The sequence below is a fragment of the Ammodytes marinus genome (assembly GCF_949987685.1).
Source record: "Ammodytes marinus genome assembly, chromosome: 23".
Classification (NCBI taxonomy): domain Eukaryota; kingdom Metazoa; phylum Chordata; class Actinopteri; order Uranoscopiformes; family Ammodytidae; genus Ammodytes; species Ammodytes marinus.
In genome coordinates, this window is record NC_137227.1 from 6,877,625 (window position 1) to 6,949,713 (window position 72,089).

At 43.2% G+C, this 72,089-nt stretch overlaps 2 protein-coding genes across 3 annotated transcripts; both read left to right on the forward strand.

The window, feature by feature from the left end:
- Positions 1-28,943: 28,943 nt before the first annotated feature.
- Positions 28,944-31,953, forward strand: tmem256 (transmembrane protein 256). The gene is made up of 4 exons (XM_080052521.1): positions 28,944-29,076; positions 29,762-29,799; positions 29,889-29,969; positions 31,451-31,953. The coding sequence occupies exons 1-4, from the start codon at positions 28,995-28,997 to the stop codon at positions 31,592-31,594; spliced, it is 345 nt and encodes a 114-aa protein (XP_079908647.1). The 5' UTR covers positions 28,944-28,994; the 3' UTR covers positions 31,595-31,953.
- A 5,812-nt stretch (positions 31,954-37,765) lies between these two features.
- Positions 37,766-60,372, forward strand: tmem102 (transmembrane protein 102). 2 transcript variants are annotated; one of them, XM_080052504.1, is made up of 6 exons: positions 37,766-38,069; positions 39,651-39,862; positions 52,122-52,460; positions 54,538-54,731; positions 55,299-55,511; positions 56,251-60,372. In XM_080052504.1, exons 2-6 carry the CDS (start codon positions 39,661-39,663, stop codon positions 56,851-56,853), a joined length of 1,551 nt encoding a protein of 516 aa, XP_079908630.1. In that variant the 5' UTR covers positions 37,766-38,069; positions 39,651-39,660; the 3' UTR covers positions 56,854-60,372. The 2 variants fall into 2 exon arrangements, with proteins under 2 accessions (XP_079908630.1, XP_079908631.1); XM_080052505.1 differs by having other exon boundaries at positions 37,766-38,062.
- The last annotated feature ends 11,717 nt before the right edge of the window (positions 60,373-72,089 follow it).

A 72,089-nucleotide genomic window follows, 5' to 3' on the forward strand; every position in this document is an offset into this window, starting at 1 on the left:
GGCAGTCATACAGAGACCTTTGGAAAATCAATTCAGATGTTTACTTGTCAACACAATCTCAGACGGAGGAATCCACATGCACACGCACACCAACCATACCTGGGCAACACGCACGCCCTTGCGGCTGTTATTTCATCTCAAATGTGAAGCACATCATCAAGTGAGAGGCATAGAATTCGTTCTCTCAAATGTGTTTATTCCTCCACAAGAGGAGAGAGAGAAATAGGCCCGAAAAAAAAGAGAAAAAAACAGGGCCAGGAAATCCAGCTGACTCGCAGCCTTCTCAATCGCCGCCCACTTCTCCTATTGCCCTTCTTATTTCCAAGTCCCCTGGAGTTTGAACCAAAATGGAATGAGATCGTTTTATGTAAGCACCAGGGGAGCCCTGCTTGCTTTCTTCCCAGGTCTACGTCTTTGCAGAAACACCCCCACCTCCCACTACACCAACACAGTCCTCGGTCTAAAAGATATTCACACTAAGATATAGGCAAAGCAATCTGACCACTCATTTGTTAATAGTACCTGGCATGTGATCAAGGTTACATTCCTAACATGTTTTTGTATCCATAAAATACAATATTGTTTATCATGCTTCCTACTTGTAGTTCTTATCCTCTATATTCCTATTGTGATCACTCATGCCTCCTACTTTCTTGAATGTTTAACTTTTTACTACCAAATCTGTATCCTTGTTCTCTACACTTTAAATTCACCTTTTTCTTACACCTTTGGTAAATTAGAGACAGTCAGGAGGGACGTATGAAGGGCAGTGCACAGCGAAGATGAGTCATTTCCACCAAGATACCACAGCCTGAGGTTAGCAGATAAGTGCTCTCAATAAAGTCTGGTACGAGTCAGAACACTGACATTTATATGTACCTGGTACTGTGGGCTACCTGTGCAAGTATTTTCCCCCCAAAAAAACTGTTCATGTGGGATGTTTGGCCCAAGAGTGATCTACACAGATTGGAATTTAGACCCCTGTTTCCTGCTAACATTTGTCATCAGAGGAATAGTTTCAGCCTTGAGAGACAGCATGAAAAGCCACAGACGAATGATTCCAGCATCAGCCTTTGTTTTCTATGAAGGATGGAGGATACGCATGCCGCATCCTTATATCAAGGGAAAACAGAAAGAAAGCGCCTTTGGTTGAAACAAATCAAAGGAGAAAGGCGTACCAAAGGTTTTGAAGCGTTTGCTCTTTGGAGTGTGCAAAAAGGCAGAACCTTTCACTGTTGTGGATGTGTTTGTGTGTGTTTGTGTGTGTTCGTGTGTGTGTGTGTGTGTGTGTGTGTGTGTGTGTGTGTGTGTGTGTGTGTGTGTGTGTGTGTGTGTGTGTGTGTCTGCGACTCTGCGTGTGTGTGTGTGTGTCTGCTCATCCTGAGGGTTAGTGTTTTCTTTGCTGATTTTGACAATAACAGCGACCATCATTGCCTGCTTGGCATCATTGAGCGCAAAAGTGTAACACTGCCATTCTGGTGCTCATTCATCACTGTCATGCTTTTGCTTTCTTTCTTAACTAGCACACACGCACGCACACACACGCACACACACATAGATACGCAAAAATACATTAAGAATCTAGCAAGGGCCTGTCAAGAAAGAGACATACTAATTCACTATGAAAGAGCTGGTTTATTCTTTTCATTAGCGCCCGCCATCACAACAGCTAAAGCCCAGCAGCCTAACAATGCATTAACTGGAGCTAGACAGCACACAGAAGTACTTGAATGGTTTAATTTGTGGTAGAGGTGGAGGGGTTAAAGCCCCTGTTAAACTATGTCATTTGGAGAGTTAGTTGCATGATAGTAAGCATCTGAAAAGAGTTAGGCATATTTATCAATCAATTAAAGATATTGTCATTAAGTTTGATCAACTTTACAGACGTTTTAGATGAGGCGGGCTATGCCCTGGTCCTTATTAGGCAATAAGTATTTTGAGCCAATCACGGCGGTTATCTGCCCGAATGAAAACAATGACTGTTGCAGTGGAGAATGTTTGATACGGCCAAGCCCACGGCAAACGGTATACCTCTGTTTTTTTTTTACTATATTTTATAATATTTACTGTAGGAACATATATTTTCAATCGAGCCATTGAGCCACCCAACTTGGATATTGATTAGTAACTATTTTAGACCATGTTTCCAGGTTTTCTTGGAGCAAAGTTAAAGAGGTGAGATGCAGCTGTACACGCATTCATGGCCCCACACACGTACACTGCTCAACAATAAATGTCTTGGCAGAAGAGGATGTAGTGGACTATATTGCTGTAAACAGCCCATCCAGGCAGCACTCGGCAGCAGCAGTAACCCCTGGGAGACCGACAGAGAAGACGAGTATCTCTGGATCCACCAGTGTTGCTATTAGCTGGCGGACCAGGCCATACCTCAAACCCAACCCCTGCAACCCACCGTCACTTTACGTCAACAGATGGCTATCAAATGAATGCCGGCCTATCCTTAACTACGGGACAGCCACTGGCTATGCCGCCATGGAGGCTCATTATGTTTGACTGACTGAGGCCGGTAACCAGTGTGTGTGTGTGTGTGTGTGTGTGTGTGTGGGCCAGCACAAGAGGGGAATATGTGTGTGCTTTTTAACAACCCTCATCATTATACAGTGCGGCCACACAGTGATAACACTTCAGCATGTTGGCCAACACAGCCAGTACTACTGCTGCTGCTGCTGCTGCTGCTGCCTTTCCCAGCATTACTATTCAGCCGGTCTTGGTTGTTAAGGCTTTCAGCTGACAGCTCATACTAATACGTGCGCCGGTGTGTCAGCCCATACAAATGTGTGAGCAACAGCAGGGAAGAGGTAGCATATATAGCAGATGTTAGGAGTGCAAAGTAGAGATGGTGGTGTTGTAATGATGGGGCATTCTGTTGTACACAATGCTCTTTCACAGCTCTCTTCTGCAACACCCCTACTGTTTGCTCTTCAGCTTGCTACCTCTGTTTTTTTCGATTGCTCGTGACACCCGCGGTTACTTGACTTTCAGAGCACATTCTCTTCCTCTGTGTGTGTCTTGGGTAAGAGGGAAGGAATAACGGCCCTGCCTACCTGCCTGTCTATCTCCAGACCTGTTGGCCCCGCAGCTTGTTTGAAATGCTGGGGGTTTGCTCTCGAGGATGTGGCCCACTGCTGACCTTGAGATGCTGTCGGCGCCATAATTCGCTCAATTTGGTCCCCACCGATGGAGGAATGAAACACATGGCGCCGTTGTGTGCTTATGAGACAAAGATGCACTGCGGTGATGTGTGAATGTGAAAGCATGAGACTGTAATGAATAACGCGGGGGGATTTTTTTCATGAACACAATAATCTCTAAAATTGTGTTAGAGTGAGATTTGTGTATAAAATCCCCTGGACTATAAACAAAAAGGATTGCTATGGGGGTATTAGGGCCACACAAAAAAAACAAAGCACGCAGGTAGAATTCCCATGCATGCACCAGAGGAAATACACAGAAGTAACTCAGTGTGCCAGGAGGATGAGCTGCACCGCTCACAGCAACATGGATTCCGACTGTCAGTCAATCTGATTGGCCGGAAAAAGCAGGATGTATTTAATCCCGGCTGAGGCTGACTCCAGTGCTGCTGATTCCATCAAATCTGTATCATGCTTTCTATGCAGGGCGCCAACTCTGCAACACAGAAGCGCCAAATCCCATTGTAGCCTTGCACCTCCACTAAGAATGGAATTATTCGGTCATAAATCACTCAACAGAGGTTTTAATCTCCACAGGTATTTCCTATTGTCAGAGGGGGTTTTGTGGTGCCGTGTCCAACCTGCTGCAATGTCAAACATGGAGGTTGGAAGCGTGCAGTTGGAGAGCGGGGGATCTGTGGTTGTTCTGGGTTCTGTTCTGTTTCTCACTGTCTCTGGGACTTCCTTTGGAGAGTGATTGTCCATTGATCGTTGAGGTTGATCAGACCCAGCCTTCTAGCAGGAGATGGGAGGGCTGGTGATGATGTGAAGGTCGCTGCAGCTGTTGACTCGAGAATCAGGAAGCGAACATCGGACTGTTTGCTTCTTTTTTCGATCAAAACGTGTCAGAGAGGGGTTTCAACCATGAACTAACCTTAATGAGCCCACTGGGGGACGAGGAACTGCTCGCTGTCTGCAGGCTGACGGACATAAGGGGGTTTGAAGACAAACGGAGGAGACAGAGTTTGGAAGGGGAGTGAGAGAGGTAAAGACCCAGGAGACGGAAACAATGAGAAGGTACAAAATAAAAAACAGAGGAGAGAAGAGAGAGTGTTGAATATAGGAGGAGATGTATTAGCCCTAATATAAACCCCTTGTTCCATCTTGAACCCCAGAAAGCAAAGATCTCAAGGAGAGAGAGGGGCCACCGTGGAGGGACTGTGGGAGAACAGCACTCTAAGAGAATCACAACTAAACTTACTGGCTGAGCAGGGCAGAAGGAGGTACTTGTATAAGAGAGCAATCCCCAATAATAGGGTCTAATCTTTTTCTTTTGTCCTTTTGATAACTCTAAAATAAATTTGAATGAGCAATAGCATTCACCATCATCACGTAAGCAAGGACTGCATGATGAAATTTAAAAAAAAATGCAACTATGACAGATGCTTTTTTCACCTACACAGTAGGTTTGAGTGAGTGAGTGAGTGAGCTAATGCTTAGGTCTGCTCATTCTGACTGTAATAAAATATTCGGTCATAACGATTTCACGTCTGGATTTTCTGCACAGCACCACAGAACATTGTTTACTGGGCTTTAATCGTAAAGAAGAAGAAGAAAAATGCAGCCTCCGGCAATTTGGCCATTGCAGCAGTCGATATGGAGATGCCAGTTGTGCTTTTGATTCATTTCGCAGCCTTAATAATAATATAGACGTACAACATGCTGGAGCACACGTACACATAGGGAGACGACAACAACAAACAGCTTCAGGTTTTAAAAAACACTTTTCCAAAAAGATGCTGCCATAGCAACCACACACACTCCTTTCAAATGAAAACAGCCAGGCTCCCTTTGAACCAAATGAAAGAATCTGCTACAAAACGGGTGGAGGAGAGAGAACAAATAAATAACTGAATTAGAAATAAAGTCAAGTATATATATGCAGTCTTACAAAAGCATTATTTCTTTGGCGCAGGAGGGAAGTCCAATTAATTCAGCGGGTAGTAGAGAGCGGTAAGCCATACTCACGTCAGAAAACTTTTAAAAAGACATGTGGTGATTACATGGGGAGACCAGTTCTCGAAGGAGAATAAGAGACATGTTCCCATTGTGAGCAGCTTGTTGTCAATTACCAAGCCTGGCTATGTTAAAAAAGAACAACCGCTGTACAGCTATTCCATTTAAATTCAGCTTTATTGTCTACAAGAAAAGCAAAGTAGTACAGGGGGTTTGCTGGTGGAGCCGAGTGGCAACACACAATGCAACAGGTAGACGTAATAGAATCTGCTGAAAAAAATTGAGCATCCACTCACTGCCCAAGAAGTCCCAGGGAGACATATTTCTGTGTTACTCCCACAAATGAGGTGTTCATTAATGTAGGTCTGTCTGACATAGTGCTCTCTAAAAAGAGATCCTTCAAATGTGCAAACAGGTCCGCACAAATTACTCAAACTTTCTGTCCATTATAAAACCGCTACCTGTGCAGTTTGGAACCTTCAAGCCAGCCGAGAGGTGGAAGAGAAATTCCCGCTGGCGGCAGGGAAATTAAATTATGCCAGCTGTCCTGAAAAAATACATATTTCTGCACCTTCAAAAGCAATGACTGACACGCAATTGATCCCTTCCTCGGGCTTCTCGTAACAGAGGGGGGAGGTGTGAAAGGCAGCGCCCCCCCCCCCCCCCCGAGGACTCCGGTGTTTAGCCAGCTTTGGTTTTACTAATTCATTTGGACTTGGCTAAACAAACATTTCATTTCACTATTAGTCTTCCAGTCAACATGTCAGCCGCCATAATGGTGGTGATTTTTTTTTCTTTCAACACAGATGACACCTCTCACCTACAGTTAGCATCAACAGCTTGTCATCTCCACCGTCAGATAAACGCAGTGGGGGGGACCTGCTGTCAACGGTTAAAGATAGATCGCCATGGGAATACAATTAGCAACAGTAAATGTACAGGTAGGGGGAGTATTTGAAAGTGTGACTATGTGCGATTGTTATGGCTATTTGAACCCACACTGTCACAACACCGGCCTGCATATGTTGACTGGTTAGCGACTCGTGCCGGGAGCCATCAATCTCTAGCCGTCGACGACACCATTTAAACGCTTCGTCCCCCATCTGCCTGCAGCCTTTGCCGCACCTTGCCGGGGATGGATGGCTTTCAGCAATGTTTACAGGGGCCTTGCATGCACACACACACACACACACACACACACACACACACACACACACACACACACACACACACACACACACACACACACACACACACACACACACACACACACACACACACACACACACACACACACACACACACACACAGTACAACAAATTCTTGAATGCACATAAAGTAGCGTGTGCAGGCCTTCTTGACAAGGCTACCTGTCATTTGTGGTTTTGTAACCAATTGTAAATCAGCCACTGACCCCGCATTTATAAACAGAAGACACCTGCATACATTGCCTTGTTGCTGCACACACACCCCCCCCCCCCGCCCCTCCTTCCCCCATCCATCCATTTTATTCTCTTATTCCGTGTGTACATATTTCTCTCTCGCTGCATTGGCGCTCCCTCTTAATCCCCCCTTAAACATCTCCACAGGTCTTTAAAGTTTCCAGCCAGCCACCATCAAGATAAATAACAGCTCCTCTGTGGCAACATCTATTGAGGCACAAGGACACAGTTGAACAATTTCTTTCCTCCCCCGACTCCGTTAAAAGTTCAAAGTGCCTTCTTCCCAACAGAGCACATGTCCAAACCGAGGAGGGGAGCAGAGCTGGGCTGCTTTCTCATCGCCGCAGATAAGAACAGAGGTCTTCTTGTCCCCGCTGAATTCTATCATCTAGCAGGCCCTGCCGATTACGAATGCCACACAACACCAGCCGCAGCATATAAATGCGACCCATTCTTCGTGCTCTCTGTGTGTGTGTGTGTGTGTGTGTGTGTGTGTGTGTGTGTGTGTGTGTGTGTGTGTGTGTGTGTGTGTGTGTGTGTGTGTGTGTGTGTGTGTGTGTGTGTGTGTGTGTGTGTGTGTGTGGGGCAGCATTTAAGGGAATATGTTCTCATGGCCATGGCGTTTCCTGGGCCCTTTTGAGTGAAAAGACCCTAATGAAAATGGGCTCACATTAACTTGAAGGATGATGCAAATATCGAAGGAGGACTTTTGTGTGTGTGTGTGTGTGTGTGTGTGTGTGTGTGTGTGTGTGTGTGTGTGTGTGTGTGTGTGTGTGTGTGTGTGTGTGTGTGTGTGTGTGCATCATTTCAATCATCCCTTCTGCAACTGAGGCTGGTTTGCTTGCAAGATTTCTATTCATTTCCCCCTCGCCCCAGACGGATAGGCTGCCTGCTGCACACTTAGAAAAAAGGAAAGCACAATGATCTGCATGTAGGCTAAGGCTACACAACGAGCGTTCCAGGCAGTAATAATGCAATCAAAGCAAAGCACTTGGGACTAATAAGCTAACAAAATCAGGCAAAGAAAATGAGCTCTGCCCCGGCTAAAGAATGGCAGCCTCTGTTTCTCTCATTCTACAAAAAGGAGCTTCGAGTTCAAGTCCCTTTTTGCTTAATAATTGTACAGAGGAGAGGATACATCTTGTCAGCTATGAACTGGCCTGCACGATAGCACGACTCAGCTCACAACAGGTTTGACATTGGCACACGCAGGCACACGCGCGCGCGCGCGCACACACACACACACACACACGCACACACAAACACAAACTACAACATACAGAAAAATAAATCCAATAGAGTGGACGAAGAGCTGTTCAAGTTAAACAAGACGTCGATCATTACTGATGTGTTTTTGCAGCAAATCCAAATGCCTTGGCTGGGGCTGTTGACAACAAGTATCTCCATAAATAGGCTACATTTTAAAATTAAATAGGCAAAGGAGATAGAAATAAGAAATAATTGCAAAAAAAGGACCCACACACACATCCAGAGACACAGAGACAAATCCAAATGTCATTCAAACGTGGGGAAAGAAATCTTTGAAACAACATCGGCTATGTTACTGTGTCTAGGGTTCTTAAGCAGTACTAAACACCTCGGTATAAGGGGCTATAACATTGTACATGTCATCCTCAGCCTACCTGTTAATTTGTGATCCACGGCTGTTGGTGGAGTGCCAGATTCCCACTGGTTGTTTTGTTTTTTTTCTTCCCCTGGGATTGTGTCCTTCTCCTCCTCTTCACTAAACCTTCCCCCAGCAGCGGTTAATGTCAAAGCGTGCAAAAAGTCCTTGTTTCAAGCAAGGTAGGGGAACAGAAGAAAAAAAAATACAAAAAAAAAATATATTCTAAAAAAAAAACCACCTTGTTCAATCCAACCGGGCTTGTAGGTGGGACTTCATGCCTGGAGACAATGTCAGCGGAGAGACGATTCCCAACAAACAAACAGAAATACAGCTGCTCTTACTGCATTAGGCTACACAGCACATAGCCTACAGCAGGACACAGTACATTTCCCCATCCGAGCAGGCTGGCACGGCTCGGCTCGCCTTGTTCCTCTGTCTTCTCCTACAGCAAGGCAATATATTCATTAATTTCTTGGCTGACAGTCCGTTTTGCCTCAAGAAGAATGTCTGTCTTGTTTTTTTTGTCAAAATAGGATAACCCCCAAATAACCCGGACGTGTCTACGGGGTCTCCGCGGAATTAGACAAGCCGGGAAGTGTCACCTGTGTTGACCAATGGCCGCAGCTAATCAGTTTTTGATCATATTCTTTTTTTCATTCTGGGACGTCGTCAGTAAATCCTCAGTAAATCCCCTCGAAGGAGAACTCCTGGTTCAAGCCTCCGGTCGCTTTAGCTCGTCGCCCTAGTCTTAAACGGTTAACTGAACGGGTCGTCCGGTAGTCTCGTGTGTGTGTGCGGTTGATGAGAGAAGATGCTGCCGCCGCTGCCTGCTGCTGCCGTGACCGCTTCGGCTAGCTGTAGCACGCGCACATACGTGCGCACCCTCGCGTGCTCGCTCCCGGCGTGTGACGCGCGCCGCAGTGTCCTCCCTAGCAAGCTGGTCGCCTTGGCAACGCTTTCCTCTGACCTCAATATGGTCGCTTTAATACTAAAAAGCGAAGTAGAAAATGAAAAGCGTTTACCGCAGTATTCTCACATTCACTGAGAGTTGAAAGTAAGTATTAATCCGCACTATTGTACAGAGGTTATTATAGGGTTGGTCTCCATCTTGTCCCGCAGAGGAATGTGGGAAAGAAGTGCTGAGGAGTTTTTTCGGCATCCCTCTCCTCCCCTCCTCTCCTCCAGCTCGCATCCAGCCCGGGCAGATCTGCATCAGCATGACGTCAGGAGACGTTAAAGGGATACTAACCCTTTCTTTTTTTATTTTTTTTCTACCTCCTCCCTTCATGTAGGCCTATTCCTCCACCCTGCATCTCTCTCTGCTATTACCCAATCACTTTAAGCATCCATCCATCGATCCTTTCCTCAGTCGCTCCTGTCCATGACGTCTTCATCTCATCATATAGGTTACAGTTTACCCTTTCAACACAGAACACAGTGTAATTCTATACTTCCGGCTGGGTAATCCCTATAGGAGGCGGCCCATGTTAATCATTGTGGGAAAGGATCACAGCCAGTGCCAAATAGGGTATTAAAATAATTTTATAGTGATACGGCGAAAGATAAAAATGATATAACATAATGTAGAAGACGATTAGGATGCACTCACTTATCACCACTAAAAGTCCCTTTTGGGATATTACACTGATGTATTTGATATTTTGTGGGTGGATTGCTGTCTTCACCTGCGTGCACATTTATTTATTTTTTTACTTGAAGGGATAATAACCATCCCAGGTCCAGCATGGCCGAGTCCCAGATCTCATCACTGCAGATGGTAATGGTTGTGCGATGGCAGCACCTGCTCCTCTCTGGATGCAGGACAGCCACGCATGTCTGTCCTATTACCAGGGTGGTAACACAGCCAAACATCTGCCTCGGTCGCTGGCCCACTGAAGGAGTCATGTAGTAGGCTGTCCACATTGATGGCCACCTGACAGGCATTTCTATCATATATGAAAGTCTTCGGGGGGGATTGGAAATATTGAATTTTCCATCTTTGCTTAGTTTAGTGTATTCGTGTATTTGTCAGGGACCATGTACGAGAATAAAATTGGTCTCACAGAGAAAAAAGATGCTTTGTACCAGATAATAGCAGTTTGCCAATTTATTTCTGCAGGTCAAAACACAGAATACAACATAGACAATACAATTAAAAAATATATAAATACATACTGTATATCCCAATGCAAATATGGTGCACATGAAATAACCATTTGCCTTTTCAGGATCAAAATGATTAAAATAAAAACAAAATCAATATTTTTTCTTTTAATTGTTTGAATAGAAAAGTAAAATTAAACTAATGTGAGCATAATAGCTTCATTACAATCCAATTACAATCCATTTATTGATCTTGAGTTTGTACAGCTATCTACAATCACTATATCTGAAAGTGCAATGAGTGCCACCACCCCCAGTCATTTCCCATGTGCTCTCGGGCAGCAACCAGATCTCATTGCAGAGAAGATTAACTGCTGAAACATCCATGTGCCAGTGTTCATTCACTTCTCCCGTATAAAGCCTCCGGGCAAGAGAAACAGCACAAGCTGGCTCTTCCACTCGTCTGTGTGTGTGTGTGTGTGTGTGTGTGTGTGTGTGGGTGTGTGTGTGTGTGTGTGTGTGTGTGTGTGTGTGTGTGTGTGTGTGTGTGTGTGTGTGTGTGTGGGGCCAGCCTGTCGTCAATCAGCCAAAACATCATGTCAGCCGGATGTGCTTTTTACCTTTTGGACACATCCAGGCTACTATACCTGAGGGACAGAGAGAGAGAGAGAGAGATAGAAGGAGAGAGAGAGAGATTGCTGTGGGGCTACGATCTCACCTATCAAGACAAATGGTCTTTGGTGGTGGATGTACATTCCCCCAGTGGTATCCCATCATCAGGCCAAGGTGAGGAGATATAGAGGGGCCTGCGTGCGTGTGTCTTCATGTACAGCGGTGGACGTTGATGTCCTACACTTGATAGACTCTGGCCAAACGTCGGAGTTAATGGCCCACCCGGGAGAGCTGACAGCCGAGCCCTAAGGAAGAAAGACACACACACACACACACACACACACACACACACACACACATTCAACATGCCTGTTCCACACGACTCCTTGTGGCTTGTCACTGATGGACTGCATTGATACGCAGCTGCAAACACATGTATCATGGCCCACACAGACATTGTCCCTTTTGCTCTCCCTTTAACAAAGAGGAAAAAAACACACACTAAAGCCCTCCCTGCCACACACAAAGCAGGCGCTCTCCCAGTATAGTCGTGATGTATGTACTGTATGTATGATGTGTTTTCGAGGTCATTTCTGCCTCTGTGGAGCCCCAGGGGGAGCTGCCGGTCTGTGGAGAGTTGCTCGGCAGCAGCAGTGCTTATGGTTGTTTTGTTATGCCTCCAGAAGCACCATCATAGAGCGCTGTGCTTGATTAGTGCAGCACTACTCCGTCTAAGTGACCAGTAAAATAGACCCTTTGATGTGGCCCCAGGGTCCTCCTCGGCCCCTGCAAAAAAAAACCCTCCCCAAGATCTCTTTTTCTATCCATCAGCTTTCAATGGAGCTCTGAAAATCAAACGTGCACTTACATAAAGGCCATACTGTACATTTGTCACGTCTAGAAAATCCATGTACATACACATGTCCCCTCAGCTGCAGGGCCACCATATGTACACATACAGTACATACACAGAGCCTGGGGATTTGATATTCCATCAACAGCAGGCTGCGACAACTGCTATTATCTGCGATACTACAATCGAATAATTTGTTTGCTCTGAGGTGTTTTTCAGTAATATGTCATTGCAATCCCATGAAGCCATTAACCTTTCTGTCTCAGGCACCGAAAGCCTATTTTCTGTCCGCCAAATTTACTTTTCCCGCGACCTGACCTATCGAGCGTGCCCACAAATCCCTTCTCTGTTTGCACACGGCGATAGCCAGGCGCGCGCGTCATAGAGTTTGAAGGAGATTGAAATTGAATATCAAAGAGACACAGCTATTTCTAGCAACTGTGGCATTTTGTGCGAACATTTGCGCTCGTATTGTACACATTGCAAACTACTGTTATTCCTCAGGTGGTATCATGGAGGGCCTACAAAGATGTCTTTCAAATAGCTGGTAACAAAATCCAGCATCGCGGGTGCCAGGAGCTGTTAATTCACAAAGCTGTTTTGGCGGGGGGGGGAAAATGAGACTGGGCTGCAGCACAGTTGGATGCTACCGTAGCTTGCCAGGAGCTGCTAGGGCGCATATAAACTTTAAATGAAATGCGCTCATTCATAGCAATGGAGGGGATTGAGTTTGTCCTTCAACAGCCTCACTGTAACGCAGTATAGCGCTAAGTGTTCAGATATCTCACCTTTCTCCCAGTCCACTCAGTGCCCGCAACTTGTCGTCCGTGTTCACACCCTCACACCTTTAAACCACATCGCACCCCGTCTGAAATGAGAAGATTTACCCTTCATTCCTTCTGACTTTGTCACTGGTAATCTCTGTGGACTCCCTTGTAGCTTCACATTTATTCTCCCTTGTCTTTTCCCTCATCTCTCTTTCTACCTCCGGGTCGGTAGCCAGTGCTCTTCCGACCATAACCTCTCCTCTCCCTCTTGGCATCGCGTTCCGTCCCACATTTGTCACTGTGCGGTTGGATTCATACATGAGCACAATGTGATTTATTGGAGCATTGCTTTTTTTCTTGTGGTGTGAAGAAACTACAAAGAATGTGCTGGATGTGTTAGGCATGATAGCTTAAAGCTATAGTGCATAACTTCTATCGGCCCTATGAGGAATTTTGAATAATTACAACAACACTGTCAGGGCATCTATATGAAGAAAAAGCCTTCGGTGATCGCGCATGGGTTTTATTCTTTCCGATGTACAGCCATCCAGGTTTTTTCTAAGTAGGAGAATCAACAACTGAAACATTTCGTGGGCACTTCTTGGGCTCCTGCGTCAGTGTTTGGGGGGGGAGTGACACCAGTTTGTAACTGCCCCCATACTGAGAAATACAGAGAGAGTTGTGTGGAGCTGATAGGCTGAATCAACTTTGTGTCAACTCGTTTGGCAATGGCTTAGATGTGACCAACATTCATTTACATGGAAAGGTTACGCACTATAGCTTTAAGCATTACAGTATAGTTCTATGGAGCGCTAAAGGCCTTTAGTAGTAAACATGGTTGTCAGTTGTCTTCGGACTTTGAGCTTGTCATTTGTATCATTTGGACGGAGAGAATGGATCAAACAAAAGTCATTAGAAAGAGAGGTGCATGACTGCTGTCTGAATGATGACATATTCCACTCTGTTCTTCTCAGCATGTGAAAGCTTTCCGTGCGTCTGTCCGGTGTTGTTCTGTCTTCTCGTGTCAGTGGTCAGATGACTGCGATTTGATCAAGGGTCACCAATGCTACTGACGCAAACCGAGGCTAGCATTCTTTTTATGGGCTATAAGCATCAAGAAAGGGAAGCTGTCGCAGGGCATTGGTCTCAACGCTGCTCAACAAGCATTATACAAAAAGCGAAGTTTTCCCTCTTCACACTGCACGCAAGGACCAGCATTTTTTTAAACACCTCTACTTTAAGAGAGACCTATTTTCCTTAGCAATCCCACACAGAACTCAATAGGGAAATTTGGTAGTGAATTTACAGTACATTCATCAGGTGGACAAAGCCAGGGCTCCAAAATGAATGCTCATGACCCTTTGTGTCAGTATTGTGTTTTGAGCGTGTTACCCTGCCCACAAGTGCCATGAAATAAATCAAGTTTTCCCACATGCTCTTTGGAAGGCGACAATTTCAAATGTATGAAAATAGTGTGTGAGACAGTTGTTGTCCTTCAAAATGCTTCAAGTGGATTAACCCCACCAGCGAAACCATCAATAAAATTCAAGTCAAGTGAGTTTTAATGGTCAATTGTACAGCACTCAACCCCAACACAAGTCGAACCAATGGTGCCGATGCACCTTGTTAAGGTGAAATCAATACCTCCATTACACTATATACACCAGCCCGCGTCCCCCTTATACCCAGTCCGCCTGCAGCTCACATTTTCACAGTGGACTCCCATGAGTTTCTATCCCTGCTTCAAACCTTTTTTCTACATCCACTCCCATGTTGAAGTAAGCCTTGCTCTTCCTCCTCCTCCTTCTTCTTCATCAATCTCTTCTCAGCGGGCACATGACCCAGTGGGGATTGTGAGGGATTTCTCTCTACCTGCTCTCTGCCTGCCTTCCATTTGCCTTGCTTCCTCAGAACTCCACTGCATTGAATAGGCCTAGTAGTACAACTCCCCTCCTCCATCCATCCCTCCATCCCTCCCTCCCTCTGTGTTTCCCTATATTTCTTCTGCACCTCAGCAAGCCTCCGAACACCCTTGGGGTCGGGGATCGTATCCGTCTCCTCTGATCTGTAGCAGCAGGGAACCTCGCAGATTAGTGTTTAAGTAGCTCCACTTGTATTGGTTCCCATCGTCATCCCTGTCTATATAACTCCGCATCCACCCACTCACACCACACACAAATACACACACACACACACACACACACACACACACACGCATGCACACACGCACACACGCACACACACACCATTAGCCAGAGTCAGTGGCATCTGCTTTTAATTGCGCCCATCTAAGAACTGGCAAAGGCTAGTCTACCCGTCCATTGATCGGCCAGTGCTAATTGCGGCGCCACATGTCGCCTCAATGCACGTTGCCACGGCAAGGTATAAAGAAAGAAAGGAACAGACCTGCAACAGAGAGAGAGAGAGAGAGAGAGAGAGAGAGAGAGGTTGGCATCAATTATAACTTCCTTCCTCTGCCCCAGAAACTTCAGGGGTTTATGGCTTTGGCATCATATCTGCACATCTAGTCATTATTAACATTAATAGGTTCATATGCTCTGTCTGTACTTGTGCCTGTGTGCCTTTGTGGCTGTGTGTGTGTGTGTGTGTGTGTGTGTGTGTGTTCAGTGTGGGACCCTGCTGAGTGAGGAGCTCAGATCTGTTGTATTATTCATGGTAAGCAGAGTAAACTCACGTAGAGGGAAAATGTGCTTATTTGATATAAGCATGAAGAAGCCCACCCTTTCCCTTTAGCGGTGATGGATGGGGGTAAATGTTGAGCTCAGTCATTCACACACACACATTTACTTATGAGCCATTTGTGCTGCGTATATCGTTGGGCTTATCACACTTATCATGGCCTTAACCTGGCTTTATTCCCTTAATGGGCCATTAATTAGGCCTTTAGATTGAAAAAGTAGAAATTCATGTTCTTCCAATTGGAGAATACGAACACATTGGCTTGATCGTCGGCCACTATTCTAATGAGGACATTTGAGTGCTGCGATTAGCTGATTAGTAGCCTATATTCTTGGTTGATCCTTTTACAGTAATGGACAATTGCAGTTCATTTCAGCTTGTGTGATATATGTTTTAATAGTTTTCATCCATCATTTCTATTGGTTTAAATGATTATTACCCACCAAAGGAAAATGGCAGTACTGTAGTCGGGATGTAAACAAGCCAAAAGTTTAGCAATATAATCTAAACGGCTGTATTTGATTTGTTGTAAAAAAAACTACCGCAAGCACAGTGGATCAAACTTGAGTAAGTCAGTCTTTAAACCACGTGATTGACATTTACAATAGACAGGCAAGTAATGTAACAATTGGTGTAACTAATTACTTTAGTTATTTAATAATTAGTCAAGCAAAACCAATAATCTTTCATTGAGTAGCATTTACTTATAAGTGAGTACTCTGAGTAACATTGCAGATAAAAAAAGATTACCAAAACTACAAAAATCCAACATTTTGCCTCGGGCACTATCTCCGTCTAATCCACACACCAGCGCCAGTAGACATTGGTGTGTGTGCGTTCATTTGTCCCGCATTCACTTGTCATCAGTGTGTGTTTCTGTGTCCACATGCATACTTCATTATGAGTAATGGGCAGCAGGAGACATCATTTTACAGGTTATTAGGCAGGCTTATCCTGGGCCTGACATTTTGCTGACTGTAATTGTTTTTGATACATCTAATTCATCCAGCGTTCACATTTCTCAATGAATCAACATTATGGAAACAGAAAATGTGACGCTGCCTATCCCAACAACAGGCATCTCAACGACTCTAACACAAGCAACATCATTGTTCCAGACGGGCGCCGTTCATCTTAAAGCAATAGTTTGCTTTGCGATTCTGTGGAACACTTGAACTTCTTTGCTTTATTAGATTAGGGTGATTAGATGAAACCTTATTAGTGTCTGTAGGGAAACCGGGCTAGTTGCAGCGACAGAGTAGATGGTTTAGATAAGAATAAATACAAAAGAGTGAAGATTCTCCTGCAAGCAATCTGCACAACAGAGAATAATGGCGGACGGATCACGTCGCGGCTTTGCAGTGGGCATGGAGGGATGTAGCATAAAAGCTAGTTCATGAAAATGTTGTGTCGATGTAACCACATGTGTTAAAGGTTTCGGAGGGATTAACATGGCTACAGAAAATGATGACCTGACTGTTGAATTGGTCTTAGTTCTACAGAGCTTTTTACATTGGTTCAGTCCCAACTCTCATGCCCCCCTCCCCTTCACCACCAAATAAGTAAATACAACACATTTCACGTGTAAAAGTTTTGATAAACCTACTCACACTAACTGCCTTAGAAAGAGCGAAAGATTTTGCTCACAGCTGGTGAACATAGCATTATACATAGCTAAAGAGCAAACATTTCCATCTTGGAATCGTCTGCTCTGTGGCAACATACTTTAGTGAAAACCAGACACAAGTACGAGAATGTGGCTGATTGCTAAACAATTTTATCTTGAAACTGTCAGCTCTTGCTTTCCATCGTATTTGTATAAACGCAGAACAACACATTTTTCTTAGTCCTGAAAAAATAATTGCATATGTCTACCTTCCAGGCCAAAATCGGCAAGAAGTAATTACGTCTTTTCAGCAATTATAGATACCAGCAGTAAAAAAATAATAAATAAAAAATAGCCTACCTGTGACCAGATCTGCATACAGATGAACTGCATAGTTAAGGCAGACTGTGGATGTAATCATTTTAAAGGTGCAGTGTGTGTAGAATCTATCAGCATTTCTCAGTACAGAATTGGTAGAAATTGAATATAATATTCACAAGTATGTTTTAATTAGGGTATAATTGCTTGAAAAAATTTAAAAGAAATATTACCTCAGGGGCGCCACCATGATTCACAGAATGGACAAACCTAATGACATGCACTATCTATATACAGTACAGTGTCTTCACCTCATAACTTGATGCCACTAAATACTCCTATATCACACACTGTACATTTAAGGTGAGTGTAAGGACAATAAGTGAAGAAAAAAAAGGAAAGCATTCTATTCTTGTTGTGTAAAACACGGCTATATAATATCAGCGAACCGTGGCGAATGGATTGAGGCGTAGCAGTGCGTTGATTCTGATGTAGAGCGACATTGAACCAGTGGCCTACCAGTGACCTTTGGAGCTGAGTCACTGAGGCATGAAGACACTCCTTTGTGAAAATGTTGTCCTGAGCAAACATTACACATCTCCTCTTTAGTTAAATGTACTGCTTTCCCTTCTCCCACTTCTCTGCAGGTTCATTCCTTATGAGCCCTGATTTAAAAGAACATTTTCTCTCTCTTTGCTATCCCTCCTTCCAAATAGAGTGCTCTGACACATAGCCTGTGCGAGGCCTGAAACTGCCATCAACCTTTTTTCCATTGCTAATTCTGGTCGTCCGCCGAGGCCTGGGGACGGTAAGGCTTAACCTCCAATAACCCGCTCTCCTCCCTTCAATATCGGATTTCTCAGAAAAATTTATAAAATAACCCTCAAGAAAAAGCCAAGCAACACTTAACTAATTAACTCTTCTGGTGGAATTCAGACTGCGAGGGTAGCTGATTACCTTTTTCTTTCCAGCATTTGCCTCGTCAGAATATTAAAAGCCTCTTAATGTTGACCTTTACTGAGGCAAACACCCATCCCTTTTTCCCTTCCCAGCATTGAACGTAGCTCGCGGCGTTTGCACGTCCATCAGAGCGCTGCCATGGTAAATTCAGGTGGTGTTCATCTGCAGAAACAGCATTCAGATAGGGACTCATTAGAGGTGTGAAAACAGACCGACGGAGCCGGAGTAAGTGAGGTAATGTGGAGGAGATGAATGAGCCGCTGCAGGCCCCCCCCAGGATGAAGCCAAGATGTGTATGTTGTGACAGCTTTGATTAAGATGCTGGCTGGCTAACGCGCTCCCTCTCTGTGTCGACTCTCACACCGACATGCGTATCAATAGATAGATGGACTAATGGTGGAAAACGCCAAGGACACAGAGAGAATAAGCATTCGACAACAAGAGGACGTGATGTTTTGTTCAGGAGCCTAAAGGCTCTATCTCGCTGGGCTGAGACTAGTTGGAGATAAGTTGGAGACATAAAATTGCGACGTGCGATCACACTGAATAAGTAGTGAATGTTGCACAAGCCTCCGGCAAAAAATGGACCAAAATTTGCCGGGAGCTTGCATATATGTCGCCTGCTGTTCGGGCGAGCATCGGCATAAGTATGTGCATTGAAAACAAAAGAGAAAAGGTAGACAAATCTGTTCTGAAAGGTGTAGGCTGAAGCCTTAGCTTACTAAACCTTCCCCTTTTAACATGCATTATTTTGTCAGCTCCATTTAAATTTAACAGAGCAATGAAAGAAGGTAACAGTTACCAAGTATACACGTTATATGGACCTTTTGTCAAGGTTTTTACCAGAACAAAACAAATTTGTATCATCAGCAAACAAGACCAAATAGAAAAAATTGTGACACATCACAAATATAATCTATGTCCAAAAATAAATGTTTTGGACCCATCACTGACCCTTGTGTAACCCTCAACAAGTGTGTGCTACATGCTAAACTCAGCATGCTTATATTAACACAATAACAACTTCAAACTGTATGTACCTGTGGCTTTCAGCCCTAAATCAATCTTTCCAACCAAACTTTTTAGAAACGTGTCACAGATTTACGGATTTACTTTTAAAAGCAACAAAATCTGCATATTCAAAATGTTGGGAACTGTAGTTTTTGGCCAACTGGAGTAAATAGAGCAAACAATACACTTGTTGGGGACTTTTCCAACTTTGGATGAACACAGGTATGGATATTTAGATAAGACTTCATTATCGTTTTTGTTAATGGGATTCAATAGTAGCCACGACTCCATCTTAAAGCTTCAAACTCAAACTTAATTGTTCCCAACACTGATTTACCAATGGTGAATAATAAAGTTAATCATTGATGTTGCTAAGGTAGTTGATGGAAGCTAAGATTCCAGCATAGAACCTTCATTTTGGCTGAGGGTTCCCTCATTTGCATAATGGAACCTTCACACTTGTGATGGTCCATAGTTCTACATTCCGTACACTGTATACTGTGGTGCAGCAATAGATTCTGAATCATTTGGTATCTGATTGCTCAGCTCTCCAAACCCTTCGAGTATACATTTTCTTACACCGTTTTTCACAAACCTGTCAACTGTTTTCTACTTGTTACGAACTCTTAAGTCTCTTAACAATGGACATCCACTTCATTTTTGAACGAGTCAAAGAGATGAAGCCGTCCTCTTTCTCGGATGAAGAGCAACATTGCTACCTGGGAGAAGTGAGTTACTGTACATCTTAAAGGTGCACTTTTCATATTTATGTTATATTGTATAATGTTGTGTTTCTCTGAGCTGCTTCAAACTGTTCTCTATTGAATCTGTGTGTTGCAGAAAATGATGCTGAGGCAGTTTCTCCTCATGAAGCAGCAGGATCAAGTTCCTGACCATTTATCAGTCAGAGATATGAAGAACAGGCTTCTGAAAGGGAGAACCTTCCTGGAGGAGTGAGTAAAGCTCAACATTGATTTTACTGATTCACTGATGGAAAACTAACAAGAGCTTTTATACAAATGAGTGAAAGTTGTGCAGGTTAAATAACACAGTCTCTTTTTATACAAACAGGTTTCAGGAATCATTTAGGAGGACAGATGTGTATGATACATATCACCTGTTCAAGGCTGAACTGGTAAGTCATATATCTTTATTTATTTAATTGTAGTTAATATCCCCATCAGTTATTACTGTAGTAACAACAATTCTTCATGGGGTCGACACAAACTATATAACAAAACAAGACATTCAACATTACATAAATACTTTTACATTGTCAATAAAACAAAGAAATGGTAAGAAATATTTAGTTTGACTATTACATACACATTTAATTCTTAACAAATGCTTGAGACCAGCGAACAATGGACACGATGGCCCTCATTTACTAACAGTGTGATTGCATAGATTGGTGCTTAAACCATGCGTTTGAAAGTTTCACGCACAAATCAGTGATTTATCAACATTTTCTTACCTGAATTTCTTCGTATTCGGAGAACAAATTTAAACTTCCTCAGACCATGCATAGTAACATATTAGACATGTTTGACTGTCTTACAAAATGTAAAAACACACTTTTAAACTAAATGCATAGCTTAGTAAAACCACATTAATTTAAAAAAGGCTTATAGAATATGGTTTAGAATGCATTGGCCAAATGTATTGTAAAAAAGCATGTCTAGTGTTGTAATCATGCCTATCATGTGCGTGCGTTAGCTATGAGAAAGTATAAGTAAAAAATAAATATAAGAACTGCATTGAAATGTTGACTGTACACAACATTATCTTCCTGTTGATACTAACTTGAGTAATTTTGACAGGCCTGGACCACAGCGAGGCATTTTTGTCTCGCTCAGATGGAGCAAGAGCTCATGGAGGAACTAGAAAAAGAAAGGCAGCTTTCACAGCTGCTCGGCAGGAAGGTCACACTGGAGGGCCTTCAGATGTTTCTCTCCATCTTCCGCACAAAAGCAGAGGAGGACATAAACACCTTCCTTGAACCTCTGCACAGACAACTACTGAGGAGGTTTGGTGGCATTGTGATCACCCTCAGCCCATTCACTGAAGGGGATGCCAAACCAGCAAAGCTCTTGGAGCTGGAGAAGAGGGCTACTGTCCTGGTGCCAGCAATGGTGGACACAGCCATCAAGTTCCTACTGGAGGAACCAGAGGGGGAAAAACAAACCAAACTTGCCAGCAACGAGATCTACAATCTTTTGACGTACTCAGTATCTCCCTGCCTATATGGATCCATTTCAGAAAGACCTATGTTTGAGGTCTGCAGTGACGCTGCCAGATCCATGTTTGAAACCATATGCAGTAGGTTTGACGAGGTCTTGAAGTCCTACCACCTGATGGATTATGACGAAAGCCATTTCTCTGCCAGAGAGGGCGTCATGTCTGCCATCGAAGACATGGACCAGCCAGAGGAGACTGATGGTACCTCAGAAGTGCAGGAAGAGCGACAACTGGAGAAGAGGGAGGCTTCACCACAAGTCACTGCCACTGAGGAGCCAGAGGTTCTCAAGGAAAAGGAGTCTTTCACATCAGTCTTTCTGGATGAGGAGACAGCGGAAGTGACTATTAATGTGACTGAGGACACATCCCTAGTGAAAATGGAGACACATGCAATAGTGTTTATAGATGACAAGCTGAATGAACTTAAGCAGGAGGTAGTCCAGGAGGAAAGCCTGGTTCGGGACTCGGCCGTGCAAAAAATGACAGTCCATGAAATGAAGTCTGTTACATCCACCGAGTCCGTTACTAAGCTCAATACATCAGAAGTGCAGGAAGATAAACATCTGGAGAAGAGGGAGGCTTCTCCACAATTCACTGCCACTGAGGAGCCAGCGGTACGCATGGAAAAGGAGTCTTTCACATCTGTCTGTCCGGATAAGGAGACACCGGAATTGAAAACCGAAGTGACTGAGGACACAGCCCTAGTAAATGTGGACATAAACCTAATTTTGCTCATAGATGACAAGCTGGATAAACTTGAGCAGGATGTAGTCCAGGAGGAAAGCCTGCTACGGGACTCGGCCTTCGAAATGATGACGGCCCATGAAGTGAAGTCTGCTACATCCACCGATTCAGTTTCCAAGCTCAGCCACTCAAAAGTGCAGGAACTACAACATCTGGAGAAGAGGGAGGCTTCTCCACAATTCACTGCCACTGATGAGCCAGCGGAACCCATCGAGATGGAGGCTTTCACATCTGTCTGTCCGGATAAGGAGACACTGGAAATGTCAACCGAAGTGATGGAGGACACATCCCTAGTCAATATGGATACAAACGTAATTGTATTCATAGATAACAAGCTGGATAAACTTGAGCAGGAGGTAGTCCAGGAAGAAAGCCTGCTTTGGGACCCAACCGTCCAAATTATGACGGCCCATGAAGTGAAGTCTCTTGCCGAGTCCGTTACCAAGCTCAGCCACTCAGAAGTGCAGGAACATCAACATCTGGAGAAGAGGGAGGCTTCTCCTCAAGTTACTGCCACTGAGGAGCCAGCGGAACCCATGGAGAAGAATAATGTCACATCTGTCTGTCCGGATAAGGAGACATCGGAAATGACAACCGAAGTGACGGATGACACATCCCTAGTCAATATGGACACAAACGTAATTGTATTCATTGATGACAAGCTGGATAAACTTGAGCAGGAGGTTGTCCAGGAGGAAAGCCTGCTTCGTGACCCAGCCGTCCAAATTATGACGGCCCATAAAGTGAAGTCTCTTACATCCACCGAGTCCGTTACCAAGCTCAGCCACTCAGATGTGCAGGAACATCTACATCTGGAGAAGAGGGAGGCTTCTCCACAATTCACTGCCACTGAGGAGCCAGAGGTACTCATGGAGAAGGATCATTTCACATCTGTCTGTCTGCACGAGGAGACACCAGAAATTAAAACTGATGTGACTGAGGATCTTGAGCAGGAGGAAAGCCTGGTTCAGGAACCGGCCGTACAAATTATGACGGTTCATAAAGTGAAGTCTGCTACATCCACCAAGTCTATTAGCAAGCTCAGCACCTCAGAAATGCAGCAACATCAACATCTGGAGAAGAGGGAGGCTTCTCCACAAGTTACTGTGGACGAGGACGTGGCCATCACCAGCAGTGATGCTATTAAGAACACATTTGTGGTCATTATCTACATGTCAAATGAGCTGCAGGCACTGGAGCAGGAGGAAATGGAACCAAAGGACACACAGAAATCCTTGGTTCAGCACTGTGATGCTAATAAGAAGAAAGGAGTGAAGGCCTTCTTCCGCAGTTGCTGGAGGAGAATGACAGGCTGCTTTTCTGTGCTCTGAACTAAATTCATTCTTTCTCTCTTCTATATTTCTGTTAAATTGATTAAGTAAATGCTCTTCATTTTAAACCATTTACCATTATTTCGGTGTTTACTCTTTCTGTACATGGAAAATAATTCTATTTGGTGTACTACTATTTTTTCAACAGCCCCGTTTTTTTCGACTTTACTACAACCATGTTTTTTCATAGTATTATAAAAATTGCCATTAACATGAGGACAAGGACATGTTTCAGAAGTCTGCTTCAGAAAATGACAAGCCACTTCTGTTTGGGGTTTCAAAACATGAAAATACAAATGGTTGTAGGCTTTTCTTCTTCTTCTCTGATTGGTGTTGAGGGTGCTTCAAACATTTCACCAGCCCTACAAAATCAGATATACTGTATGTCCATTGTGATTTCTGTGAATGGAGCTAACCTGTTTGGTCAAACAACAAGTAATGTAACTATGTAGGATAACATACTGCCCTTCTGTTCCGTTACAACATTTTAGGATAATTTTCATATTTGGCACTATCAGCAGCCCAAGTTGTTGCAATGGGGAGGGCTGCTACTTATCGTATACTGGGTTTTTAGCCAGGTCAGGTGAGCCGGAAAAATTATTTGCTTTTAAAATGTGTGATTTTGGTCAAGGGGACCTTTGAGAATAAAAAAAGGAAAAAGCCAATGGTCATCAAAACACAGGGTTTAAAATGCTCAGAGGAAAAGTAATTTGAATATCTACAATTCCATGGTGACTTGACGGCTCCGTTTGCTGGGGACTATGTTGTGATACCATCAGCATCAAGTTAAATGGATCTTGTAGTGACATTATTTTGTCAACTATGTTTTATTTGCCATGCTAGCGGTGTATGGCTCTAGGGATGGACATTTCGGTCAGGCCAGAACTTTTGCCCAGAGTGACTCAAATTTCAAGAACTATTGGATGGCCAGCCATACAATTTGGTACAGACGTTCAGGGAGCCCAGATGATGAATCTCAGCCTTGTTCTTATTCCCATGAAGTTCCATGAGAACACCGAAACCAACAATGCATCAATCCATCTCCCAATACTGCAAAACCCCATTCCTTTGTTCTAAAGATTAATACTTTAAATTAACCGCAAATATGTCATTTTCATCTTCAAAAAACAACCTTATTTCCTAAAACAGCTGGCCTGGGCACTGTAGTCTTTAACCAATGTAACTCAAACAGTAGTTAATACTGCATTTTTGGGGACTATTTTCAGCTGTGGATCAATACAAATGTTGAGTGTTTTAGAGTATTTTCAGAAGCATGACAGTGTATCCCGTATACACTGTCCAGTATTGAGTGACCTTTGAGTCAAAATAAACTACATTACAGTGTGTGTTCAGGGTGATGAAGGAAAGTCCTGTAGTGCAACAATGTGGTTCACTGATGTGTGTCTGGTCAACAATGGAGCTCTATGACACAGAGGAAAGTAAGACACATAATGGTATGGCTGCACAGCCAATACTTGTTAGTAGTATAAAGTTGATGACAGTAAAACATTTTCCTAATGAAACTTCATTCTGCCTTAAAGCCTGGGATTATGTGATAACTAGCAGGGCTGGTAACGAAAGTGATTAAACAGAGCTTGATTTGACATGAGAGAAAATGAAAGCATTCATTTTGGATTTTATTATGCGCTTAATGCAGGGGCAAAAAAATAATAATATATTCCCTGCGATGAAACCGACTTTGCCTCACTGTAACCAAGTTTCTCCGGCTAGGATATTCTTTTGGCCTAATTGCTGCCGGTGGCTAAATCCTTTCCATTTGCATCGATCTCCTTTGAAGAGAGATGCAGATGAGCTTAACGAGTGTGCTAATTATGCTCCCTCTGCATGGGGGGAGCCTGCTGTAACCACAACTTTCTGTGTGTGGATGTGTGTGTGTGTGTGTGTGTACTGCATATTTGAGAATGTATGCTTGTGCGTGCCCGAATGTTTGTTTTTCTACGTTGCTGGGTACAAACAGCCTCACATGAAGGAGAAAGCAATTTAGTTTGAACGCCATTCTGTGGATTAATAAGAAGTCAGATTGTGCTTTGGTTGCATTGTTCGGTGCTGCGCAGAGAATCAGCTCAGTATCACAAACAACCTGCCATGCTATCAACAAAAGAAAGAAAACTATTCGGCTGAAAACATCCACTGAAGAATATCTCTCGGTGTTGACATGGGAATGGAGACAAATACTATTATGTGTGTGTGTGTTTGTGTGTACCTGAGGCTGTTTTGGTCCAGTGGATGTGTGCTGCTCTGCCAGCGAATGTAATGGCAATGACTGGTGTTGTCTCCCCTAGCACACAATAGCCTGGTCTGCCCAGACAAAATGTTACTCGACAGGCCTGTCCCTTCTCTCTCTCTCTCTCTCTCTCTCGTTCCTTCCTCTTTGCTGAAAGGGATGTAATGACATGGACGAGTGACAGAGCTGGAGCATGAAGAGCTGTGACATGGGGGCCACAATACGTACATTTGTGACTAAACATCTCTTAGACATGAAAGCGTCCCCCAACAGATAGATAATTGGCTTTGCTTGCAGCTTCTCAAAGCCAAACCGAAGACAGTGAAGGGCTGCAGCCGTCAAAACACATCAAGGTAAATGGCGAATTGCAGAAACGTTAGGCTCCTTTTAAATCTCGGTACCCGGGGGAGAGAGAGCACGCAGCCCAGCAGGGGAAAGCTTTCCGCACAAAAAAAATGGATACCGTTTTCTTTTTTGATGTTGCCGTTTCCACTCTGAGGTTGACAAAAAGATGAAACTTCTGTCATTTACAAAAGTATGACTATGCAATCTTCTGCATCATTCAGATTGTACAGCAGTGTTGTACCATTGTATCTGTCTTGTTACCTGCAAACTGAAAACCCAGCAGAATGTTCCCATGCAAAACAAAGACGCAAGGCCACCACCAGATATAACTAACAATATAGCTAACAAGATTCGATAATTGGATTTTCAAAACAACCCGCGGCAGTGCATTAAGCTGAAAGAAAAGTTCTGCTTATATTTGTTTTTAAACTAGGAGAAATGGATGGCGAAGAAGCAACATTCCTTGTATGTTTTTTTCTCTCTGGATGGAAGCATCTTCCCGTGTCATTGTCACACACCATGCCACTGTCATGCTCCTGCAAAAAGGTTGCACCCTGATGCAATACAGTGTTTGCAAGCCGCAACTCACTGTCATGTTAATGTGCAGCTCGCAAGACAAGCTACCAGTTCCCATTTGCTGGAAGTGACTGTTCTTATTCCTCGTTTTAAAGCCAGCAATGTTCTCCTTGTCGGGCATGCCTGACTGTTTTCGCAATAGCCCAATGTTTTCTTGTACGGATTGGCTGATGGCGGACAAGACAGTCCGGGGGGGCAAACAATCTGGGGAGATCAGACATATACATGCGCATGCTTCTACTCAAACAGGTTTGGGCGGAGAGTAAAGCAGTCACTAGAAGAGATAGGAGAGGAGAGAGGACAGGCAAAGTGAGATGGATGTTGGCTCTCGGAGGAACCTCACAGCACACGGCCTCCTGGGACGTTGAGATAATTTGCCGCTCGTCTGTGAAAACAAGATGTAAAGCCATACTTCATTGTTGTCCCCGGCTGTCCCGTCTGCCGCGGTGCCCAAATGAAAATGACCTGCGTTTTTATGCGAGGGCGCGGGACAAGCTGATTACTCGCGGAGTATAGGCAACGGCAAGCATCCTTCTGAGTACACGCAGGGCCATGCTGCAAATCATGGCAAATTGAAAGTACACACACGCCCCCCGAAAACCATGCACACAAACGCCCACGCGGGCCACAAGTTCGGTTCACAGTTGATGATGGAAGGCCAGTGACTTATCAGGTTTATTTTTATAATTAGCTACATGGTCATTAAAATGTGTTAATTGTATGCATTGTGTTAGCGCTGTGTCAAAGTCAGCTAAGGACGAGGCATCGACGGAGACCGTGGTTGAGCGACTCACCCGTAATGCGGTGTGACCCTGTGTAATTTCAATATGATAATTGGAAGAAGTCACTCACACGCGCACACACGCGCGCGCGCGCACACACACACACACACACACACACACACACACACACACACACACACACACACACACACACACTTTGGCACTGAACTTTGTAGGGTGGGAAAGAAAAACAGCACCCCCTTTTGGTGGGCTCTCTGCAAGGATTAGTGTATTTCCATCAAAGGGTAACAAAGGTATTAGTCCCCAACACCTCTGCTGGCAGGAAAACCCATCACACATTAGCAGTAATTCTCCACAGCAAAGAGAGTCTCCCACGTTTCCCAAATTGCGGCAATGGATAAATTGCAAAGTGCTGCTCACTAATGCACCTGCCTGCACCGCTGGGCCTATCATTCAGTGTTATGTGGTAATTTGGTACCCATGGTAATGCTGAGTGAAAAAGGGGGCAGCACGAAACATCCTTTCCAAAGCAAACCAACTCCTCTGTGAAGAATATTAATTATTCATTCAGGGGGGAAAAAAGCACAATAGTACATTCAGACCACCGCCATGAATAATGCATTTCAGATGCGTGAATTAAAAAATACAACTGTGTTTTTCTTTTCCATTTGCTAAAGTTGAAGTCAGTAAGAGTGAGTTTGAGCCTCTACAGTCCACAAAACTTTGCAGTGATGGCACCAGATTAAAGGTGGAGTTAGTGGTTCTGCAGAATGCTTGTTGTAAAAATCACTGACTCAACCTTCAAACAGAACATTAAAACAAAATTAGATAACAATACACAATCATTCCTTAAATTGACCATGGTTGCACAGTCAAATGACCAGCCATGGATGGGAGTAGGCCGCCTATGCCTACACATGCATATCCTAAATAAGAAGCCTGAAGGCATTGCAAAGCCTCCTGAAGTGGTGTGCCTGAAGTTATCAAATGTGCCCAGTGGGCTGAAACTGGTTCCAGCCGTTAAACAGAAAACGTAGGCTACGTGCTTGGCAACCAGATTTGGTTGAACCATGGGATTAACGCACGTCTCCCGGTGATGATGCATTCAGGGACTAGGACTAAAAAAGCAGTGCAGTAATCCCAACGATGTGAGAGAGCTAAAATCAGTGTATACCATGTGTCACATTTGTTTAGCCAAGCTTTGTCATTATTATTTTGTATTTTTTGTAGGTGTTTTGGCACACTTAACATAGTCTAGGGTGAGTGTAGGCTATACTTAATCTTACAATGAATGCACACCGCCGTGAGATAGGCCTATGTATATGCTAGGCTAGGCCTATCACTTTTAACCCATTTATTTAGTTAGTTAGTTAGTTAGTTAAGTGAGCATTTTTATTCTTCAGCTGTACCGCGGTGCATTGTTTGTAGGCTACATTATAGCCTATTACACTTCCTGTTACCATTTTTTAACAGCTTTTGGTCCTTTATAGCGTTACGCGTGGCGATAGGCAAAAGTAGGAGTTTATAAAAAGACAGTGAAGGCAGCATCGCCGTCAAGCCTTCCTCTTGTCGGAAACACTCACACCACACACGCAGATCAAAAACATGACCGCTTCTGTTATCGTCCGAAGATTGGCGGCTTTGTCAGGGGCTTCAGCGGTAGCAGCTGGGGCATACGGATCTCACGGTATGTACTATACGTTAGCCTACAACTATGCACTCATGCACGAGCCTTACCATTCGGCTGGACAGTAAAACACACAGTAAGGAAACACTCACTAAACTCACTGCTCCAGCCTCCGTCCAAAAATATGCGAGTTTAAGATTCTTCTCTGTGTAGAAACGGCTACATACGTTTAAGTTGTAACATATATCTGTTACTAATATCTAAAAGGCTAATAGTTTATTCGGCATCCAAACGACACACGCAGCATGGCCTTATTATAGTGAAATAATGAATCAAACAATTGTGTAACCAAGGTGACCCGCCTCCACAGTGTCATGGTGGAAGGGGGCTTAGAGTGGGTCATGGCACACGTTATGTCAACGTATTGTATTTTATGTTGTTTTTTAGGCCATATATTTTGTTATTTATAAAATGTATATTTTATTTTATTTCTAGCTCATATTAGGGCTGCACTGACGCTGCTATCTACCACGAGACCATTATATTTTCACAGCACTATGGCTGACTGACAACTACTGTCTTCACCACTGTCTTCACCACTGCCAGTGCACCTAAATAGTGTGTGGGGGAATTGAAGGGAGCCTCAACGCTATTATAAAGTGTATAGTGTATTCAAAATATACGAAACATCTCATATCAATTAACTGAATTGTGTAATTTTTCTGTTACATATTTCTCATTGCAGGCTTCAAGAACAAAGACCCTGATGACTACCAGAGAGTGGTATGCAAATTAGCACTAACGAAGAATAGCAAATGGTGTGATATGATTTAAAGTTTTCTTCTGATAGCTCTCTGTCTCTGCCTCTCCAGCTCTTTGAAACTGCCAACAAGTACCATTTCTACCACAGCCTGGCCCTGCTGGGTGCTGCCCACTGTGGCAAACCCGCCGTGGTGAGTATGGAAGCCTGCTACCGACTATGAGACACTTAAGCATCCATTAAAATTGAACATATTGTGATAGTGCCATTTTGCCAGTACCCGTCTGTCTCCATATCCTCCCAGAGAAAAAAAGCCTGCCTTCCTTTAGGCCGTAATTACAGAGGATTGTTGCCTAATGTAATTTATCACACATGCAAAACCTGCAGTGCCAAGTGTTTGCGGTTTAAAAACGTTATTGAAAAAAAAAAATCACTGACTGAGTTGTGTGGCAGATTAAAGCGTGATTACTGTTGGGCAGTGCACTGTGTGTGGAGGCCAATCCAATCAATCAGGATCTCTTGGATGGGTTACCCTGTTGGAGCTTTTAGAGAAATAATATCTGAACTGTACTTCTGGGATTTCAGCAGTAACCAGGCCGTACGTGCAAAGACTCTGGAGTAGCTCAGCTTATTTGAGGAAATAGAAATTATGATAATGGTGCAGGACTACATGTAGGCTACACACACGCACGCACGCACGCACGCACACACACTCCAAAACGCTTCCTGCTACAACAGGCTCGACGACACAAGACACACCTCCACCAACCTATGACAAGCTATGACACTTGATCTACTGCTTTTAGACCACAAAATACCACTTATATCTTATATTATTTAACTCTGTCACATCCATATTAATGTCTTATTTATTGTATGTATTTATGCTAACATTATTTTATTTCATCCATATATGTTCTATTTGCAATGTGCTTATGAGTATACTTGTTCCAACTATTTACTGTATTGCATTGAATGCTTTGGCAACTTGTTTGATTATGGTCATGCCAATAAAGCTCATTTGAATTGAATTGAATTGAATTATAAAGTTGTTAGCAATAAAAATCATGTTGAAAAAATGTAAATAGAGATCGCTAAAAGTGATGGTGGTAAAGGTTTAAAACACTCCCCCCCCACCCAAAAAAACCCCCCAAAAAAACAACAACCCAAATTTGTAACATGGTGAAGGGGTACTTCAATGACACCCTACGGGACCGTTGAGGTGCATCTGAGCAAAAAGCTCTCCGCTGAAGCAGAACGGTGTTTTGCAGCTAAATTGCAGTGAACCATTTAGACTTGATTGCTAAAATGTTTGGACAGCCCGGTCCACCATCCCCCTCAATGCACCGCCATCTGCAACTTCTCCTCTCTGTTGTGCGACTGGTTGCAGGCTGTATACTGTCTGTTTACATCCACAGAGATGTGTTTACGTCTAGTTTTTGTGGATAATTTGCAAGTTATGTGCGTGCTCCGGCTGTAATGCCATCCAATGAACACACCTAGAGTGGCAACGAGGACACTGCCTTCAGCCTGTTGGGTCTTGTTTGAGTCAGAGACAGTCTGACACCATGCACACTTGACTTAGTTTTGAGTAAACTGACAGCCTTAGTTATTTAATTTGTTGACAGATTTAAAAAAAAAAAACATTTATTGTGTGTCTTCCCCTCTACCCAGGCTGGTACCCTCCTGATAGCGGGCATGGGTATGTTCTGTGGCTCGCTGTACCACCAGGCCGTGACGGGGGACCCTGGTCTACGCAAGATGGCTCCCATGGGGGGCATGGCCATGATCGTGGGCTGGCTGGCCATTGTTCTCTGAACTGTATAGGAGTTCACATCTCCTACGCGGGGGCCAACATGTGACATTTAAACTGCTGAGACTGTTAATGGATGAAGTGGAGAGCTTGTTAGGGTTGGGCTGGGAGGTTAAAAAAAAGTGCTGAGTTGTGTCACCCATCTAACCGCTCCCTGTGCTCTGGGCCTGTGGGTGTCAGAAGCAGATAAGGTCAAGTCAGGAGATTCACTCTCCTACCAATGCTGTCTGAAACTGACTGAGAATTTTTCTTTGAGTTAAAATAGATAAGCAGATGAAGACACTGTCATGCATGCACAATTTGTAGATTACACATTATGTCCTCACTAAGAATCTCTAAAGGAATAAATCTTTTTTTTCTTACACATTGTCGGTTTGCCTAATTTTTCTGCACAACGTAGTGCTTAAGTGTAATTTGGGGTAAATGTATGTGGATCAATGTATGTGGATTTACAACTCTTTAAATGTGAAATAGTACACCAATCCTAACTGACATACACCAATGCCAGTTGAAGAGGAGTACTCAGTGTGTGGTTTTCAGTAAAGGGTGGATAAACCCATATGGATTCACCACCTATGTCAAGCTGAAAGAAATCAGCTTTCTGCCAGTGCTGAATGCCTTCGCAGCCTTGAGCATTTGATCCTCTAAGTGGCAGAACACAAAGGAGTTCATTACCAATGGCCTCCCCTTAGCCGGGGCCGTGTTCCAACCACTGCGCATTCAAATTGAGAGTGAAATCCATCGAAACACTTAATTCCCCTTCCTGACTGTATAGGCCCTTACGAATGAGGGACCTTTAGAAAATAGCTGTATAAATCTCCGGGTCAATTTGCAGGGGTCGGCACATAAGCCCGAGGCTCTGCTCAAAAGAGGAGGGCTCTATTGAACGAGCACGTCGCCAATGAGCTCTTGATCACGACTCATAAAAGCCTCATCAGCATTAAGAAGCCATTGGGAGACTTTCTGCTGTTCCAGGACTAAGTGATTATTATGTGGAACGAAAACATCTGACACCCAGTCACATATATCTGTCTTACAACGTTACCGTTTCTGGGAGACACCTGATTGAGAGTTACAGGGTGTTCCCTGAAGTCTGATGCATTTTTGAAGAGCCACCATCAAATTTTCAGCTAGGTGATAAATATGTGAGGGAAAAAATCACACGATATCCAGAAGACCAATTTTAACCAGTTTCTCGCAGCAGTCTTGTTTCAAGGCCATTTCTTCCTCTCCTCTGTGTTGTGTGGATGCTGCTGCCAGCACAGCACCTCTGTGTTGGTATTCACATAGTCACGTTGTGTTGCCAATTTAGTATTTAATGCTACATGCATCCATTTTATTTACCATATACTCTCACAAGCATGGCAAGGTTAATCTTGGGCAAACAATTGGTCTTTGGGCCCTCAACTACCCCATGCCCGAATTTGATGTAGCGATAGACAAAACTATGCCAACTCAGACCCACTTACTAGCTTTATCTGTGCTTTTAATCATCACATGTTCTTCATACGTAAATGCTGTTAAGAGATAAAGATCATAAATCATAATTGCAACTGAGCTCAGATTTAAACAAATCTATCTCCATGACAACTGAACAGACTTCAGAAGAAAAAGGGACCTTGAGCCGTGATTGTTTCTTTTTCTTTTTTAACCCTACATGATCAGAATGTTAGATTTGAAATAAAAGACCCCTTAAAAATGACCAAAAAACAATTGACATGCTGTGTCCCACTTTGGTCTGATGGGTAAGCCAGCTTTTCTCACAAAACTTCATGCCGTGGATGGTACATTTATAACGACGTGGCAAACGTCATTTGTCTGACGGCTAAAAATTCAATGTTGGTGTCATACCACAGCGACTTCTTCCAGCTGACTTCAGCATCTCCCACGGGCCTTCGGGCAAACTGATGTCATGCAAGTTTTTATCCTTAAAGTTGTCATTGGCCTCCTTCTTTTGCACGCTACTTCAGTTTATAGGACTGCCATACTATTCCCTTTCTGGCAGAATAATAAGTTTCCCCATTTCTGTCCGTTAAATACAAGACTATAGCCAGTTGGCAACCAGTGCAGTTTCCAGGAGGTCAACATATCAGGCCAAGCAATAGTCTGGCACATAAGAATAGAAAGGCAAATTGTTGTGTTTTGTGATTAACTGACTTAATTGTCCTTCAAAAAATGAACAGTGAATCAGAAATTGTCTTTGCAGGCCGTCTTGGAGTTTTCCTTTGTCTTAGTGGGCTGGATTTTGCCACAACGAAAGCTTGACCTTCCAGATACAGGTGTCATAATAATACCACAGTGAACTGACAGTTAGACTCCATTTAACTCATTATCTAAAACCAGTGCGCCTTTTACAGAGCAGACATTTTGACTTGTCATTGGAGGTAAAGCATGGGGTGCTACTGATAACATGTCCCAGTGAGCAGCTTTATCTTATCCTACCATGGGGAGGGCCTTTCAGCTTCACCTGCAATGATTTATTTAGTTTCCTATAAAGGGGTCAGTAATGGTCAGTGTCACAAAGAAAGTCATATTAAATCCCCTTTGATTCATGGAAACTTCCCCAAGGGGTGAACGCTTTTTACAGCCACCGCGTGCTGCCGTTTAATCCACACAGCCCATAAAGCAGCATGGCGCGGAAGCATCCCAATGGATAAAAAGGACGTCTGGGTTTTTCTTCTCTTTTTTGTTTGCCTCTCTGTCGGTCTGTGCTGTTTTGAGCATCGAAGAAAGAAAAAAGAGAAAGAGGAAAAGAAGGAGAGATACCATCAGTAGATATAGTTAATAATTATACCTCCAGGGACTCCCCCTGCACTTCACAAGCTTTATTTCTCTATATCCAGACGGATTTAATTCCATCAGCTTCTTATGGTGGTAGTGCTTGTTGTGGTGTGGGCTCCTTGTGCCATCGATTTCTTGGTCTGAGTCTGTTTTTGGTCAAAGATGAAGAGAGTGGTTGTGAGTCATCATGAGCCAGTGAGGTGATAGAGACCTTTTCCGGTAGGAGCTGATAGGCTGACAGAGGAAAAGGCTTCATTATACTCAAGACCTGGAATGAAACTCTTTGCCCGGGCCATTTAAGGCCATGTCCACGGATTAAATAAAAAACAAAAAACGCATCTCCCCCTTTGGAGAAAAAGTCCCATACACACTACAGTGTTTTAGAATATCTCTATGTACACATGAAAACGCAAAAAGAAATCGATTGAAAACCGTGACGTAATGATGCCAGGCCAGTAAGTGATGATAATGTGGCCCCTCAAACACCTTAGAAGAACATTGTGATTGTGCATTGACTGTCTTCTTGAGCGAGGTTGGCGCATGCATGTTCAGGAGATGTAAACAACAATTCACACCAGCGTTTCCCAAAACCTTGGGTTTCCCTGGCCACAACAATACATCAATACGGATTTTTCCAAAATCTCCACTTAGGCTTTAAAAAAAAACTTTTTTACAGTCTTATTGGGATGTTTGCGAGTGGACTACAGCAAAGGAAAAGATAAGATTTCCTAAATATCGGCGTACTTGTGGATATGGCCATACATCATTACCCACGGCTTCCCCCTCTCTCATTCACACAGACCAGGGACACACACAAATATCTACCCACGGACGGACCCACGCGGGCAATATATTTAAGTGCACGCTGTGTTAAACACAACCACAGCAGGGCCCAAATCTTCCCGAAGAGGCATCAATCAGGTAGCGGATGACTGCAATGGCCGTCTGGAGCGGTCCCACATCATGCCCCCCCCCCCCCCCCTTCTGATATTTTCACGCCACTTAAGTGATGGTCAGCGCTATCACCCGCCCTCAGATGGATTACTGCTTCACTTCAATGGGCAGCATAGCTATAGGCCCCCCCTTTCCACGCCTCTGTACCCATTCCTTTCACTCCAATCTGCAGCACAGTGATGATGGCCATGCATCAGGGGAGCTAAGAGGATGACACTGGAGTATGGGGGAGGGCTACCGTTTCCATATCGCCATAAAGGCTATCAGCAGTAGCCGTCGCACAGAGTAATGTAATGTGTCTGGGAACTGTTATTAGCCAGCAGGGAGACGGCGGGTGCTGGGTGGTGGCTGGTGGCTGGGACTGGGACTGGGGTGGGGGGTTATATGCTGGGTAAATGATAACTGCCTATTACGACTATGTGAAGGTTTATAGCCGATCATAAAAAAAAGTGGATATTAATGGATTACCTTTTCGCCTCTGACAATAACACAGTAACATTTTATTACTCACTCATTGGAGGAAAAATAATTGGAGAAAGATGCAACAGCTTGCATGTCAACGTAAGAGTGGCACTAGGCTAGACTCCAAGTCAGAGGTTATAGCCAAAGTACCTTGTTGATGTTTTTCAGTCCAGATTAAACTGGTGGACCAAACCATCAACAGATCAACATTTGCATACCTTATGCCCTGTATGCTGTTAAATATATTCTGTTTAATTCATTACACAATGTCACGTTAAAGAGAATCAGCAAAGGCTACAAACTAAAAAAACTGGAGCTGGATTTATTTTTGGTATTTTCTTTTCTTAAAATATTTAAGGGACCAACTTGGTGTCATAGATTAAACCTTCCCTTGACCTGAGTCATGCCTGCAATTTCGGCCTGAACTGACTTGGGTTTTTTAAGGTAACACCAAAGTCTAGACAGGGGCGTGATGCATGGAGGAATGTCAAGAGAGTTGCTAATGTTTTTTTTCTAGTTCTGCCCATCCTGGCTGAAAAAGAGGGCAAAGAAAGAGAGGAAGAGATGGAAGCAGTAAGTGTAGGAGCGATTGAGCACATTTTTATTAATTTAAGCATCTCACCGTGTCTGCTGAAGGCCACGGTTGTCTCCTGCCACTCATTTGGCAGACGGGTAGTGTCTGTCAGTCCCTCATTAAGTGCTGTTTGCTACAGCGTTATCGTGATAAATGCCCCACTCCTGCCACAGAGTAAGGCTGATGAATCAGAGAGTGTATACTGTGGCAGCATACGGACAGTTCTTCTTCCCACAGTCGGTGAGATTGCGCCGCATGCAGTAGTGCTCAAGTAATGATTTGACAGGGCTAAGGGAGAGGTCTGACAAGATATTCCAGACTCTATCAATCCCCAAAAAAAGTGTAGCAGTGTTGCAGGAAATAAATGACCCGGAGTGTCATCAAGAGGGTTTGAGCACATATATTAAAACAGCAAGTTGTCAATGTAATGTACAGTGGTCTAGTGCAAGATGTGATTGATTATGGGAAGTGGAGGATGTTTTTTTTTCTTTTCTTCCCATATCCATCAGTGCTGAGATATTTTTTTTTGGCTATGCTGTATTTTGAAAAATGTTGTTGAATTTTTTTGGAATTGACTATTTTGTAAAAAAGTAAGGTTAGAATATTGAATAGATGGCTGCAATGCTGTGTTGTAACCTGCACATGATCATTGTAGTTGACATTTATTTTTTTCTAAAGTTAAAGGACTAATTGATGGATTGTATCGGCCTATAAGCAATAACACCATGCAAAGGAATGATTGCCAAAAACACTGCTGTTATAGTGGAGGAGAGGCGGTCATTTTGTTTAATTTCGATTCGACTTGTTCCGAGTGTGTCGCCAAAGTAAACAATTAAAAATATTGCTTACAATAATTAGAACTAAATGAGTGAGTACCATAAATGTATATAAGAAAACAGAACCTTTATGTCTAGTTGTAGGCCTAAACTTTCACAGTATCACAAGGGAAGGGCTGTTTATTTATAGCATTTAGATTATGCAATTCAACCCCAACCACTGCCACCATCTGCCGCTCTCCCTGCTGGCTGATAACCCATTCCCAGACAGGATGCAGAACCTCATGTGATGGTTACTAAGCGTTATGGTTGAATTAGGTCTGCACTAACCTCTGTGTGCATTTCACTGCTGTAGGTTAGAAGTTGTTATAATACATCTGCACACATTTAGCTACATAATTAATTAAATGATGAGGGTCTCTCTAGATGGAAATGTGTAGCATTCCTGTACACAACCCACCTTTAGACCCAGGGGAGGGCATAGCATGCAGCACCCTGCGCCGCTCTGAAGGACACACACTAGCCTACTGCTGTGCCTGTGCTGTGATTTTCAAAGGGCTGCTCACATGCTCGTGCACCAAACACACTGGCTGACTATGTGCAGTCGTGAAACCGCCCTGCCCTCAACTCCAACCCAGAACAGCCTTATCTTCCTTGCGAGGACACACGGGCACAATACTAATCATAAAACCTGACCTCACAAATCCGTTTGTAGTGTTGTACTGTGGGGCGTGCGTGCCACACACACGTTGCTGCTAATCCCTGGATCCTCAGTGAAGGACCATGATTTCTGGGACGGTGTTGCCAGGGGGAAGCTGCTGGCGCCCGGGACCTGTTGGAAATGACAGCTCAAGAAGGATTGAAGCACAGGGATCACAATAACAGTGAACGTGGAAGATAGCGGACAAGCGCCCTCGCCTCACTGTGTAAAGGGTGTGTGTGTCAGTGTGTGTGTGTCCGTTTGCGATACTTGACCAGCTTTAGCCCGATAGCTAATGGAGTAACTGTGAGCCGGGCGGCTCCTGAGCTAACGAAGCCCCGAGCTGAGTGCACGCGCATGTTTGTTTACCTATAGATTTTTAGTTGGAGTATGTTTCAGTGCGTTTACACGTGCACTCGTGTGTGTCGCTGGACCTGTCTTCACTATTCCCAACGTGTCACGTTAGCTAGCATGCTAATTCGATACGGCTAGTTGGCTAATATTGGCTATTAAAATAAATTAGCTGACCGTGGGTGAGGTAGCGCCTAGTCAAGTCAAAGGGTGCGCTAACATGGTAGCACAACAGGCATATGAATGTAGGCTATCCGAAGCAGCCCAAGCTAATTTGTTATATATATTAGGAATTATCAAATTAGCGAAAGTGAACTGTGAGATGGCTAATTTGCTCGGCTATTAGCTTAGCAGCTAGAAGCAGGAGTGCTCGCACGCTAATTGACCTAGTTCGCAGGGCAGAGGCCATGTTGTCATTCCACTCTACTGAACTTTGTTTACATTACAAGTTTTTGGTTGTTACTTTTCAGGGCGCTATATTATTCAAACATGTGAACAAACAGCCACTCATAATACAATATCCTTAAACATTATGAACCTAACCTAACGCCCCTTCCACTGAACGCCAAATCCTTAAATACTTACGTCGTGGAATGCGGGATATTCTGGTCCCTTTAGCAGTAAAGTCCATTCTTATCCGGTTTTAGCAACCCCATTGGATCCATGCTAGGACACAAGGCAGGTTCAAGAAACGTCTGGCAAGCAGTAACCTTAGTTTTTTCAACTTTCTTCATGGTATGCAATGTTATTTTAAGAGACGAGCAGTGATTTAGTTGTGATTCAAAACATAACCATCAACACAAATGTTTAACGTTACAACACATATTACACGATATCTCGATATCACTGTGCCTTCTCCCTTATCAATTTTATTTGAGTTTAAAAGGGAGAAGAATGATGTTTACTTGTTCTTATTAATCATGTTAGCAATGCATTTTGGGGCTTTCAGTAATAATGACTGAATTTGTGTGTAAGCTGTAATTGTTGCCACATCAGCTTCACATTTCCCTCTATTAAATTGTTTTGATGTCGTTAGTTGTTCCCAGTTGACATATTTTCCCTCCAGGAGTGAACATAGAATGTCATGATTCACATGAGGCTGTTGAGTTGACAAAGCAAGCAGCATTATACAGCAATGACAACGTGAAAGCTGAACAGTGTCTGAAAACGCAGTAGTGTTGTGTAAATGCATTCTGGGAAGAAAAAAAATATATCAAAAGAACCCTGTGTGTGCTTTTGTTTCAGGCGGCTACAGTACTGTAACCGTCAAATCCAATATTTATAATTGGCAGTGTGACAGACGGCATAATTCCGCCCTCAGGGGGGAATCCGTACCGCCTGCGCCAACCACCAAAACAGAGCTGTTGTGACTATTATAAAAAAAAAACCCGGAAGATATGCCTTAACACAAAAAAATTTAAATAAACATTTCCCTTGTCCTTGTCCTCATCCTGTACCTGCAGGCTAGCAGATATGGATTCACTGATGAGTGCGGTGACGCCACGCTCCCCGGCCCCAGCCAAGAAGCCTTCGGAGGTGGACTTTCGGTCGGGGGCCACCCTGGGCCAGCTGTCCTCCCAGGTGTCCGAGCTGGTGCTACTGGAGCAGGGAGAGTTCGGAGACCAGGCCGCCTTAGAGGTTCACACCGCCAAGGACTTCATCTTCAACATGCTAGGTATGGTCTGCAAACACAAGCTAGAAAATAACCTCACATTTATGGTACCCTGTCCATTCACCACTAACTAAATACAATGTTAGTTATTGTAATCACAAGCCCTGTTGTTACTCTTATTCAACACTTTATTCTGGTATATAATATATATTCCATTGTCATTGGAATAGAATGTGTTCTTAATGTAATACCAGCCTCTGGGATAGTCATTATTTATTGCTTGGAGTTCAATTAACAATTTATATACTGAACTACTTGGTTGAGGTTAAGAGCATAGCACACTGCACTCACTGATGAGTCTGTGGGTGTATGTGTGCGACTCCTCCTTTTTCTGAATTGAAAGGTGGTCATTTTGTTTAATTTCGATCGACTTGTTCCGAGTGTGTCGCCAAAGTAAACAATTAAAAATATTGCTTACAATAATTAGAACTAAATGAGTGAGTACCATAAATGTCTATAAGAAAACAGAACCTTTATGTCTAGTTGTAGGCCTAAACTTTCACAGTATCACAAGGGAAAGGCTGTTTATTTATAGCATTTAGATCATGCAATTTCTCTGTATAATATTTTCTGAAGGTAAATCGTGTTTCTTCACTGTAGGACCTTCTTCATAGTTAGCACAGGTGCATGTTTTAGTGGATGGGAAAGGAGAGCGTATATGCACTTCTTTTTCTTCTTCTATCCCTGTATTTACCCAGGGAGGTTTCACTGAGACTCCACATTCACCCACTATTAGTCATATTTTCACCAGCACGCTACCCAGTCTGACCACAGTCCAAACGGTCAACAACATGCAGCGAGTTGTTCTAGTGTGCATTCACTCACAGTACATTTTTATTGAATAATGATTTAAGATTTAAAATTATGCAAATGTATGGCCACTTGGAAGATAATAAGCCAAAGGTCTGACGTTGACATGTCCCGCTCTCTCCTGAGGCGTCCTCACATGCTGCTTTGTATTTCATCCTTGAAGTGATATTTTGGATTTTGATATGAAGCAACGATGTGAAGCAACAATGTGAAACAACCGACGGGACTGAGCTTAAAAGAAAGATTTCGACACCACAATGTCCACACATATTTTATTCTAGACTCAATCCTATCTGTAGACTCTTTAAGATGTTGTTTTTGACATTCTCAATTTCCGTCTGTTGAAACGTGATGCCGGATTTAATTGGGGCTAAACGGGGACAAAGCTGCAAGAAACAGAACACGATTAGGACAGCGTTTCTTTTTTTTTTTGCACACCCATTACATGACTTGGAGGCTTCCAATTTGCGGCGGCGCGGATGTGATGATTTGAAACCTGCACATTCGGCGTCTTTCAAATGCAAATGTGCCTCCTGAATTAAGTGTCAATAGTCAACACACATCCACATTTTGGTCGCGTGTCCCTCTGCTCTTTCTATCTCAGCCGTGCTTGCTTCCATTCAAGCAGAACCGGACCCACTGAGAGATGGGTTGGCTCAGTGGCACACAATGCCGTCTCAAATCTATTGTTGTCTTCTATTGTCAGTAAATAGGAAAAGAGAATAGTGAAATGTGTTTGTTTGACCAATAGGTGGCACTCTACCCCCTCCCTGCTGCTGTCCCTGTAGTCCTTGTTCTCCAGTGTAACAATGTATCAGTCTGTCCATGTACATTGGAAACTATGGGTGTCCCTGACTAAGGATTAACATAGTCGAATTTGATTGGTTCAAATCTTCCTTTTAGCCGGCCAATCGTCAAATCAAGTTTTTCTTATATATTTTTTTCTCTACTCATTGATTTATATCCTCATTTGCTATATTTGCATCCATTATTCCACACCAGACAAACATCCAATTACTGTTCGTCTTCTTTACTTGGTATAAGAATTAATTTCATTGCAACTTTGTCTACCTTCACACACATTAAAGAGATTGATTTAAAGCTCATAAGTTATTCTCACCTTATTAAGAAAACATTTTTGCAGTTTAATAGGCTCATATTTATACCAACACTGGCATGAATCATGATTTATTTTGAGAAACTATCAATTCCATGCTAAATCAGACATTCAGCTTCCACTCATAGCTGGAACAGAAGTCTCCTTGTTTCATAACCACATCTTTTGCGACTATTCAACTGAGTTTCAGTCGAATCCGGCTCCTTTGATCGAATCTCAGTGTAGTTGAATATTCAGGAGCCCCCCCATTGGGTTTATATTGCCAGCATCGTCAAATTTGTGTCAGTCTGTAAGAACAGCTATGACAGAAACTTTTATTTTGAAGCATTTTCTGCCTTTACCTTTGTCACTTCTCTGGATTCTGCTGCAAAGCCCTGTGCTTTCCCTCATTTAGTCTGCTCCCCCTCTCTCTTGGTTGACAGTCTTCCCGGTTACTTTTTCAGTTTGTTTTCCTGACGCTTTCACCGGCACAATCCCCCGAAAGTTTGCCGGTATTTTCATACGCCGCACCTCGCCGCCCGCTGTGGCAGCTCTGACAGTGAAAAGGAACTTTCTACACAGTGCCACTGCCGGTTTGTGTTGGGATTCTAGGAATCTAAAAAGTTCAGTACACCACGGCAGCTTTATTAGGAGCTCAGTGCCTCTCAGGGCTCGGAGGAGGATGAAAGGCAGAACCAAAAAAAAAGAGCAAATATCATCCTTTTCATGAGGGGCCTTGTTGCAGCATGTTGGCCCACTGGAAGAGGCTCTGCATAGGTGCGTGTTTGTGTGTGCGCGAGTAGCTGTGGCTTTTTTTTTTTTTTTCAGTTATTTTTTTATTAAGTTTGAGCTGCAGAGGGATCCCCACTGGGCTTTGCACAGTGTCAGGGAAAAAGGAAAAATAAAAAGGGATTACACACACACACACACACACACACACACACACACACACACACACACACTAGCCAGTGCACCCTGTGAATTTCTTCACAGCCTGGACACATCCAAGAAGAGGCTCTTATTTACCCGGCGACGTTTGAGTAAACATTCTGGTTCGCCTTCAGGCAAGCAAGCGTGGTGGGGGTCCCTGTATATATCATTTGAAAAACAAAAGTCTGTTGAATACCAAAATAAATCCCCCCTCCCTGTTGGTGAAGCAGAGGCTCTGGTGCTTGGGCCCAGGCATTAGATAACCTCCAACACAACTTTTCAGATTTTCAAAGTGTGTAATCTGGCTTGAGACCGTTCGAGTTCAGAGTTCATCATCACTGCTGTTGGTGAAAATGTGTGCTTTACATTCAAATTTGAAAAAGTCATGAGAGCTGTTCGGTTTTGACAAGAAAGATTTTGTGTCACATGTTGTGTTTTTGAAGAATGAAGTTACTGTTATGAAGATAAATTCTATTAAGGGAGTCCTTGTCTTCACTTTGTTCTACAGTGACTTTACTTCTACTTCCCCGTTGGGCGTCTTGCATCAGCCCCTTTTATTTCCCACCATTCTTCACACTTAGTCCACTTAGCCTGATGCACATTATGGCCTGAGCAATGATTAGTGGAGGCAGTTAGTAAGACGGAGAAGGCTGATGATCAGCACCTGAGCTGCTTTCTTCCAAGGCAAGAAAGGGTTCGCAAACATTTGAGTTTGTTATGTTTGGTCATCCATCGTGCAACTGCAGTTAGATATGGACTATGGAGTTTTTCTCGCCGATGGTTTTTTCTGGCTTCCAAATATCTCCCTTCCAAATGTTTGAACCTCTCAAACTTTTATGCCATGTTGCCGCATATTTTATTTTGGGAAGGTTGAATGTTACATTTTTTACCATCAGAGTGGCTTCCTTTGGGAAGGCGGCTCACTTGGGCCAGTCTAGCTTGGGCATGCTGGATCCCCACACAGTCCCTCACTGCAGCCCCCCCCCATTAGCACTGCTGGACTTGTGTGTGTGTGTGTGTGTGAGAGAGAGAGACTGTGTGAGACTGTGTGACTGTGACTGACACACAGCTGGATGCCGTTTCCATTGCTGTGACTTCCTGCCAATGGAATGCCCAGCGTTGAGGCTTCAGAGTTCAGTTGTAAGTTGTGTGGGCGTGGGATGGCTGCCCACACGGCTTCTCTGGCTGACTACTTCTCTGTCGATGCCATTTTTTAGGGTTTGACAGCCTGTCTTCATGTGCCTGCCAGTAGTACCAAATCCATGGCACTGCAATAGTACACGAGTGAAATTATTTGTGTTTGATTAGTTTCGGCCATTGTTTCGGTTCAGTTTGCAACTTTGCATCAGCGCCAAGCAAGCGAGCCCAGATGAGATGCGTCTTGCCTGCCATATATGATGGTCATTGTTGCTCACTGGCACCTTTTTTTGTTTTGCCACTGATCACCATTGAAATTGTAATTGTTTGAAAAGCTGGCGCGACAGTGAAAATTAATGCTAAACACATTTTAACTAATTTACTTTAATTTCACAACCACTGTGTTCAATAAGCCCGTGTGACAAATCAACAACCGTCTCAACACTGATTTGAACACAACAGAGTGTCCTGTGAGTGACTAAACACGGCCACAGACAGACATCAGCCATTAATTGTCTAATTAAATGTGACTTTAGGAATTTGGCATGTTCTGCGAGTTGTGTTGTGACACTGCATGACACATTATGTGCCGCGCTGCTCATTTTAATAAGGCTGACATTGTGATTTCTGCTCCTTCGTAATCACATCAAGCCCCCCCCCCCCCTCCCACCCCTCCCGAGGCCAGGAGGGAGGAATCATTTGGGCTTCAACTGTCAGCCGATAACAGTATCTTATGTGCAGGCTCGTGGCTGTCGAGAACATCCGAAAAATGAAGAATTTGCCACACAATTCGTCACTCGCAGACCAACACTTTTCAGTTTTTTGAGTTGCAGGAATGTTTGGAGGGCACGGATTGACTTGACAGATATTTTCTTTTCAAATCATTTCATAGACTTTCTAATTTCAGACCAAATGCCGGCTGTGTTAATGGACACAGTGACTGAGCCTCAATGAAAAATGTAGGTATTCCTGCTTCAGTGGGTGAATGTGAGATTGACCAATTAGTTGAATTCAATCAGATTGCACCTGTTTACCCAGCGTGACACAATGTGAGTGTTGGACCTAGAAAGTTGACTTTGCAACATGTATGAATATAGTAAATATGATTTGGTTTTACCTTGTTGTGTCTTAATAATGATAGTATACCAAGATACATTTAGCTAAAGACATAGTCAAGAATATTATTGTAGTGCATATTGGATTGGTGCAAAGTAGGTAGGTGCATGAGTTCAGATTTTAATTAATCTCTTGGCCCCATAATGTCAATATCAAAGCAGGTGAGGATCAGTAGTCTGTGGTTTGTTGGATGACTCTGCTTACCTTAAAGGTGTAGTCAGTGATTTAATGCTTGTAGTCAAAATCAGTGAATATCCCCTCACGATCTGCTAACAAAGGGGCCCAATGTAGCTACCAACATGCCTAGCGTAGGCTGTATATTGACACTAGTTTTTTATTTATTTCAGCTCACACACCGTACGTACAGCGGATTGTGAGGAGATATTCACTGATTTTGACGTAAAGGGTTCTACAGAATAACTGACTCCACCTTTAAATATAAAAGTAAACCCGCGGTGACACTTTTCCCTTTCAGTGAACATTGCCTGTCATTTAGCGGGACCATGCTATCAAAGATTAGCTGGCATCAAAGCGGCAGTGAAGAGCCAGAAGACACTGACAGCTTCCTGCCTCCCCTCTCTCCGCAGGTGGTTTAGACATGCGGTGTATGTCGTCGCTCTGAGCCCTGTTTAGTTGTATTAAACGCAGTCACACACACACACACACACACACACACACACACACAGCCTATTCTTTCGAGCTAATCTCCTCTGCCTTGATATGAATTTATAAACAGCAAGCAGACGGAATAGCTCACCTTTCAGAGAGCAGGGTTGTCTGGGATTAATTCTGCCATTAGCGTGCGAGGCGCAAGGAGTGCCGATTGAACAGCACAGATAACATCTGCGCTAGTGAATAGTAGGCATCCGTAACAGGTTTGAATTTCTTCCTTTTGGGATGATAGGATTTTAATGGCATGCTCTCCTTTTTTTATTAGAGTCTTATTGTCTGAAATAAGAGAGGTCACACAGATGGAGGGACATATGAGACAACGATTGTGAATTGCCAACAGGTTTTTTTAGGCTGGAGAGCGTTCACAGTATCAGCCCGAAGGCTTGCAGAGACACAGCCTTTTAGCCAGATGTTACACACTCCCTGATTTGTCTAAATAAAAAGCAATTTAGACAATTATGAATCATTAAATGTTGGCCTTTATCAAGTGTGCTACTTTTGTTCGTTGTTATAGGTGCGATATTTCAACAGGACTGTGAAAGTACTAGTGGGTAAAGACTTAACCCTCTGAGGTCTGGGGCTATTTTGGCCGTTTTGCATGAAAGCATAAATGTAAATGGTGATGCTGAGCTAATCTGTGGTCTCAATTAGGTATCAAAGTGACATCGTAGGAGGGACTGCATGAATGATAGAGAATGGGCTTTTCGGCAGATGGATAAATGTGGAAAAATACATGGCAAAGAATGAGATTTAGTAGCTTTACCTGAGTCCCGGTTGTCAATGCAGCAGGGTTTTGTAGAAACTACTGCAGCAGAGTGTTGGAAGTCATCGGCTTATTGAGAGGAATCCCATTTTCCAGAGAGATTTCCAGAGGTATTCCTGGAGTCTATATCAAACCTGTGTGTGTGTGTGTGTGTGTGTGTGTGTGTGTGTGTGTGTGTGTGTGTGTGTGTGTGTGTGTGTGCGCGCGCAGAATACTCCCATTCCGCTCTGGCTATGCTGAGAGTATGCCAAAATAGAGCTATTTTAATGAACAATGTATTGATTTTGAAATCATAGTACATTTTTTTTTTTTAATAATGATGTTTTCATGATATACCTTTTCTCATATTTTGAGGCAGGGCAGCAATGACTTTATGGCAGGCCTTTGCTGATATTTGCTTATATTAAAGGGGAAGGCCTGCCCTTTTGTGCCTGTTTCTCAAGGTGTGGGCCGCATTTCTCCTGAACCTCATCTATCTGTGTCAAAAAGAGTGCTGTTGCTTGTCATCCACTCCCCTTAAGCCTTTATCCATAAAAATACCCTTAAATATTTATGTTAGTAACAAGAAAAAAATGTGGTTAACCTGAATAAAATTGCACATTAATTTCACAGTGTAAACAGTCTGTTTATAAGCAACCCAGTTAAATCCCTGTACACTTTTTCAAGTACGAATTGAGCATAGAGGTCTGCAAAGGCTGTATATATTCTCGGCGTTTGTTTATGGTAATCATGGCCATCTCCAAGGATTCAAGTTGGGATGATTTATTGACGCTAAAATCAGATATCAAATATTTTTTTCTGCTAGCCTCATCTGTTTGAGCAGGGCATTTCAAAGACTCATGATTGCGGCATGATTGCAGCACACACTCGATTTTTCTAACCTTGAAAGTTTGGTTCAGGCTTTGACTGTGGCCTGGCTGTTGCTCAAAAATGAAACCCTTTCTCATTTATTATGTGGTATATTAATATATATTTTTTTCATTTTCAGTTCAATATTTGAATAGAAATTCTTTAAATACTCCACTGGGAAATTGGTGATTTTTTTTTTAATACAGCTTCTCAGTGTCTGGGCGTACAGCAGTGTGTGTAAGCTTTGCCAATGTTGGAATGCTATACCATTACCACACATTATTTAAACTTATCTGGAAGCCATCATATAGTTAATTTACATACGTGGGATTATTCAATGTAGCCTGAAAATAACTCTTATCGAAAAAACTTCCCTCTCTAATGGAAATCTCTATACATTCAAAGACATTTCTTATAGGATTAGGTTTAATCCGTGGCTGTAAAACCAGCCTAGACTGTCTCCATTGCGGCTCTCCTCTCAGACTGTGTGTGTGTGTCCTACAGGCATATATACAGTACGTACGACGGAGTGTGTTCGTGTGTACAGCGAGGCGTGTGTGTGAGACTTTGGATTAAAGAGTAAGATTATGTTCCTTGGTGCAACCCCTTAAACTTTATCTCAGACAGTGTGGAGATTGAAGGAGCCTAACTAATTGATATAGTTTTTTTTTTCGCTCCTTCTCTGCGCCCCCCCCACCCCCCTCTCTAACTGACGCCTCTTCCGCAGAGATAAGATGCTCTTTATTCTCTTTTTCATCACCCCATGTCCCTGTCCCCTTAGCCTATTTGACCCAATTTATCATTGGCAGATAAAAACCAAACAAATCAAGGGGAGTCGCAGCTTTAAACTGGTTGCCCTTTGGCTGGCGTCAGATCCTCCCTCTTGACACTGTCTTGTTCCCCTTTTTCCTTCTCTATGATCTGTCCATCCGCCTCCCCCTTTTCCAGCCAAACATATTTCATGACCTGATAATCGATGGGTCATAATTTGATTCAGATACAAAATTAGAATACCTTATTTATCCCCAATGGGCAATTAATTTTTACAGTCTATCCGATCCATGTAAATGAAATACATAAATACATAACTAACAACAGCCATCAAGCATTAACATCATCAAAAGGCTGTCCTATAGGATAAAGTACAGAAGAAAAAAAATATTTAATTTTTACATACATTATGCTCTCGACCCTGATATCTCTGTTCCTTCTCAACACTGGTTGTGGTCCCAACAGATTATTTGTCAAAAAAAAAAACAGAATGCCAACCTTGTTTCAGACATAAGCGCTGACATTTGACTACATTGCCCCCAGCACCAAACACTCTCTCTGATGGCAAACATGAATTTACGAGCTACTTTGCTCAGCACCAGAAAGTTAACATTGTGTACCCACCTAACCCCATGGCCAGGGGATCTTCAGTTCAGCTTCCATGGCATTGTATGTAAATGTTAAAAAAAATAATGCTAACAAATCCATGTTTCCAACTTGGTATCTTTTATTCACTAAACTACACATGAAAACAAGAACAGTCACCTTTTCGTGCTACCTGTTCCTTTTCCATCATCACCCTTGCTTTGATTTCCGGGACATTCTCTACACTTATGTAGTTTAATGTTGAATCTCGGATCAAGGAAAAAAGTGATGTCCGAATCTGAAAGCTCTTGTGTGGCTGGGTCGCTGTGTTTATCCTCCATGTGGCCAAGGGCTCTTTAATGGTCTGTGTCCTCACCAGTGTCTGTCAGAGTTGACGTTCTCAAGAGATGCAGGACTGCCTTCAGGTATAACACTCTTTCAAATGCTTTACCAGAGGAGGCCGTCCGTAAACTTGAATGATTCAAGGACCTCTGTATCCTGTTGAATGGGAACCAGGTGAATGGCCTTCCTGAACTTGAGACAAGGCCTTGCTCGCCTCTGCTTCCCAATCATCCTCGGCCTTAAACCCTGTCTGGTTGGAATCTCTGTAATCAACAAGTTTCAGATTTAACCCTTGCTTTGCAACACTGTACATTTGTGTGATAAATAATCACTCAATTGTTTAAAAAAAGTCCTGTTGACCGATTTAACCTACATAAATATTAATAGTGTACGGTACACAGTATGCCGTTTTTCAGACGGATAATAATATTGAGCAGTGAAGACAACAATCAAAAACACGTATTATCTTACCTGCAGTCAACAGGAAAGTATTTGTTTAGCTGGCAGTGTCTCCTCTGACAAACTGAAAGTAATCATTATGTTGTATATGTGAAAGGTTTATGGGGGGGGGGGGCAATATAACTGGGTTTCTTGTCCCTTTGTAGATATTCTAACAGCTGACTACAATGAGACCTATTTATCTCTCTATCCTGTAAACCCAGAGGCCAATGTTTAGTTCACCCCCCCCCCTGCTGAAGAAGTTTGAAGGGTCTGTGAAAATACTGGTCAGGAGGCAGACTCTCCTGGGCTGTCTCCCTGCAGGTTGTGAATCATTTTTACTCTGCGACTCTGTTGTTATGTCTTATTGTTAAATGTCTTAAAATTCTATAATTCTCTGTGAGTTTATTTCTCATGTGGAATTTGGTAACTGGACAGTAAAACAAACATCTTTTAAGAGAGTTATTATTTCGTAAACTACTTAAACTACTTGCAAAATAGGAATTAGAGAAGAAGTGCATAATGTTGAATGGAAACCCTTCGATAGGGTTGTGATGAGAAGTGATCTTTATGTGTGGATGACTTTCACAAAGAGCTCAGTCAGGGCTATGGATCACACCCTCATTGTGATTTCACGCACACAAGAAAGTCATGTTCTGCATATTAATTCTGATCTTTTCTGAGGTGTCTGCGTAGAATGAGTGAGTGTAAAGTCAAATATTTGTAGTCGGGGGGGCTACCAGGAATTCCTGCAGATGTCATGGGAGAGTTGAGAGGCTGAGGATCCACAAGAACCTTTAGCGCTGTGGATAAAGACTGAGCTTGTCGAGGGAGTTAATCTTAGAAACACTCAAATATTCTAAGGTTTCGCTCTCACATACTCCCAAAGTGGTTGAGTTAAATGAGGCCCTTTTCATTTTGCTCCCTTTCAAAGGCACAGCACCAGAGAGCGCCTCGTCAGCACGCTTTGTCTTTGACTCCAGCAGTCGGCGCTCATTCATTTACAGTCCCTGGATGCTCTCCCCTTCCTCTTTTATCTTTCATCACACGTCACTCCTCTACCTTTTTTTAATGTAAAGTAGCAAGCAAAGGCTTGTTTGGGATTCTGTGGGTGGGGAATGCTGCTCTCGCAAGGCAATGTGTTTTTTTTCAGTCAGACCATGATCGGCTGTCATCATTTATTAACATAGACGCGTCGGCACTACTATCAAGGATGGAGTAGGAGGCAGACTTTCCAAATCCAGCCGTGTTAAATAAAATATTTTTTATCGCTTTAAATTTACCCAAACTTTCTACTGACGCAACTCTTGAGTATCAGAGGCTTTTTACTTTTGATCGTGCCATTTCTTCATGACTCACTCTCACAATTTTTCACAGCCAGACACCCTCTTTGGTACACCCACACGCCTCTACATGAAAACGTGGCACCGAGGTTGCGTGCCCATGTAATTGGATGAGAGGAATCATGTTAGGAGCTTTGTGCCCCCCGGCCATAGGCTTCTGGCTCGGTCCGATGCCGCTGTTTCAGCTTTCTGCTGCAACTTAAGTGCCCTGGTGGGGATAAACACTTGAGCTCAAGCTCTCACAATCTCTCCCCTGCGAAGGGTTCTTAAGGTCTTTACCTTTTGACCTCAAGTAGCAGTTAGCTCTGGACCAGGACAAGCTTGGCCAAAGGATCAAGCCTCTCTCAGTTGCTCTTAAAAGCTGGCATAACATATTTGACTTGACTCCAGTCCTGTGGCTCCCATGGGCCCGGGGCCTTGGAACTTTACAACACAACTAAGTCGCCATAAAGGGATTTGAAGCTTTGATATTTTCCCCCCTTCACATATAAATAGTTTGATGTGGAGAGTGGGGAATGCTTTTTAGCACTCTGGGAAAAGATGGTGGAGCTTAGTCCTTAAATAGAAATAGGTGATTGTCTGATTGCTCATATTTCTTTCCCCTTCCTGTCTCTTTAGGCTCCGCCTTCCAAAAAGCACAGTCTGCTCTGATTGGCCCTGAATCTAACTGTAGGTTTAATTCAGGGGTATCTTGGGGTGTTTTCAGAAAAGTGGAGGTGGAGAAAAATAGAGAGGGTTGTTTTTTCTCATACTTTGTGAGTCTGTAGTCACACAGAGGACCCATATTAATGTTGGAAAACCGTGAAACAGTACATTTTGCATAATAGGTATCTATCTTGTTACCTGCTGATGTATACCATTACAAAAACCCTCCTCTTTGTGTTTGTAGAGAGAACATGGTGTATGCAAGCTGAAATGAAAGCTTGGCTGAGCACACATGCAGGCGAGCCACTGAAATTATCTATATTTTCTGGCCCAGTGGTCACTGAGGTGGCTGGCTGTTCATTTCAAACTTCTTCTCATGTCAATATTACCGCAGCACACAGCCTCAGAAATATATGCAGAAACCCTCGAAAACAAACCAAACCGGACATTTTTCCCTGCTTCACTCTCTCGCAAACCTGCTGCTTTCTGTCCCTTTGCATTTGCTAACGCTGATGTGCACTGCACTGTCCTAAGCCTGTGTGCGTGCATCTGAATTTAATTTTTAAATGCACATTGGCCTCTGTGAGCGAGAGCACTTCTCAAACCTTTTCTACTCATTGCTTCTCCTCGCATCGGTTCTGCGGGGCAAAACAAAACAAAAAACATTTCCACATGTAGCAACTGCTTTGAATTTGAATTTTTTGCTGATTGTGATTGACCTACTTACAAGTCTCTTCTTCACCTCCCATCCCTTTCCCTTCCCAGGCTTAGTGCAGAAGGTAGACCAGCGCCTCCCGGTGGCCAACGAGTACCTGCTGCTGTCAGGCGGGGCCCGGGAGGGAGTGTTGGACCTCAACCCAGAGGACCTGGGGGACTACGCCAAGGGGGCCGACTTCGACCTGGACTTCACGCTGCTGGTGCCCGCCCTCAAGCTCCACGACCGCAACCAGCCCGTCACGCTGGACATGAGGCACTCCCCGCCGTGCCACTCCTGGCTCAGCCTGCGCCTCTGTGACTCACACATCCTCAACCGCTGGAGCGTCTGCTGCCAGGAGGAGAACGGACATCCCGCCGAGGAAGACGAGGAGGAAGAGGGAGAAATGAGTAAGTAGAACCAGTAGGATGGTTATTGCTTGGGATGGAAACGGCCAATGATGTTACCATGCACTGCCATGATGTCAGACGTTTCCAATTTTCCTTCCCATCCAAAGAAAATTAACACTTTTTATGACATTATTTTTGTCTTGCATTGCTTTGTCGGCCAAAAACAACTCCTCTTCTTTTAAGGAGGGTATACACAATGGTTTACACCTGCTAGTTTTACAGCCGCACATCAGGACATGAGTCGCTAACTGAGGCAATTGCCGAAGAATGCAGCGAAAACTCCGGTGGGAATATTCAGTGCAATTAAGGTGTTCACATTTCTCAATTAAAATGCAATTATGGCTCACTCTGACTAAGAGCTTATTCTGATTAAGGTGAGCAGGAACTACTGTTTACATGTCAAGGTCTTATACAGAATATGATGATGTATTGCTGTGATTTACATGAGGTAGAGGAGGCAGAGGGAGTAGAAGTTGAATGAAAAGTAAGAAATGGGATGAAAGCCTACAGTAGAAAGAGCTCGTGTAGAATGCATAAAAAATGGATAGAATAAGTGAAGATGGGGAGAGAAGGAGTGGATAGACAGCGATGAAAGTCATGTAGCAGGGCAGAGAGCGAGGATTGAATTTTGTGGTCATGTTTTCACAGAGATAATTGGATGCATGGTGTTGTGATGCAATTTTGCCCCGGCAGAGTTGCAGCGGAGGGGCCCCGCTCTTATAAACTCCACAGATAGGTGAAACGAGAAAGCGCCTATCCGGGGGGAAAACGCACACTGAAACATTCACGAGTATGACTTCACAATCTAAAGTTCAAGATTAGGCGGCGTCTTCCAGATTGAGAGTGTGAATGCGGGAAAAAAAGTAATCACATTAATCGAAAAAGGAGTTAGCTATTTGGGAGATTGCATTTTGCTACATTTTTCTGGTCATTTCATGGCATTTCCCACAGTGTCAGCACATTTGTGGCAGCAGGAAGGTCAAGGTTGGTTAACAACACATACATGTAGCACATCACATTGCTACTGAGAGTGGAAAAGATACACACATTCAAATCAGATGTTAATGATTTGCAGTAAAGGCACAAGCACCTGTCTGTTATTGACAGTAAACTGCACAATGCAGGTCCCAAAAAGTACTGTTTTCGGCTGCAAGAAGCCACTCACTTGTTGTTGATTCATTTTCTGTCTTTAACTAATCTGATGGTTTTATCACTAGTCTAGTAGTGTAGTTAACAGATACATGATGATGCTAGGATAAATGCTGACAGATGGCGAAAAAAACTAATCATCTGTAGTATTAAGACATTATCCATTGCATTAACATACAGTGAATAATGATGCTGCTTCCATATCAGCTGTAGCGGCTTTCCATTAAGCCAATAAAAGGATAAATGGCTATAACATCAGCTCTTTCACTGTTATGGAAAAGAAAACTGAAACTAAAATCATGAGACATTTCAGAGTTTATGCAATTGGTGATTGAACGTTGCATGGGCTTATATTGTTAACTAAAAAGGACACTGTATGCCTGGCAATACTGCCCTGTTAGTTTAGTAAGGATCCTCATTAGCTACTGCATTGCAGCAGCTATTCTTCCTGAGGTCTAAACAGTCTGAATAAATAATTTCAAATGCGGTTTTCTTTTTTCAAGTTTACACGCTTGAAGTTGAACAAAAGGATACATATGGCTATTCTTTGTGCCCCAAAACAATGAAAAGTCAATGTAATATTTACATTTTGGTGTCTGTAGTAATTTGTGGCAAATTGATTTTCATCACAATTGTGAAACTTTGATTAATAATTATATCACTGGATTTTCTTTTGAATTGTGTATAAATTCACCCAGTATTCTAGATACTCCATGTTGTTCTAGGCTTCAGCGTGAATCAGCTTTAGAAGTGTAAAAGCCCAGGCTCCACCTGCTGGACGTAGGCAATGAATGTGGGATCTCTGGTTAACTAAATAACAATTGTAGTGCCATTATCTTCTTGATTGCCTTGTGAGCTTGGTACATCTGGTCTGCGTGGACAATACCCATCATTCAGCACCCTCCCTTCCCCCTGTCCCTTCGCTCAGGTAAAGGCTCTATCCCCTCCCTGGGCTCTCCTCAGTCTTTGGATGGGTGCTACTTCTCTCCGGCGCTGGTGACAGACTGGTTCTGGAGCGTGGTGAGTGAGGCCGTGGAGGAGCTGAGACGCTGCCCACAGAGAGGCATTCCAGTCCCAGACCGACTAGAGAGGAATGGACCCCTCACCACCATCATCCTGCAGGTACAGAGGGGACACAATGCTGTAATGAGTGGCACAGTGATATTAAGACCAATGAACTTATTCCGTGTTCCAAATATCATACTTTTTTTCTATACTACTGTACATACTAAAACATTCTGGTTTCCAAATGCAATTGTATGAATAAGGACATCTTGGTATTTTTGGTGTACTGCATTTGACATGTATGTATTGGGACATCCTAAATCTTTTTCTGGCATACTAAATAGTATGAAAGTATGGGTTATCGAACGCAGGGATTATGTCTGAATCGATATGAAATGGCAGGCTGCCTAAAGGACCCCTTAGGTGTTTTCTGTCTTTGGATTCACTTTTACTCACAACAACATATAATGTGCTTCCTCAAAGTCTAACAAACATTTCGAATTAAACATTGCCAAAGATGTTATTGAACTATTTTAAATCCAGGATTGTAGCTCTGAGCACTGCCAAACATCAAAACATATGGAGGATCCCTTGGCAGCTATGTTTGTGAGGAGGATAAAACATTTAGTTAACGCTACTCTCATATTCCACCCCCCCCCACCCACCCCCCCCTCCTCCCTTCAGGCAGGCTCCAGCCGGGTGCTGTACGACCTGCTGCCTGTGGTGTCGTTTCGGGGCTGGCCCGCCGTGGCCCAGGGCTGGCTGACTGCCAACCACTTCTGGGATGGTAAAATCACCGAGGAGGAGGCCATCTCTGGCTTCTACCTGCTGCCCTGCTGCTCACCGCTCGGCGGACGGCCCGACAGGGAGTGGAGGCTGGCATTCTCACGCAGCGAGGTGAGGGGTTGGCTGATGCAACTTTAATGGTGGGGTCAAAAGTACAAAAGTCTTATAAAGTTCAGTATAACACGTTGCACTAGGATTACAGTGGGGTCATGTTTGGTGCCACTGTGGACTGGTTTTAAAGCAGCTGTACAACATATCAATCTGGATTTGTTTCTTTGTTTCTTTGACCTTTATTTTTCATCCAGCTGTTTCAGACTTTATCATAACAGTATGCTGGTTACATGCGTAGCCTACAATTATATTTCAGATCCCATCTAAGACTTCATCACAGTTACACATGTCTGTTGAAAAATGAGAAAATATGAATCTAGAAAGTCATTCACTGTGCCTTTCCGCTCCCCTTGAGGCATGTATGTGGCATTTACAATACAGATCCTAATCCAGGTTCACTTTAAATAAAGGAGTGGGTGGTTTGGACCGCAGTCCATATTGCTCCAGCTAGTCCCGTCAGTGAGACCTTGACATTACCAGACATCCTTTGCTCACACTGTCGCAGCCTTTTTTATTTTCCCCAAAAAAGAAGGCTCATTATTTAATAATTAGCATTATTCAGACCGGCATCTCTTTGTGTATAGATAGCATGTCCGAAACACAGAATTTCCATCCTCCTAACAATGTCATCGTCCCCCAAGATGTTTCACAGTGGACATCGTCAATGTCCAGGTTGGTACACATCAACCAGCTCTAGTGCCAGCATGGTACTATTCACTGGTATTTCTTGTATCACCAGGTTCAGTTGAAGAAATGCATCCCGTACCCCATGGCCCAGGCTTTCCAGGCAGCCAGAGCGGTGCTGTCTCGTATCCTGGCCCGTCCGCGTAGGGGCCTCAGCCTCTATCACCTGCGTACGCTGCTCTTCTGGGCCTGTGACCGACTGCCCGCCGCCTACCTGAACAGCCCTGAGGCCGACACCCCCGGTCGCCTCCTGCTAGGCCTCCTGGACGACCTGGCCCATTGCATCCTGGGTAAAAACTGCCCAAACTACTTCCTGCCCCAGTGCAACATGCTGGAGTACCTGACAGACAGCCAGGCGCTGCTGGTGGCCCGTAAACTGGCCCACGTGCGCTCTGACCCCAGCGAGCACCTGAGGGCAGCCCTGGACCAGTCTCTGCAGGCGGGCCAGCTGAAGAAGGAGCTGACCACTGGCACCAACGGCCACCACAGCTCCCCGGGACACCACCCGGCCAACGGCATCATCACGCCCTCCGAGGATAAGCTGGCGCAGCGCCTACAGCAGCTGGTCACTGAGAACCCTGGGAAATCCATATCGGTCTTCCTCAACCCCGACGACGTCAGCCGGCCACACTTCCGCATCGATGACAAGTTCTACTGATGCAAAGAAGACACGTGTACAAAACGCACCCTGAACATTTCTCTGACACTGTCATATCAGAGGGTACGGAGAGTGAAAATCAGGCAGGATTTTTATCTTGAAAATCACACTCCTCCTGTTCACCATCCTAAGGCTGAACATTGCAACAAAGCCTTGCTGCTTAACTGACTTCTCCAAACCAAAAAAACATGTCCTACTCCTGACAAGGGATGTCGCACAACAGAGCTGATGTCACCGAGCTGTTGCCATGGCGACTGCCCCCTCCTAACGAGCTGGCCTTAACAAGACTGATCAGCTGGTGCTTCAAAGACAAAGGGCCGGCTTTAGTGGAATAAGTCCAGTACAGATCAACACAGAGGGTGTGTGTGTGTGTGTGACGTGTGTGTGTGTGTGTGTGTGTGTGTGTGTATGCACGCCTGTAAGCCTAAGGGTTCTTGGCATCTTACTTAAACTTCTTCAGACAGAGGGAGAAAGGCTCCTTGATTGCTGCTTTTCTTTTCTCTCTCTCTCTCTCTCTCTCTCTCTCTCTTTACTTTGGATGAGAGTGGGCGATGGCTGAATTACAAAAGAACAAAACAAGGTGTGGCTGATGTAACTGAATGTAATATTGTGAGGAGAACTGCCGAGTCTTTGAACTAAAAGTCTCTTTTCTCTTGTCAACTACGTTGTAGCCCTTTTTTTTTTATTTTTCTGTTTTGATCCCCACGCCTCGATTTACGGCATGTTTTTCATTTAAAAAAAAAAAAATCTTTCTCAGGTATTCATAATACTTATCCTTTTTTGGTAAGTGATTCGCTTTCAAGGTCCTTAACTACATTCAATTACCACTTACATTTCAACGGGTAATGGAATGTACCAAATAGCTGTGTTTGAGCGATTTTGAAAAGAGAAATGTACGTCGTCTTACATCGTCTACACATCTGTGTTTGGTACAACTTGATGAATCTACGGAGTCCAGGTCAGAATGTTCATTTATCATTACTCCTTCTGAAAGGCATTTAAAACAGCAAAGTCAATGTAATCCGATGGAACTGTCACAAGAAATGGATTTGATCTTGAGGCTGGTTTGACTGGAAGAAGAGTGGAATACCCTGAAGACGCTATAAGCTTCTTAGCTTTGCTTTAATTAACCTTTTAGTTTGAATTGCTCCACAAAAGATGGTTTGCACACACACACACATATGAAACAGTAGTTGATGCTACAAAACTGTCTCTTGAAAATATTATATTAAAACGAATGAGCTAATGAGTTTGGCCACTGTCAATTAGCAAGCGGTTAGCATGCGTTTTTCCCTCCCTCTTAAGTAGAAACCAGTTATTGCATTTAATCATACGCACTCTGGAGAAAAAAATGGTGACTGATTATTGCCATCCTATCCTGCTAAGCTAGAGTGTTAGCAGTTAGCTCGCCAGCTACCAATGTTTCCCATATTGCCATGCAAGGGATCACACTTCCAGAGCTGTAACAATTAGTCCACTCAATGATTATTTGACAGTCAGAAAACGGTTAAGCCTGAAAAGGACGGGGACGTTAAATGAATTGATCTCCTTTTGATAAACATGTTTTCCTGTACTGTGCTTTGAAATTAGAAGTTGTCGCAACATTTGAGAAATCCTTGAAAGTTCTCTTTATGTTTCCCTGGCCTTTTGCGTTTGGAGTAGGCTCTTTTGTAAGAGATTTAGAAAAACATGACCCCAAATATAGTATATGCAGTAGCGTATTGATCGATTACAGTCTGGATTGAACAAAAAGAGGAAGTAGAGAATATAGTCAGGGCCTCGTCTCCACTAGGGGCCCTGTATGTTTTTGCACATCAGCGAAGCGTGTCTGCCAAGTTCTTGTTAAGGAAACTCAGTTTGGCGTGCGTCTGTCGATATTATTGGAAACCAGTTCTGACTTGACTGAGTCTGATAACTGTCCCCTGTCTCCTCTGCTTGGTTGGTCTTTTTTAATGAGCTTTGCGCGTGTGTGTGAGTGAGTGCATGTGTGTGTGTGTGTACTCTAAGAGACCAAGCACACAGCAGGAAGCAGACAGATGCTACCCATTGAATTATACCCTCAGAGGGTGTGTAGAAGATGCTGGGCCCTATCGTTACTCAGCAGACATGAGACAACCACAGGGGGGTGGTTAGAAGGAACGATGGATGAATGGAGGGAGTGAGACAGGCTCTCTTCTGCTCCTTTTTGAAGAGGTGAATTCTAAGCTGCTTGGTTGATTGTGATGATATCTGCTTTTCAACGTCCGGGTCTACAAATATCATGTGCTTACTACTACTGAGTGAATGTTTAACAACATCTGTCTGAACTGGCGCTCTCTGTGTGTGTGTGTGTGTGTGTGTGTGTGTGTGTGTGTGTGTGTGTGTGTGTGTGTGTGTGTGTGTGTGTGTGTGTGTGTGTGTGTGTGTGTGTGTGTGTGTGTGTGTGTGTGTGTGTGTGTGTGTGTGTGTGTGTGTGTGTGTGTGTGTGTGTGTGTGTGTGTGTGTGTGTGTGTGTGTGTGTGTGTGTGTGTGTTTAAATTGAGGAAAACCAAAGCGTGATTCAGAAAGTCAAACAAGAGTGCGTTCAGCTGTCAGGTGTGTGTGTGTGTTTTCAGCACTTTTTCCAAGACAGGCTCAAATGTCGTTCCCAAGATTGTACAAATTCTAAAATGTCCTAAATGAAATATTAATGATATACAGTAAAGGTACTTTCTCATGGCCCACACTTATGTTTGACTGAGACTGCTGCAAGTGTTAAGTGTGCCAGGTGTGTGACTCACTTTGTACGGTAATGGGCCTAGTTAGAGATTATAGACACTGGAAATAATCAATGTTTTTCTTTTTCTTTCTTGAATTGTTCACATGAAATCTTTATGGAGAATATCAAATTCTTGTATTTTACACTAGTGTCAATTTCTAGATATGCATTTGCGCCCTCTATGGAATGGCCTGCCGTTCACCACGCCTAGTCTAATTGTACTTCAAGTGTAGATGTACTGTGTCTCTGAAAAGGGGGGAAATCTTTAACTGCTGTCCAGGGGATTGCATGAAACATATGCCACTCCCAAACACTAAGCTAAACTTTTATATCATATTCACTACTGATCATTTTTTTTTTTGTGCGGGAACTTCTGATGATCCTGTTTCTAAGATGAATTCAACTCCTGTGGATAGATAACTGACCAAAAAAAAAAAAAGCAATGAATGTACCCTCCATATATATCCTAATCTTCTCTCCTGGCTCGAGAAGTCACCCCAATCTACAGTAATATCTCAGCGTTATCTAAGCGGATGTACTCCAGCCTGCGCCCTCAAGTTCTGAGATAAGAATATACCGAATCACTCCACAATTTGAGAAATTGAATGTTGTATCACTTGTATGAATTGAGTTCTTTCTTTTTTCTATCTTTGTTTTTTTTTTCTTCCAATAAGTGCAAATAATTTTTCCTCGTACCATAACATATACAGACTGATTTGCTGTATTTATAACTTTTATTTTCTGGGGGCTTTCTATTGATCAATCTTCAAGCGTTGGCATGAAATAAAATCACTACATTTCAAATCGGATTGTGTGGAGATGCATTCATTATGATAATAAATATTTGATTTTTGTTTTTTTTACAGGTCATAATGGGAAGGGTTAAGTAAAAGGAGAAATAGTGAGTGACTCCTGCAGTGCAACAGTGGCATATTTAAATTCAAGTTGCAACACAGGTTCAGTCCAACAGAGGGCACTCTAACACAGTGTTTACATAGAAAGTTCCACCTGCTCGTGTGTTCTGCTCCCTCACACTGATAGGAGAGTGAGAGCACACACACACACACACAACACAAACATGCAGTATAAGACAGTCATGGCGAATGAGATATACAGGAAATTAATCTAAAACTAATCTTAGGTATTATTGAGTAATCGTCAACCAAAACTTTATTGTTATCTCCCAGTGAAGTCCTTTTATGTCTTGTCCATACAATCAGGCTAAAGTGCCCTGCATATGCAGGGGGGTAATGTAATATTTGATCGTATCCCCTAGGCCATCCCTGACATTTAGAAATATTTAGCCATTGTCCCTCATTAGTTACGTGATGATGGCACAGATGTTTTTGGTACAAACACACATATAATTTTTTATGAATGCCCCTAAACCACATGCACGCACTGACAGCAGCAATCTGTTGATGTCGATTAAGTAGATTATGGAGCGTAGAGTTCGCTGGATTGTGCGAGTTACAGATGTGCCTATGCTCTGACCTCAGGAATGACTGTTATCTTCCTATGTTTATTCAAAAATGACCTTGGTTCTTTCACTATTTTTACTTTTCATATTTAAATATATCTGTTATTAAGCTACAGAAATACACCAAGCATAGATGTCTTGCACTAACCAATGTATTACATTGTTTTGCCGGATGTAGCAGATGTGAAACTGTTCACGTTGGAACACATAGCTAAAGTGTATATTGCCTTAAAAATGTATGCAACTAATATTATCTCTTGTGATACAGTATAGGTTTATGGACATCTATGTATATACACCTAACAATGACCAAAGGTAGGCCTACAGTAAATGCCAACACATACATTTGTACACATATCAAAATAACCTCTATCAAAATGTGTCTTTACTGGGTCCCGCATTGCAGTCCCGTGTCCTCATCCTAGAGTCTCGTGCCAGTAATTGTGACCTAATCTGCCCCCTGCAAATAGGCCACTGTAACCTCAGCCCTCAGGCAGCCCGGATCAGTTTGTGTGTGGAAGTGGTGTGAACGAGGCCAGCCTGTAACTCCATATAGCGCTGAGTCTGTCTGTCTGTCACTGAGAAACTGGGGCTGAACGGGGACATGTGTTCACCTGACACACACCACGGTAACAGTAGTCAGTGCCAGCGGGCCATCGTTGGCTCATCCTGTCATCCCGGTTACGTCCTGCATAGATGAAGAGGTCTGTGTTTGTCTGTGTCCGTCTGCCTTCCTCTGTGTGTGTGTGTGTGTGTGTTTGTCTTCAGGGTCACACAGTGTCCCACGGTGCTCCGTCGAGCTCTCATAAATTCATAACCTCGACCTAGAAGTGTTAAGGCAGGAAGGCTGGGTCGCTTACCTAATAGATATCACAAACAGCCATCCGTAGGCATATAGATTCCGAGGGGGATGCAGGTGATATGTCCCCTTCAATATTCAGAAGAATTTCATTTTCCCCTAGCCTGGCATTCCCAGACCTGCCACTAGGCGCTGGCAAATTAAATTTGCCTATCGTTCAAGATATGAGGGTCTGGATTTCCAGGCTAATTTTCCCCCTCAAAAAATATGAAAGACAACCCCCTCCTCCCAAAAAGAGCTAATACCAATAACAGTTCAAGAGGTGGAAACGTTTATACATCTGTCTTACCTGCAACTATATACTTTCCCACAATGTCAGACACCCCCCAAAAGGGAACCATACCATCTTAACCTTGCCGACCTTTCACCATGGCCTAATTCTCCGGAGTCTAATACTGTAGATTGGTCTAACCCTCCCAAATGCTATGTTTTGAATGTGCAGAAAGTATCGAACAGCACAGGAGAATAAATATTTGAAAGCTTAATAGCCTCACTGAATTATATTCCATTATATTTGTCTCACCTCATGGCTCATGTGGTCTTTTCCTTTACAGAAATAAAGACATTTCCAGCAGGAATTGATGCAGAAAAAGGCACATGTCGTGGCATTACAATTCACCAGAATGCAGGAACCCCTTACCCACTTCGCCCTACCCATTATCTTAACAAAACCTTCTCCTTTGCATCAAAAAGTTTCTGGTGACCAGTCTGTGCAGTACCTTCCTTCTCTTGTCTGGATCCAATCCATATTTCATCTCTGTCCCCATTTCTTACTTCCCCGGACACTCCTTAACACCTAGCTCTGTTGTTTTGGATTCACACTCTCTCTGCCTTTCTCACCATCATACCCTCTGTGTTTGTATGTGTGTGTGTGTGTGTGTGTGTGTGTGTGTGTGTGTGTGTGTGTGTGTGTTCAACTTGTTCCCATGCCAGCGTGCATTAATCTCCATTACTGAATCACGTGTTTTTAGAGTTTGGAAGAGAGAGAGAGACAGGGGCAAAGGCAGGACAGCCATAGGAGAGAGCTCTACACCTACAGTATGTCTGTGTGCTGTATTCCCCCACACCCCCTCCCGTCATAGTTGATTGTAAATCACACATCATTAAGCTGATGGTTTCCCAGTTCTGATTGACTGACACACATTAAAGCAATTGTAAAAGCCCTGATTAACATACTCTTTTGACCATGTAACTGCTCATGTAGCCACTGTTATACAGCTCCTAGCCTATATATTACATTACATTTGATTTCATTTAGCTCACGCTTTAATCCAAAGCGACTTCCGATAAGTCCTATCGACTATGACAGTTTAAACTTACTCAGAACAGCAAGACAGAAGTGTGTTCACTTTAAGTAAGCCAAACTACAAAGGGCTAAATGTAGGTGCAACATATAAGTTTTTATTACAATACAATTTTTATTATTGAGGGTGTACAGCTTTTCCTTAAACGGCTTGTTAATATTTCTAATTTTGCAGGTCTGATGAAATGTTTGAAGCCCTATCAACACCAATCATAAAAAGAGAAGAAAAGCCTACAACCATTTGTATTTTCATTTTTGCACCTGGGGTCTTTGAAACCCCAAACAGAAGTGACTTGTCATTTTCTGAAGCAGACTTCTGACACATGTCCTTGGTTCAAACTCATGTTAAAGGCAGTTTTTATAATACGATGAAAAAACATGGTAGTAGAAAATTTGAAAAAAGACATGGCTGTTAAAAAAAGAAAGTAGAACACCCAATAGAACTATTTTCCATGTACAGAAAGAGTAAACACCGAAATAACGATAAATGGTTTAAAGTGAAGAGCATTTATTTAATCAATTTAACAGAAATATAGAAGAGAGAAAGAATAAATTTAGATCAGAGTGGAAACAGAAAAGCAGCCTGTCATTCTCCTCCAGCAACCGCAGAAGAAGGCCTTCACTCCTTTCTTCTTCCCAGCATCACAGTGCTGAACCAAGGATTTCTGTGAGTCCTTTGGTTCCATTTCCTCCTGCTCCAGTGCCTGCAGCTCATTTGACATGTAGATAATGACCACAAATGTGTTCTTAATAGCATCACTGCTGGTGATGGCCACGTCCTCATCCACAGTAACTTGTGGAGAAGCCTCCCTCTTCTCCAGATGTTGATGTTGCTGCATTTCTGAGGTGCTGAGCTTGCTAATAGACTTGGTGGATGAAGCAGACTTCACTTTATGAACCGTCATAATTTGTACGGCCGGTTCCTGAACCAGGCTTTCCTCCTGCTCAAGATCCTCAGTTACATCAGTTTTAATTTCTGGTGTCTCCTCATGCAGACAGACAGTTGTGAAATGATCCTTCTCCATGAGTACCTCTGGCTCATTAGTGGCAGTGAATTGTGGAGAAGCCTCCCTCTTCTCCAGATGTTGATGTTCCTGCACTTCTGAGTGGCTAAGCTTGGTAACGGACTCGGTGGATGTAAGAGACTTCACTTCATGGCCCGTCATAATTTGGACGGCTGTGTCCAGAACCAGGCTTTCCTCCTGCACTACCTCCTGGCCAAGTTTATCCAGCTTGTCATCTATGAATACAATGACGTTTGTGTCCATATTGACAAGGGATGTGTCTTCTGTCACTTCGGTTGTCATTTCCGGTGTCTCCTTATCCGGGCAGACAGATGTGACATTATCCTTCTCCATGCGTACGGCTGGCTCCTCAGTAGCAGTAACTTGTGGAGAAGCCTCCCTCTTCTCCAGATGTTGATCTTTCTGCACTTCTGAGTGGCTGAGCTTGGTAATGGAATTGGTGAATGTAGCAGACTTCACTTTATGGACCGTCATAATTTGGATGGCCGAGTCCCGAACCAGGCTTTCCTCCTGCTCAAGTTTATCCAGCTTGTCATCTATGTACACAATTACGTTTGTGTCCATATTGACTAGGGATGTGTCCTCAGTCACATTGATTGTCATTTCCGGTGTCTCCTTATCCGGACAGACAGATGTGACATTATCCTTCTCCAGGTGTACCGCTGCCATCTCAGTGGCAGTAACTTGTGGAGAAGCCTCCCTCTTCTCCAGATGTTGATGTTCCTGCACTCCTGAGTGGCTAAGCTTGGTAACGGACTCGGTGGATGTAAGAGACTCAACTTTATGGACCGTCATAATTTCGACTTCCGGGTCCTGAACCAGGCTTTCCTCTTGGACTACCTCCTGCTCAAGTTTATCCAGCTTGTCATCTATGAATACAATTACGTTTGTGTCCATATTGACTAGGGATGTGTCCTCCGTCACTTCGGTTGTCATTTCCGGTGTCTCCTTATCCGGACAGACAGATGTGACATTATCCTTCTCCAGGTGTACCGCTGCCATCTCAGTGGCAGTAACTTTTGGAGAAGCCTCCCTCTTCTCCAGATGTTGATGTTCCTGCACTTCTGAGTGGCTTAGCTTGGTAATGGACTGGGTGGATGTAAGAGACTTAACTTTAGGGACCGTCATAATTCCGACTGCCGAGTTCCAAAGCAAGCTTTCTTCCTGGACTATCTCCTTCTCAAGGTCATCTATGAATACAATTATGTTTGTGTCCATATTAACTAGGGATGTGTCCTCCGTCACGTCGGTTGTCATTTCCGGTGTCTCCTCATCCAGAAAGACTGATGTGAAAGACTCCTTTTCCTTGAGAACCTCTGGCTCCTCAGTGGCAGTGACTTGTGGTGAAGCCTCCCTCTTCTCCAGTTGTCTCTCTTCCTGCACTTCTGAGGTACCATCAGTCCCCTCTGGCTGGTCCATGTCTTCGATGGCAGACATGACGCCCTCTCTGGCAGAGAAATGGCTTTCGTCATAATCCATCAGGTGGTAGGACTTCAAGACCTCGTCAAACCTACTGCATATGGTTTTAAATATGGATCTGGCAGCGTCACTGCAGACCTCAAACATAGGTCTTTCTGAAATGGATCCATATAGGCAGGGAGATACTGAGTCCGTCAAAAGATTGTAGATCTCGGTGCTGGCAAGTTTGGTTTGTTTTTCCCCCTCTGGTTCCTCCAGTAGGAACTTGATGGCTGTGTCCACCATTGCTGGCACCAGGACAGTAGCCCTCTTCTCCAGCTCCAAGAGCTTTGCTGGTTTGGCATCCCCTTCAGTGAACGGGCTGAGGGTGATCACAATGCCACCAAACCTCCTCAGTAGTTGTCTGTGCAGAGGTGCAAGGAAGGTGTTTATGTCCTCCTCTGCTTTTGGGCGGAAGATGGAGAGAAACATCTGAAGACCCTCCAGTGTGACCTTCCTGCCGAGCAGCTGTGAAAGCTGCCTTTCTTTTTCTAGTTCCTCCATGAGCTCTTGCTCCATCTGAGCAAGACAAAAATGCCTCGCTGTGGTCCAGGCCTGTCAAAATTACTCAAGTTAGTATCAACAGGAAGATAATGTTGTGTAGAGTCAACAGTTCAATGCAGTTCTTATATTTATTTTTTTACTTATACTTTCTCATAGCTAACGCACGCACATGATAGGCACTCATACAACACTAGTGATGCATCATACTACCTTTACCTGAAACTAATGCCATAACGAAAAATGTAATGTATAGGGCAACGTCAAATTGGACCATACTACCACTGCATTTACTACGGATTACAATTGAGATCAGTTTAAAAAAGAAACAAAAAATAGCAAATATTCAAAACTAAATCATCTTAAGTGGCATATGATAGTGGATATGTGAATGTGAATACATTTGTATGTTTGTGGATTACATTTCTGGTGTTTAAGTAGGGACACTGGTACAATGGCCCTGATTTACTAATAACTGCGAGGAAACGTTCTCACTTGCCAAGTACGCATGTGAGTACACAATATCTGTCCATCAGTGGCATTTTGCCAAAACATGAGGGAGAAAGTGATGAATTCCAGAAAGGACTGTCACTTAAAAGTCTTTTTTTTCATAATCCTAAAATTGTATTTTTCAGTTGCTTTTTTATTTATAATAAACAACCATAATGAAATCAGTAACCTTCCATTTTATTTGAAAGAGAAAAGCAATGCAAATTCTAAAAAAAACTAAACTGTTATATTTTAATGTGGAAATTCTAATAATGCTGCAATGCAATATTGGACTGGAACTCATCTTTTATTTGAACATTTTAATTATGACAAATAGTAATACAATCATTTATGAAGATGAAATTGCATAAATTTCATGGTTATTCAATACATTTGCCCAATGTAGTATTAAATGAACAGTTAAAACACATTATATACGCCTTTTCTAAATTAATGTGGTTTTAATAAGCTATGCATTTAGTTATAAAGTGTGTATTTACATTTTGTAAGACAGTCAAACATGTATAATTTGTGAGTATGCATGGTCTGAGGAAGTTTAAATTTGTTCTCTGAATATAAAGGTAATCAAGTACGAAAATATTGATAAATCACTGATTTGTGCATGAAACTTTCACGCATGGTTTAAGCACGAATCTATGCATACACACTGTTAGTAAATGAGGGCCATTGTGTCCATTGTTCGCTTGTCTCAAGCATTTGTTAAGAATGAAATGTGTATGTAACAGTCAAACTAAATATTTCTTACCATTTCTTTGTTTTATTGACAGTGTGCAAATATGTATGTAATGTAGAATTTCTTGTTTTGTTATATAGTTTGGAAGGACCCCAGGAAGAATAGCTACTACAGTAATACATGATTGGGATTATTAAATACAATTAAATAAATGAAGATATATGACTTACCAGTTCAGCCTTGAACAGGTGATATGTATCATACACATCTGTCCTCCTAAATGATTCCTGAAACCTGTTTGAATAAAAAGAGACTGTGTTATTTAACCTGCACAACTTTCACTCATTTGTATAAAAGCTCTTGTTAGTTTTCCATCAGTGAATCAGTAAAATCAATGTTGAGCTTTACTCACTCCTCCAGGAAGGTTCTCCCTTTCAGCAGCCTGTTCTTCATATCTCTGACCGATAAATGGTCAGGAACTTGATCCTGCTGCTTCATGAGGAGAAACTGCCTCAGCATCATTTTCTGCAACACACAGATTCAATAGAGAACAGTTTGAAGCAGCTCAGAGAAACACAACATTATACAATATAACATGAATATGAAAAGTGCACCTTTAAGATGTACAGTTACTCACTTCTCCCAGGTAGCAATGTTGCTCTTCATCCGAGAAAGAGGACGGCTTCATCTCTTTGACTCGTTCAAAAATGAAGTGGATGTCCATTGTTAAGAGACTTAAGAGTTCGTAACAAGTAGAAAACAGTTGACAGGTTTGTGAAAAACTGTGTAAGAAAATGTAAATTCGAAGGGTTTGTAGAGCTGAGCAATCAGATACCAAATGATTCAGAATCTATTGCTGCACCACAGTATACAGTGTACGGAATGTAGAACTATGGACCATCACAAGTGTGAAGGTTCCATTATGCAAATGAGGGAACTCTCAGCCAAAATGAAGGTTCTATGCTAGAATCTTGGCTTCCATCAACTACATTAGCAACATCAATGATTAACTTTATTATTCACCATTGGTAAATCAGTGTTGGGAACAATTATGTTTGAGTTTAAAGCTTTAAGATGGGGTTGTGGCCACTATTGAATCCCATGAAAAGACCTAAACCGACAATGAAGTCTTAGATATCCATACCTGTGTTGATCCAAAGTTTGGAAAGACCCCAACGAGTGTAGTGGTTGCTCTATTTACTCCGGTTGGCCATAAACTACAGTTCCCAACATTTTGAATTTGCAATTTGTGTTGCTTTTAAAAGTAAATCCATATATTTGTGACACGTTTTTAAAAAGTTTGGTTGGAAAGATTGATTTAGGGTTGAAAGCCACAGGTAGATACAGTTTGAAGTTGTTATTGTGTTAATATAAGCATGCTAAGTTTAGCATGCAGCACACACTTGTTGAGGGTTACATATGGGGTCCCACAAGGGTCAGTGATGGGTCCAAAAAATGTATTTTGGACATAAATTATATTTGTGATGTGTCCCAATTTTTTTATTTGGTCTTGTTTGCTGATGTTACAAATTTGTTTTGTTCTGGTAAAAATCTTGACAAAAGGTCCACATAATGTGTATACCTGGTAACTTATTTCATTGCTCTGAAATTTTTTAATTGAGCTGATTAAATAATGCATGTTAAAAGGGAAGGTTTGATAAGCTAAGGCTTCAGCCTACACCTTTCAGAACAGATTTGTTCCTCTTTACTCTTTTGTTTTTTAATGCACATACTTATAAAACTTTGGAGTGCGAGTGGGGTAGGCCTTGTTTAAATCAACTTCACTTGGATATTTAGTTTAACCCCAGATCAGCCAGATATTTCAATCGTTTTAAAACACACCACAAAGGCTTCACTAAAGAGACTTTGATGTTTGATCCCCGCCAATTAGATTGGGTTGGGATCGATTCACATGAACGGTGGCTAATTGAAAATCGGGGTGAGCCATTGACGCTGTTGGTGTTGTGTTGGGGAATAGGCAGGCATTTTTCATGCTTTATTGATAGTTTTAGAAGAGACAGAGGTGAAATGGGGCTGAGAGGGGAGTGACATGCAGAGAACGACCGCGGGCGGGAATCGAACCCGGGTCTGCTGCTGGGCCCGGCCCGGGGGGGGGGGGGGACGCTCTACCAACTGAGTTAAGGGCGCCCCGGAGAAACAGTTCTACTCCACATACTGCTCACACCTAGTGGCAGCTTCATACTGCAGTCTAACCAACAGTCTCACGTACTGTCATGGTATATGCCTACAAGTCACCTGCCCGCTAACCAAGCATTCAAAGCAGATGAAGGTCTACAATGCCCTTCGCTAAAAACATTTACACATACACATTTTAAGGTCAGCTGTAGTATGTAAAAAAATTAAAATAAAGAGCATGCGATTTGGTATGCAGGGTTGGTCTTAACTTCTTCTCATTTATTTAAACGGAAAAAATGGGATCCTGAGACCTTACACATCACACAATTATTAATTTAGAGGTGGGACAAAAGTAGCGCTTTAAATCCTCTCAGGGCCTGGGTCAACGTTGTGAGGGTCAAACATTCACCTATTGTGTGTGTGTTTGTGTCTGTGTGTGTGTGAAGCTTGATTTCCTTCATCGTGTGGAGTTCCATTCGCCTTGTTCAAACGAGGCCCCATGTGCTCTAACCTGGAGCAGAGATTCCCAAATTATTATTATTATTATTTTTTTGGCTCATTGATTTTTGACAGCCGTAGTTGACACTGTTGACTCTGCTGCTTGGCCCTGCGGCCTCAGGTTTCCTCATTCTCCAGACTGGAGAGAGAGAGAGAGAGAGAGAGAGAGAGAGAGAGAGAGAGAGAGAGAGAGAGAGAGAGAGAGAGAAAGTGAGAAAGACAGAGACAGAGAGAGACAGAGCGAGACAGAGAGACAGAGAAAAGACCACACAGAGCGAGTGTTTGGCTAAGTGTGTCCACCTCATGCTGAGTGTTTCCCCTGCTGTTCTTCACATAAGCACTTTTTCTGTTGGGGTTGCCATTAGTTTGCTGTATTCGCTGCATCTGTGAGTGTGTGTGTGTGTGTGTTTGAAGTTTTGGTTCCAATGAGCGTGTGCAGAATTAATCTTTGTCACATCTCTCTTCCTTTGATTACATTGTACAAGCATCTTCCTCTCTTGTACTCTGTTGTCTCCACGGTCCACCTGTGTGTGTGTGTGTGTGTGTGTGTGTGTGTGTGTGTGTGTGTGTGTGTGTGTGTGTGTGTTTGTACCTGTGCAGGCCACCCCTTGTGCAGAAAGAAGGTGCTTGATGACGTCACTGTTGATTGTAATGCTGGCAGTCATGTCTGTTATTGGACACAATTACTTTTATTGATCAAAATGCCCACCTTCTCTCCTCCCCTTCGCGCTCGTGCTTTCAACTTTGCAGACGCTGCTGTTGGCATCGGATGCAGTGTGTGCGTGCGTGTGTGTGTGTGTACGTAGGTGTGTGTTTCTGACGTGTGTGTGTGCATATGAAAGAGAGAATGAGAGAATGAGAGAGAGAGAGAGAGAGAGAGAGAGAGAGGGGGGAGATAAAGACAACTTCATCTGTTAGAAAAGGCTGCATAATGCTTCAGGAAAAGTTTTTTGTCCAACCATTTCTATTCATTTTCTCTATGAGCACGGTGCCATAATCCATGTTCATTCTTATCAGATAAAGGGGTTCAGTTGAGGACATGCCAGTTCTGTGTGCGCGTCACTCCCTCAGTCCCACCACGCCAGCTTTGATGTAACCTCCGGTGTCTAAAGGGTGGGGGGTGGGGGGGTTTATGCATTAGAGATACAGCAGATTCGCTCTTTAGCCCTTTTACTCTGCACTCACATTACTAATAAATACGCCACTAACAGATGGCACATACTAATTTGCCCACAAGACAGAGAAGATTTGTTCAGTCAGTCAATGCTAGGTTTTCTAAATGTTCAACATGAGTTGTGTCACATCATTGTAATCAGCTGTGCCTGTTCTTGTCCTCTTAACACACCCCCAACAGAAATATGACAAAGGAAAGACTTAGGATCATTTTGACACCAGCCACATGAATAAGTGTGCGTGGGGATAGAGCCAATCTGTGCGATGGCCATTTACTAGCTATTATGGAGCTTTTAATATGGCATGTGGCATATTAAATACAAAATGATGATAGGGAGGAGGGATGTAATTTGAGATGAGAATTTAACTTAAAAAAAACCCCATTGTGTTCGTACAAGTATGTGTATTTCAGTATTGTAGGGTGGATTTGTGAAATGTGTCAGGCGATGGGTTGAAGCAAAGTACACATATAATTCATTTTGATGTGAGCAGACTATGGAAACCTCCAGTATGGCCAGAGTCAACAAAATGCAGCTGTGGCGAAGCGGGTAGGGCGGTCGTCCACTGGGTTGCAGGGTTGGTGCTTCGATCCCCCGTCTCCCTGTGGTGTCCCTGGGCAAAGAGACACTGAACCCTAAATAGCTCCCAATAGTTAGCTTGCACCCACCCTGCTTGGAAGCTGCTGCTAACGCTGTATAAATGTATCTAATTGGTTGACTGTGTAGGCTACAATGCAATGTAAAGCGCTTTGGGGTCTGTGAAAAACCAGTGAAAAGCGCTATTTAAGTGGAGTCCATTTACAACTTGTACCTTCTTTATGCCAACAACTTCACCTCCACTCTAAGAAGATTATGCAAACTATGTAATTTTTTTTCTACTTTTT

Bases quoted from the DNA above. Each gene is read 5' to 3' on its own strand.
- tmem102 (XM_080052504.1), top strand. From the start codon at position 39,661: ATGGATTCACTGATGAGTGCGGTGACGCCACGCTCCCCGGCCCCAGCC. The intron at 39,863-52,121 runs GTATGGTCTGCA...TTCCCTTCCCAG, and splicing joins CTTCATCTTCAACATGCTAG to GCTTAGTGCAGAAGGTAGAC. The intron at 54,732-55,298 runs GTACAGAGGGGA...TCCTCCCTTCAG, and splicing joins TCACCACCATCATCCTGCAG to GCAGGCTCCAGCCGGGTGCT.
- tmem256 (XM_080052521.1), top strand. From the start codon at position 28,995: ATGACCGCTTCTGTTATCGTCCGAAGATTGGCGGCTTTGTCAGGGGCT. The intron at 29,077-29,761 runs GTATGTACTATA...TTCTCATTGCAG, and splicing joins TGGGGCATACGGATCTCACG to GCTTCAAGAACAAAGACCCT. The intron at 29,970-31,450 runs GTGAGTATGGAA...CCCTCTACCCAG, and splicing joins ACTGTGGCAAACCCGCCGTG to GCTGGTACCCTCCTGATAGC.